The 72089-nt window shown below is 38.6% G+C and overlaps 1 protein-coding gene across 1 annotated transcript; it reads left to right on the plus strand.

Moving 5' to 3' along the window:
* The first annotated feature begins 13194 nt into the window (after positions 1-13194).
* On the plus strand, positions 13195-56903 carry TACR3 (tachykinin receptor 3). The gene is made up of 5 exons (XM_086611856.1): positions 13195-13670; positions 31986-32174; positions 33607-33757; positions 53763-53959; positions 56588-56903. The coding sequence occupies exons 1-5, from the start codon at positions 13195-13197 to the stop codon at positions 56901-56903; spliced, it is 1329 nt and encodes a 442-aa protein (XP_086467982.1).
* Positions 56904-72089: the final 15186 nt, after the last annotated feature.

A 72089-nucleotide genomic window follows, 5' to 3' on the forward strand; every position in this document is an offset into this window, starting at 1 on the left:
GCCAGTGGTCAGAGCATCTTCTTGATATAGCTACCAAAGTAACTACTCATGCTCATCCCAGAGATTAAAGGGAACAGTTCACAGAAAGCAGTAAAAGTAATATCCTTGGGTGTCCCAAGATGCTCTTACTGAAACCTGATCACCCTTACTGAAAACTGGATCTCTCTATTGAAAATTAAATTTCTCTGACTAAATACATTTGAAGTGAATAAAACTCAGATCACTACTGAATTATTTGTAGTTTTTTCAAATAAGTAAAGATGAGGGGTTTGCCAAAGCAGCAAGAAAGAAAAACCTCATATCATAAAGGGTAATGAGGAAATTCTCCAAATTTGGATTTCTCAATTAATTAGCTGTCTAGAACTCGTGTAATCTCCAGCTTGCTTAGTTTAAAGAGTCAGTGACAAAACCAATAATCAATAATTGAACTCGATTTTGGGAAAACATTTTGGGAATGCATAGGAATGCAACAATGAAAATTTTCAGGGTCGTGACCATTTGTCTTGGTATTCTAACTCTACCCAATTGCCCCGATCATTTGCTACTCAGCTGTTTCTAAGCCATCCTGAAGAGAAATAAGAGAAATGAACACTTTAGAGAAACTTGCACCTTAACATCATAGCATTAAATGGATGGTATCATCTCCAAAATTTTATTTTCATCTTGAAAACCAGAAGATACTATGGAGATAAGGCTCCAGGGAAATCTCAGAGCAGCCTTCTGGTACTTAAAGAGGTTCTACAAGACAGCTGGAGAGGGACTTTTTACAAGACTGTGTAGTGATAGGACAAGGGGCAATGGATTTAAACTGAAAGAGGGGAGATTTAGATTAGATATAAGGAAGAAATTCTTCACTCTGAGGGTGGTGAAGCACTGGAAGAAGTTTCCCAGAGAAGTTGTGGCTGCCCCATCCCTGGAAGAGTTCAAGGCCAGGTTGGATGAAGCTTTGAGCATCCTGATCTAGTGGGAGGTGTCCCTGCCCATGGCAGTGGGTTTGGAACTGATGATTTGGTCAGATGATCTTTGAGGTCCCTTCCAACCCAAACCATTCTATGATTCTATGACTCTGTATTTCCAAACCTACTCAAGAGAATTACTCCCATTGGGTTTTGAATGCCTGACTGCCACAGTCAGTATTTTGAAACTCCTGCTTTTTTTATAAGAACTGTTTATCTCTTGAAGACCTATGTGTCCTTCCTTCATCTAAGGACATGGAGATGGAACATCTCAGTGAAAAAATTCCTCATCTGTGATTGAGTTAAAAGACTTCCAAAAGGACTGTGAAAAGGTGTGTCCATGAGTGTAAGTCTTATCTCAGAAAATGTATGCAAACAGAAACTCACATAGGAGGATATTGAAAAAATATAATTTTAGTATCCTATGCATAGAGGTCTATACTGGTTTTGGGCTGGGGTAGACCTAAATTTCTTTATAGTAGCTTATATGGGGCTATGTTTTAGATTAGTGTTTAAAGCAGTATTGATAACACAGGGATGTTTTAGTTATTTCTGAGCAATGCTTACACAGTATCAAGACCTCTTCTGCTTCTCTTTCTCACTCTGCCAGTGAGTAGGCTCAGGGTGTACAAGAAGTTGGGAGGGGACACAGCTGGGACAGCTGACCCCAACTGCAATATCCCAATGGGACAGTCCATACCACATCACATCACACTCAGCATATAAAGCTGGAGGAAGAAAAAGGAAAGTGGGGACATGCAGAGTTATGGCATTTGTTTTCCTGAGTAACCGCTGATGGAGCCCTGTTTTCCTGGAGATGGCTGAACATCTGCTTGCCGATGGGAAAGAGTGAATGAATTCCTTATTTTGCTTTGCTTACACACATAGCTTTTGCTTTACCTATTAAACTGTCCTTATAGCAACCCACGAGCTTTCTCACTTCTTTCCTTCCAATTCTCTCCCCCATCCCACCGAGGGGGAGTGAGAGAGCAGCTGTGTGGTGCTTAGCTGCCTGTGGGGGTTAAACCATGACAAACTCGTTAACCGGATGCTCATAAGGATCAGGTCACCCAGAGGAGAGAATAAATGCCAAGTATCCTCATGAAACATCGCAATTCATCTTTTCCAGGAATTCATGTCCAAAAAAGTGAAAAGGCAAGCACGAAAATCCCTCTCAGCTACCGGACAACAAATAAGAGGCAAACGGGAGAACCGAGACATTGCTACTCGAGAAGTATGCAAGAAGTGGCAAGGCACAGGCAGCTCTGCAGACTGGAATGTGATATCTTGCAGGAGCTGTGTTAGCAGCCAATCACCACAGTCCTTCCTCAGATGTACCCTTCCACTTAAACACATTAGACAACTTTTCTTACCAGTAGTATGGTCGATTAATGTTCTACGTGTGTGTGTGCATATTTTGTGTATAACATTTATTACACACATACATGAACACAGAAGATTTATGGCAGAATGCTTTTCTGTTGTGCCCTAAAGCCAGGCACTACAGAAGTGATAAACTAGGAGCAAGGGACAGTTGACTATGTATTTTTAATCCTTGTGGGGAGTTGTAACTGAAAGAGGAGAGCAAACAAATATTTTAAGGCAACTTACCACCCTATGCTGTGCCAAGAGCAACAGAAAAGTTGATATTCTGAGGGGATCCAGATTGGTATCTGAGAGTCCTTCCTTGAATTCTTGCTAATAGTCTAAAGCAAGAGAAACCTCTAAAGTTTCTCTAGATCCTGGCCTGGTACATTAGTAAGTTGACAGCAGCTTCTTAGTTGAGTTAATCCACCAGCTAAGAGCATAACCACTCAAGTTCCTTAAAGACTTAAGAAACCTGCTTTGATGAGGGAGTAGATCAGAGTCTACCTATGAAATGGGTGAGCCCACTCATTGAAAAATACATATAGACAATGAAATAATTATGCATTTCAAGAGTGTAGTTAAATTAATAAGTAACAGAAACTCTGTTACTGTAAGAGATCAGTCAAAATATTATTTTGAGACAGTTTTAGAGAGAAATAGACATTCTCTTACAACTTGCATGTTTTGTGGGAAATTTACACTGAAAATTTCAACTTTTTGCTAAAAAGACTTTCAATTTTCAATGAAAGAGTATACAAGGATGGTAATTCTGCCATCAACTCTTGTCAATATTAGCTATAGTGTAGTACTGCGCAGTATAGCACAGTTTAGTACATATAGTTCAGCAGAGCATAGCACAGCTAAAATGTTGACCAGACCACACAGCTTGATGTCGTAACCAAACTTGCAGAAGGTGCACTCAGTCCTGCTGTTCATGTCGCCAACAAAGATGTTAAATAGCACTGGCCCCAATACTGTCCCCTGAGGAACGCCACTTGTCATTGGCCTCCACTTGGACATAGAGCCATTAACCACAACTCTTTGAGTGCGGCCATCCAGCCAAGTCCTTATCCACCGACTGGTCCATCTGTTAAATTCATGTCTCTCCAATTTAGAGATAAGGATGTCATATGGAGGGAAGGGATGCCATCCAGAGAGACCTTGACAGAGGTGGGCCTGTGTGAACCTCATGAAGTTCAACACGGCCAAGTGCAAGATCCTGCACATGGGTCGAGGCAATCCTAATCACAACTACAGGCTGGGCTGCCCTTCCCTCTACTATGCTCTCATGAGACCTGACCTGGAGTACTACATTCAGCTCTGGGACCTCCAACAGAAGCAGGATATGGAGCTGTTGGAGCGAGTCTGGAGGATCACCACAAAGATGATCCAAGGGCTGGAGCACCTCTGCTATGAAGACAGGCTGAGAGAGTTGGGGCTGTTCAGCCTGGAGAAGAGAAGGCTCCAGGGTGATCTTATCGCAGCCTTCCAATACTTAAAGGGGGCCCACAGGAAAGCTGGAGAGGGACTTTTTACAAGACTGTGTAGTGATAGGACAAGGGGCAATGGATTTAAACTGAAAGAGGGCAGATGTAGATTAGAGATAAGGAAGAAATTTTTCACTCTGAGGGTGGTAAGGCACAGGAACAGGTTGCCCAGAGAAGTTGTGGATGCCCCATCCCTGGAAGTGTTTAAGGCCAGGTTGGATGAGGTTTTGAGCAACCTGATCTAGTGGGAGGTGTCCCTGCCCATGACAGGGGTATTGGAACTAGATGATATTTAAGGTTCCTTCCAACCCAAACAATTCTATGATTCTATAAAGAGAATGCAAGATCTGTCTTCACATAAAATAAACTGCAAAACTGAGTTGAAATCAGAAAAAAATATATAAGACAATGTTACTTGAAAATAGTTCTTTAAAAAAAAGAAGACATGATGGTAAAAATCTAAGTACCTTCCACAAAGTTCCAAAATAATTAGTCACCAAATTTGAATGCTAATGTTTGCAGCTTGTCTAAATAAATAAGATGCATTCTTTACAAATTATATTTAGTTACTACCTTTTGCTTTTGTGCCTCTTCCTCCCTCTTTGCTACTGCTTCTTCAAAACTCATCTGATGATATATGTTGTATCCACAAAAAATAAATTAGTCTAAATCATTTCACCTCTGAAAATTAATTGCCTTCCTCTCTGTTGTCTTCACAATGCCTCTGGAACATGCTGAATTATTGAGAAAGGTCAGCTCATTTGCAACAAGGTTCTTTTTCTGCCAAATGAGCCTGTCTGACACTGAAATAGGAGAAAGGTTTTGTGATTTAGTACATAAAAAAGCAATCTTTTTTTTGCAAGGAGTGGCATACACATAAAAGCTTGGGACAAAATTACTGACATTTGGTTTCCAACCTTAACAGCAACGCTTTGTTGATGTAACTGGTAATCTCAGAGCACTTACACAGGAGATTAAGAGGATGGGAATTTTGAAGTTGAGAGAGGAACTGATTTCTCCCAGCTGGGCTGTGCCACAGTCAAACTAGAACGCAGGTGTCCACAAACCCAGTTCAATCCTCTTAACGCTCAGCAACTGATCGTCTTTTGCCTGCCACTGCTCTAGGAAAAAGCACGAGATTAACTAAGAATATACTCTTCCTTCCTTATTTTTTCAATAGCTCATTCCACATGTTCAAAACCAAAACCTGCTGCTTTAAAGCAGTGTCAAGAATACCCAACAGGGCTGATATAGCACAAAAACGTGTAGCAGCCAGGTGATTTAATAGGTCAGTTTGATTAAAAGAAAAGGCAATAGGAATAATATCCCATGCTAAGACAAAACTGGTACTACTTGGCTTTCTTTTCTACAATTTACAGAATATATCACCTGAATAATCTGTGGCACTGCGGATCAGCCACAGACTAAGCAGTACCAGCATACTTAAAATACTGCGTGCTAAAAGAAGCAAAAAGAGAGAAATACCCTTACTCCTCACTCTCCTTCTCTCCACAGCACAACTAAGGATTATACAAAGCTGAAAAATTAAATATTTTCACCAAAAGCCCAAACCAAAAAAATCAGGAAATAGTTTTGAAAATAATTTCTAATTAGAAGTTACTTTTAATCAATCTTCTACTAATTAGCTTCCGGGTTAGAAGCATGGAAGCTAGTAAGAAAACACTTTCTTGAACTCTGCTAATTCTCTACTAATACTTCATAAATGAGAGAATAACGTAGCCCAGAAAATACTTTTCTCTAGCATATAGGAAGAGAAATCACTGAGAGTAAGAGTTTGATGGATCAGACTCCTATAAAGGAGCTAGCACATTCTATTACATAAGATGAAAAAAGCAAGTAAAATATATTCAGCACTACAAATTATTCCTAAAATTATGATGAACAGAAATCCTGGCCTGAATCATATCTAAATTATATCTGAGTTCCTTGGATTATCTCCACTAGAACTGATTTTTGGTAAGGAACTTTAAAGAATTTTATATGATGGCTAAGATAAATAGATAAACTAAAACCTTACTTTTCAATGCAGAGTTAAAAGCTGACTTTGCTCTTTAGTTAGGAAGGTAGAAATTTAGAGCAATTCCCCAGAAATCAGAGCAATTCTGAATCAACATCAGTGTGAGATTGGAAACTGTCATGAACACCTAACCCAGCATCAGCATGTCCTGTCATTCTTCCTTGCAGTGACTTCTATGAAGACTTTAGACTGCACCCCTTTTTAAAGTAAATATATTTTCTGTAATAATCCACTGTGCTATAGTACTTTTTAGTTTTATTATTACTACTAATTGCATGTTCAGTTCTTCCTGATTCCTTAATCTGCTCTGGTTTATCTGTTTGTTTCACAGAGGTTACAGATACTAAATGCGATGATTTACTTTTTCTAAAAGCCTCAAAGTGCAATTATTCTGCTTGTCCTTAAACTCTAAGTAATATAGAAAAATGACTATATCAGGAAGCTTCTTTGGCATTTTGAATAAAGCTAGAATGTTTAAAACAAACCAGTTTACTGAGCAGGCAGAAACAGGGTAGCAATTTACAGAATCATTTGCAGCAAACTTGTGGGAAAATATTTGTTGTTTAGAAGGCTTGGAGGAGGGAAATTACAGTTAGCATATTTCTAGAAAATCTTCCATTAGAAAAACTAACAAAATTACCCTCTTCATTGATCATTCACTTTTTTTGCTTTTACTGTCACAGCTTTTTTGGGGTCATAATGACCTAAAAATCTTCAAGCCAATTTGTAATCAGTTATATTTTCTCACATTTTTTGGACTGTATTGTGGTTTGCTGAACATCAACCAAGTATATGATCTTCAGCAGTCAATAAAAAAATTGGCCAGTCAACTTCAGAGTGTCATTCCTTGGGCTAGCTGCAGGAATGAGTCCTCTCCTACGGAAAAATTCTAATTCTGAATGATGAAAGGTAAATGCCAAGTACTCTTGCTCTTACAAGTAATCTTCTTTTAACATGAATATAGGAAATCAAATTAATAAGAACTCTTTTGTAAATATATATCACAATATATAAGATGGTCCAATGGTTGCAGAAAAGGTGCATGAGATTGACTGACTTCTTGAAGCCACAATTTGAATTTCACTGATGTGGCCATAGTTGTTTTTCCTTTCATTAAAATTCCACAGGAAAGAGAAAGATCACACAGCAGAGAAACAGAAACTGAGCATTAGGGAGAAGAGATGGGAAAAGAAAAAAAAATTACATTTGGCAACAGTGACTAACTTTCATTGAAAAATAATAGTACTTAAGACATGATTATTTCAATAGCGGATTCCACAAAACTCTACATAGGCAGATCATATTTTGGAATTTTGGAAAAAGAGATTATTTTATTATTTCTGCTGAAAACCAAAGTAACTTCTGGCTTAAGAAACTCTACAGTTTAGAAATAGAATGTTTGTGATAAAATGACATAAGAATACAATGATCATTTTGCATCAGTTTTGATGGGTTTTTTTTCCCCGACAGACACATAAGCAAATGCACAAAACATGACAAGACATTGTCAGCATGTAGGCCGTGACAGTGTTTAGGATGCAGAAAAGACAAATTCAGATCCCCTCTCCACCTTCACCTGAAGTATCTCAGATGAAAAACTGGATTCTGAAGCAGGCAGGGCACCAATCTTAGATTCCAAAATGCAGAATGGGAGAAAGCAAGTGTTCTCCTACATTTAAGAGAGTAGCAGAGAATGTTTTCTTTTTATCCTTTACTTCCAATGTAAAAAGATACATTTCAAGACACAAAAGGCTGCCTCCTATATTTGCTACACAATTTGCAGATACAGTTTTTCTACTAAGTTATTGTATAGAATCATAGAATCGTTTATGTTGGAAGAGACCTTGAAGATCATTGAGTCCAACTGTTAACCTAGCACTGCCAAGTCCACTACTAAACCGTGTCCCTAAGTGCCACATTTACATGTCTCTTAAATTTCTCCCAGGATGGTGACTCAACCACTTCTCTGGGCAGCCTGTTCCAATGCTTGACAACCCTTTTGGTGAAGAAACTCTCCTGCCATAGCTAAAGCTTTGCATGACTGACCAGTGAACAGGAGATATCAAAGCTGAAGAAAAACTTTGGATCACCAAAGCTACTGTTGAAGGATCATGTCTTCCAGCTGGGGGCTGTAGGAAGGAGGCAGGGAATGAGGTCACTAGGCTAAGCCTAATCAAACAATCGAAAAACAAAAAATGAAAAAAACAAACTTAGCAATGCCCTCAATGCTATATACAAAAGAAAGGAACCACAGAGGATAGGCCTTGTGAACCAGAACTGCTGTAATTAACACTGATGCAGTTAGCACTCATCCTAAATAAATATACTGTACAGGCTGCTATTTTGCTACAAATCCCTACTTGTGCACTACTGCTGATATTCTCTGCCTCTCTTTTCCATTGTGCACAGATGAATTTAGTGGCAAAGTGACTTCAGCTGAAAACTTCAACACCAGAAGACCTGTAGAAGACCGAATCATAGTCTCACAAATAGCAAATAATTGAATAATTTCTAATTCTACCTTTCAGTCGAGATGCTAAGTCCAGATCTTATCTTCCACTCTGGGCTCAGTAGGAAAGGTTTTGCTGGAACTGTGAAAAGATAGCTTCAAGCTTTATAACACAAAGGGAGAACTACAAAAAATCACAGCTACTTTCCTAATCGCAGTTTGGGTATTTCTTTCACATTTCTAAGTATTTCTGTGAAGCTGGGAATGGGGAACTGCCAGTAGCCACAAGTTTAACCACAGCAGACTATACAAGCACGAAGTAGCTATCAGTGGAAGCGCAAAAGAGAGCACCAAATAGTAGATGACCAGAAAATAGTCACTCTAAAATTGAGTACAGTCTTACCTAGAGGAAAGCCTACAGGAAAGCTGGAGAGGGACTTTTTACAAGGGCATGTAGTGATAGGACAAGGGGAAATGGATTTAAACTGAAATAGGGCAGATTTCGATTAGATATAAGAAAGAAATTTTTCACTCCGAGGGTGGTGAGGCACTGGAACAGGTTTCCCAGAGAAGTTGTAGATGCCCCATCCCTGGAAGTGTTTAAGGCCAGGTTGGATGAGGCTTTGGGCAACCTGGTGTAGTGGAGGATTTCCCTGCCCATGGCAGGGGGGTTGGAACTAGATGATCTTTGAGGTCCCTTCCAACCCAAACCATTCTGTGATTCTCTGATTCTAAAATGAAACATTCCCACTGTGAATATGTATAAGCTGGAATAGACAAAAGTTAACATAAGAAATGATGTATCTGTAACAGTTTTAGAAGAAAATGCAAGAATGGCTACTCTCTACGACTACCTTGTTTTTCTACAAGAGACTGAGAAAAACCACAGATCTTTGTCATCTGTGCTGCTGTTCTGCATAAGTTGCACCACAGTCAAGCAGGTTTTGCTACACAGAAGTTACTAATACAAATAACCAAAGTTGCTGTGGAACTTGAGAAACTGAATGCTGACGACCTTCAGCTGACCAAACTTTAATGAGTCCATGTATAATCAACACAAATTTTGACGGAGAAGCACAGCTGACTTCACCGTCCAAGTGAATTTCCTCTCTAGGCAAAAGCCAATTACTGGCTGCCTAAACTCTTTCCTTAATTAGTTAAATAAAATGCTAGCAAGACAGGTGCTAAAAGGCAGGTCAACTTATTTTTTTTTTTGCTGTAGTCCTTTGGATGTTGGAGGATCTGCTTTTGCTCCATTTGATTGTACCAGACTGCTCCTCCAGTGTTTCAATAAGAATGAAAGCTAGAGCACAGAGGAATTTATTCTAGCAAATTTCTACAGTCATCTCCAAAAGAAACTGTAGATTTTCCCCATGGGAGGCAGATCCAGTTGCCGAACATCTGCCCTGTGCTGTTCAGTGTTCTATTTCTCAAAACAAAACAGCTCCAGATACTCAGCCACCTCTTCTGCCAGATTTGGGTACCTGCTGCAACACAACAGAGATCATCCAGCTTACTGAGCAAGCGACTAATGAAAAATCCAGGTTGTCCATTACGGATCTATGCTAATGGTACACCACAGTTCCTCTTCTCCTCATGCATGGAGAAGAGGGGATGGGGAAGAGCACTGCGTATAAAAAGTTCCCTATAGGAATGGAATATTTCCTCAGTTTCCTCAGGGGACTCCTGAAAAGAAAGACAGGAATCAATGACACTTTCATTTCTGCACTGCAAAGCTGACAGTTTTGTTCACACACTGTGTTGGTGGTCTGGCTGACATTTCACAAACACAGAATACAAAAAGCTTCCCAATTTTTGTTTAAAGTCTCCAGGACTCAATTTACGGATAGCTTTGCTTGCATAATGAGGTGTTGACCTGTACTAACTTCTCACACTCTGGCTGGGAACGTATCGAGGAGAACGATTTCCCTGCAGGCACTGCAGAGAATTAGGAAAATACCTATGGGAATGGTCTTTCCAGAATACGCAGCATGCAATGGCAAGCAATTTTCCAAGATGGAGTGCTCGGACAAGCTTCATTCCTGTGAGGAAAGAGGAACAAGAAATTAGACTCCTGCTTTCAAAGTCAAAATACAGTCCCTAGTTTGCAGCATCGGTGCAGAACTAGTGCGTATCAGACATTTTTTAGGGGAATTCATCACTGAGACAGAATTTGCACCTAAGACCAGAATGTGACTCCATGAACTATGCAGAGCAAATAGTTCAAACCCAGATCCTATATGTTTCTATACAGGGGAAGTTACTGCAAGTGCTATACTGTGTGCTGTTCCTATAGGTTCACACCCTGCTGCACGCCTAGCAGTACGGTGTGCAAGAAGAAAGTTCCCTGTGTCTCTGCTGAAACTGAGGAAAAGGAGTAATAGAGCTGAGGTTCGGAGAGCTGGGTGGAAGCAACAGAAGCACGTGGGACACAAGGACTCGGGTAGCTGGTGTTGGGAACGTGGAAAAAACATCAGCTTAGTAAAAGGATACAGTCTGGAGTTCCCGATTTGGGCATAAAGGTGAAAAGGTACAGGGCACAAGGCTGGGCTTGTGCTTTCTGGCTCACGGCCATATGAAAATCTTGAATGAAGCATCTAGAGTCAAGAGTTGAATGTCCAAGTCTCTGCTATAACTAGTCAGTCCAGTATTCCTCACTCATTGGAAGCACCATTTGAATTCTTTCACCACTCAGACTCACAAAGATTTTCTTTACCATAGGTAATTCAATTTCTCACTTGGATTTTGTCTGTGACCTAGATCATTTATTACAAGTTAGATTTCTTTGCCTGGGTATGGGATTCTCTCAGTCTATCCCACTGGCCCATTCTGGACAATATGATACAACAGGGAGCCCTAGCTACTAACCTTCTGGCCAGCACTCAACTGATTTTACCAGAAGAGTGCAACTGACTTACTCAACTGCTTATTCTTCACTGCCTTCCCAAAGTCTCCTCTGTATATATCCAAAAGGCAGCGAAATATATCCTACAGTTGACTGTAGTTTAAGCAGTGCTTCTTTCTATGGGATCTCTTGAGAACACGGCACAAAACCTATTGGGGAAACAGAGTGTGAACTACTATCCTTTTCTCCAGATTCACCTCCAGGGAGAAGGTGAAAGACAATGCAGACGGAAGATGTGGGACTCAAAATGGAACTATGGGATTAACTCCAGTGGTTTTCCTGTGATGAGGATCTGCAGCGTATGGGTAGGTTCCAGACATGCTATAGCAAAGGGTAGTTTTCAGCAACGCTTCTAAGCCTGGGGTGGGCTGCTGCTTGGGATCGTGCCAGCTGGGAAGACCTGAGAAGCATATAGAAATGGCCACAATTGCAGTCACTCAAATTAAAACTGCAGTGAAGACCTGACAACTAAAATGCAGACGCTACTTCCACTGGGTAAATACAGAAGGGAGGCAGTGGCACAAAGGAATATTTGATTTTTGTACGAAGCTTTTGTTCAAAAAAATGTAGAATATGTTATTGCTGATAGGGGTATTGAATAGCTCCCACTGCCGTGATACGGTTGAAATCTCTGCTGATGACAAGTAGTAGCTCTAAATTGTTGAAGCATGGAGCAGATCAGCACTAAAACACATTTTCTCCCTGAAGACTGCAGCCTATTGAATAACAAAGGTTTGGTAGTTGAAGTCCCTCGCAATCAACCCTTGCACAAAGCATGCATTCCCAATGCCAGCTGTTATTAACATATTAACAAGAAAACTGATTTCTTGATGTGAAAACATCAGGTGTTAAATTTCCTCATTTACCCTTTTTTAACAGTATAGAAATCTCTGCATATAAAAATACTGTTTGCTCAAAATAATAATAGCCCTAAGTGTGGAATAAATGGAAATAAGTAAAAAGAACTAAAAAAGAAATTATTTTCAAATATAGAGAGAAAACAAACCCCTACCATTTTACCCATATTTAAGGACATCTATGTTTAGGGCTGCATAGTGTTTCAACAAAAATCAGTGTCTGCTGAGCATGCAAATGGCTTTTGCATCAACCAAAGTTGATGCTGTAAGAAAAAGATAGTCACATTTTAATTTTATAAATGTTTCTTGATGTCAACTACATATTACAGATTGAAAAGTGAAATTAGGGAGCAGCAGGATGTATTTCTTTATCTGAAAGAGGTCACTATTCCAAATCGGTAGTTAACAGAATGGTTAAAAGGAAAGCATGTTCTAAATGAAAAGACAGCAGCAAAAAAGCAGATCTGAATTAATCAGGAATAAATTCATCTGGAAACAGCTTTAATAAAAAGCAGTGTCCATCCTGGAACGTTCAACTAAGCTGGCTAATTAGCTCTGCAAAGACAGGGCAAAAAGACTGTTTAAAAAGGAAGCACAATAATGAAACTTAAATATAAGCCACATCTCTCAACAAAAACGAGACGGGAATTCATCTTCCCCGTGGCGCTTTCTACAGCTCCTGAAAGTGCCTGCTGCTGGCAATGAATGAAAGAAAAGGAAAAGGGGAGGAGGGAGAACAGAGAGAAAGAGGTGTTATCTTAACAGCCGGCAGAGCTTATCGCTCCGCTCCCTTCATGACGCTGGGAACTCGCAAGCCTATAAAATGTGCCTTGGCTCCCACTCCCCTTCTCCTTCAGCAAAACCAAAAGCAAGAGGTGGCCGTACAGAGGAGGAATGGGATGCTGTCCTACCCAGAGGTAGCTCTCCTGACCCAGCTGGTACAGCATTTCCAAGTTTGAACACCATAGCCAGAGCTTTTTCTGACAGATCTCTCCTTCCCAGTACCTGCTATGCTGCCTCACTTCCTTTTTTCTTCCTTTCCTCTTCTCACCTGTTAGTGGGGATTTTGGAGGGTTGGGAGAGGGAGGTGGGAGAGGCGTTTCATTCCTGGAAGAGAGGAGAGGAACATCCAAGATGACTTCTGTTCCCACAGCCAACTGGAATGTGAGCATGAGCAGCAGGTGGAACATGAGCCTTGCTGCAGCGGGCGATCCCTGGGGACAAGCACTGGGAGCACCAGCTGGAAACACTTCTCCCCCTGTAGCGTCCTCAGCAGCCAACTTCTCCAATCAGTTCGTGCAACCCTCTTGGCGCATTGCCCTGTGGTCTCTGGCTTACGGTGGCGTGGTGGCAGTGGCCGTTTTTGGAAATCTCATTGTCATCTGGATTATCCTGGCTCACAAGCGCATGAGGACAGTGACCAATTACTTCCTGGTGAACCTGGCCTTCTCCGATGCATCCATGGCTGCTTTCAATACTCTCATCAACTTCATCTATGCGCTGCACAGCGAGTGGTACTTTGGAGAGGCTTACTGCCGCTTCCACAACTTCTTCCCAATCACAGCTGTCTTCGCCAGCATCTACTCCATGACAGCCATAGCTGTGGACAGGTGAGAAAAGAGAGGAAAAGATTAGGGGTGAGAGATTGAGATCAGATTCTTTGCTGAAATAAAAATTCAGAGATCATAATCATTAAATTACAGGAGGCAGAGCCCTCAATAGTTCACGGATTGTGTTCCTCTGTACTCCTTTAAGATCTCTCCCTAACACACTGTTTTTCTCCCTGTCTTTGCTATTTCTCCTTCAGCCTTTCATTGATTTTACTCTCTTGCTGTCTTTTACACCCAACACTCCTTCTGTCTGACTTCAGCTGCTCTCTGCGCTCCGTTTTTTAATACTCTTTCTGTAACAGCAACCATTGCTCAGGGTTTTGCTTCCCCACTTGTGAAAACTGTACCCATCCCTCAGCCAGTGTCATCTAATTCATACTGATAAGGAGTTGCAGAGATTGTGTGTGAAGGGAGAGGATTTCAAATTTCCCTCCTCTTTGTATTTCTGCAGCTGGCAGAGGCATTTGCCTCCTCTTCAGAAATCACTTCAGCCTCTGTTTTTAACAGCTCTTCTCACAGACAGCTCTAAACTGCTTGGTTCCTCCTGATTTTAACTAATGGGACTATTTACATTGCCATCTGTGCACATCCAGAGGTCTGGTAAGAACATGGTTTTAAAGTGCTTGATTTTTTTTCTGATTACTCTCAGCTAAACAAGCCTTTGTGACTGTGAAAGAAAACAGGACAGGGAAAAACTTTACCTTTGTGCTCTTGACAACAATGGAATGGGACAGCTGCAGCCTCTGTAGAGTAAAGGGGAGATGTAGTTGTCAGATTTCTAACAGAGATGCTCTGATGGACCATCTTTCTCAGAAGGTGCTGTGTGTCCCCCCTAGGAAATGTTCCTTTCTTTAAGGTCATTTTCACATTTTCACATTTGCTGTACTGGAGAAATAACTTATCCCATGCTTTAGAGATCAAATAAATTCCTGAATTCTCATTCAGAAAACCAGATCACTTTATACTTTGGATCTTTTATTCCTTTGTGCAATGCAGTGAAACTACTCACAAAACTCCTTTCTACATATTCTAACCATGTTATGCATATTGTCTGATTGACTTGGCAGAACTGTAGCACTTTCTGGTGGTGGTAGTTAAGATTTTATAAGGTTCAATCCATCTTCTGAAACATTATTTCTTGTTTCCAGGTGCGAAGATGGGGAAACATTTTACTGTACCTTTTGTCTGTGCTGTGAACAAGCTCATAATAACGCTTTTCTGTTTGCCCTACTAATTGTAAATTTTAGGTAGCATTCTCAGCCAGACGCATTTCTGTTCCTTAAAGCTAAAAATGAAAGAGAAAATGAGTTTCTTAGCAACTCTTCTACCTCTCTGCTCGAGGGATGGGTGAAGACAGGGGGAAATCAGTACACTTTCCTCTTGCCAGTGATGCACCTTGTTCCCAACTGTTACTTCTCCTTGATAATGCAGGAGGTAGTGTAAAGCCAGCGATACTACCTTTAACCAGGCAGAGATTTATTCCACTGTCAATTTGAGTTTAGATTAAAATTCTCATCTAGCTTGAGGCTTTCAGAAAGATAAAAGGTTTTTAGTTGATGCTGAGGATTTAACTGTTATTGCTGCAGCTAATCATGTCATTAGCTGAGCAGTTACAAGGATGCTCTGTAAGGTTTTTAATTCTTCTAACAAAAGCATCCACAGAGATGTAGTACTTACTACCCTGAAAGTTTCTAAACCTACGCTAGGAAACTGGAAATGAGGATGAATACAGTTCCTTGGGAATCCAAAGAGTGCATTCCCGGAGTGAGTAAAGAATAGCTCTTCTCCACGCTGACTGAAGTGTATTGGTCAGATACAAATATATTGGAAATGTTTACTTGGTTTAGCAATGTGAGACAATGGTGCTCAGAAGTGAGTCAATTACTACTGTTATTCACTCTGTTCTATTTCTTGTCTGAAAATCCCCTGAAGAAATCACAATTTCCACCCCACCACATCTTCCAAGCTCACCTGCCCCCAAAGGCAGATCGAAATCTTCCCTTGGGGGGATCACCGTGAACAATGCCACAGCTGTGTTCAGGTGAGCTCTCTGTAGTACCAAGGAACAGCATGTAAAGCAAAGAGAAGAACAGTCTATCTCTGCTTCCCTATTCACACTGCTATTCCTTTTCCTTTTACACCACACCACACCTGTGATTTAACCTTTAATCATTCTCTGGATACCTCTGCTGAACAGTTCTGCAGAGTTAAGAGGAAAACTGAGGGTCAAAGTAAATCCCAAGGAATGTCCTTGGATGTACAGACTGCTCTATCGCAGGACATGGATCTGCTGGGTGGACATTTTTTAAAACTTTGGTTCCCACTTGCCTCCTGTAAAAGTTCAGCCAGTGCTTCACAGCTTCAGAAAGGACACTCTGCTTTAGTTTTGACCAGTAAACTTATCCTTACACATTCATGTTCATTTAAAAATTAAAACAAAACAAAACAAAACTACTAAATTAGGATAAAGCTACTAAAGGAATGAAAATGATGGGATCATATCAGATGATTTTCCAGTAGAAATTGTTAACATCCCAAAATACTGAAAGGTCATGGGTTGCAACTCACTAGAAGTATGTTGTGATATGCTTCACTGATCCTTTTAGAACATCCAAATATTCGCAGTCTAGTGTAGTGGAGGGTGTCCCTGCCCAGGACAGGGGAGTTGGAACTAGATGATCTTTGAGGTCCCTTCCAACCCAAACCACTCTATGATTCTATGAATGAGTGACCGTGAGTCTAGACATCACTGAGCAGATGTCACAGGCAGCACGTTTCCTTTCACATCTGATTCTGTAGGCCATGTTGTCTAAGTTGCATGCACTGTGAAATCACTGGACTGACACACACTTCGGTGGAGCAGGCAGTTCCTGCAGTGGGGTGTGCTGCATCTGGAGCTGAGGATGAAAGTATCCAAGACTGCTGTATGACTACCTGGTCATTGAACATAGAATTAAATTTATGTGGGTTTATTCACACTTCTGACCACACTTTCCCCTGCCTTCTGCTTCTTTTCCAACAGCCTGTTTGCAGTCTACTGCAGAGATGCCACACGTAGATTTAACCAGGCCAGCCTGAGTACCAGAAGCATCACAGATTTTACACCATACTGCTTCAGAGGCATTCATTCATTCGTTCTCTAGCTTGTGCCACACAGTACCACAGTCACATCACTTCCAGCGCAATAGTTCCTTTAGCTACCTTATGGGGATAAGCTTTTAAAATAGCCTAAGATAAACTGGATAAGGGATAGTTCTGGAGCCAATATGCCCTTGCCACTGGCCAGTGCATGATCCTACAGGCCAAGTGTCTTAACTCCATCTGATGGTTAAAGTGGAAGTTTGGAGGTGTAGCAATACAGCATAAAATAACTTGCCTTCAGTAGAGCACTTAGTATATTTTTTTTCTATTTTTTCGTGTTATTAGACACATTTACAGTATGACTTCCTCAGTTATTGTTAACTCGGCAATTCCATAAGGACTTTCTCATTTCAACAAGTTCAACTCTTCAGAAAAGCAAGTGCTCTGGAGTTAAACAGGGTATTCTAAAAGTGACAGTGAGAAATTGCTGATCCTATTCACATCTTACCATTTCTTTTCTTCCTAGTACGCAAGCAAACTTTTGGTCTCTGAAGAGCTATTTTATATATAAATATTAGATTTCTTTATATGCAAAAATAATTGAAAAGAATTACATATATATACCAACATTTCATACAAATGTAAATAAAATTACATTTACGATACACCAATGCTCTGCATAACTGCAAAACAGCCTACAAGGCTTGCTGCTGCTCAACATGGGTCAACATAATATCATCAGAAAGACCTATGTAATTTTATTTTAACAAATATTTAGGAAAGAAAAAAACAATGGATTTGACTTAATCCTTTCTAAAGATTATATTCTGCCAAATGTTACCCATCTATCCTAGCCCTATACTCTGCAAAAACCCCAGCCTATTTTTCAGTTCAGCTACTTGCAGAGTCAAAGGTATTGCAACAAAAGAATGACAAAATAAAGTTCAATGTTAAAGAGAATTCCACTTTCATGCACTTGTTTAATCACAAAACTTTCCTCACATGTTGTGTTGACATCAGCCCTGGATCTGTTACAATTTGCTGCCTCATTGAGCCATTAATAATGAAAGTCCAATAATTAACTTCAAATTAGGAGATTATCAAAGTAAATCACCATTTTTAAAACTTAAAACTTGATCATTTCCCAAAGTCCTGTTATGATTTCAATAACAACTTTGTCTTTTCCCCTTTTTTCAGTCCTTTTGATAGAATGAAATACCTTTTTTTTTTTTTAATGTACAGGCACATACAGCACTTTATTTTATATTTGTCTAGTCCAACTGAGCTGTTATGAAACTTCCTATTTGTATTTATTCCACGGAACTGTGTCTATGACTTTATTTTTAAAAGGAATAAGGCTATTAAAATTAGAGCTAAAAGACTCTTACCTTTGGTGCCTCAGACAGCTCACTTAAGTATGACTACACAGCATGTTATAGACATGGATAAAATGTTGACATCAAGATGGATGATTTTAAAAATTTGATTGAAAAGTTAAACAACTTGCAGCAGAATGAGAATCAGAATCCAAGAGCCATGGGCCCAGCCTTTTATTTCCCACACCCCTCCACTCACTTTGCTGAACACCAGACTCAAAATCAAATGAACCTTCACTAATAAAATAGTAGATAATCAGATAATCTCCATGTTTCAGAATATGATTGATTCTTGTTATTAGCAGTCTCTGTTTCCGTTCAGTTGCCCTTCTCATTTCTTTTTAATAAGCTTCCTCAAGGTTTTAAAGTTCCCTCTTTTCAAATGAAACACTACTATAGCAGCTTTTTGGGGCTTTTATTGTTTCTGAAGAGATGCCAGCCATACTCTAGACACTATTTGAAAAAAAATAAGATTTAAGCCTGACCATAGACAATGTTCAGGAGCAAACCAAGAGCTTTGGGCTTCTCCTCATAGATGCTTCATAGAGAGCAGAGCTGGCACGTTGAAAAATGTATTATCTTTCCAGTAGAATACATTTTGATATCTGTCTCTGCTTGAGTTCCTATTCCTGGGACAAACTGCTCAAGCCCTTCATGTGCCATAAACATTTTAAACTAATACTCCTGCCAAACTATACATGACCATCTTTGATGTACAATAACATTATCGGAATTGGGGGCTAAATACCTGTTACCTGTCCTGTGTGCTCAGAAACGCTGAAGTATAGGAAAACGTGTATGTGAGAAAATTATCTCAAATACGTCTAATGGTTTAGGATACAAAGTGCACAGGGCATGACCCTGTGTTGTAGTCATTTGGCAGTGGCGTCAGCAAAAGATGCACACCAAGAAGATACACACTGGTACTTGCATTCTTGTACATGTGCTTGGTACTGGGTGTTCTGTGCTTGGCTCACCAGTGAAGAGAAGAGGTTGAAGCAATGGCAGGCAGGAAACCTGCATCACCCAGCCAGCTGCTGTCCCCTGCACAGAGCCCAGCCCAAACAGAATTGCAGCCTTTGGCCCCTCTCTCACTCCCCTTCTCTCAAACTCTGTTGTCTCAAAGTAAATGGTTTCCATGTAAAAGAAGAAAGAATTTACACTGAAGACTGGAATGAGAGAGAGAGATGAACATAGGAACAAGAAAACCAAAAAGATAGATGGATTTATTTTCAGGTTTCTTGTGCTTTACAGGCCATTTTCCCCAGAGATATTTCCCTCTCACATCTGAGAATATTTTCCTCTGAAGAAATGGATGAAGGGAGTTTCTGTAAACTCACTGTGCTGTTTTTCTCCACAAGATGCCACTTCATTGTTAGTTGGCTTTACTGCCTCTGGTTTCACATAACTACACAAAATACTACCCGCCCTACCCTCAAACTAAAGTTCTATACAGCTTTTTATTTCCAAACTAACAGATGACTTCATAATCATGACTTCATGAATTAGCCTTGGTCACTGCATATCATGAAGGGAAAAATGCAAGATATGCTTTTAAAATTGTCACTCTTATTACTATCACTGCTTTGTCAGTCAAACTATAGAATTCAAATAAGAAATCCCTTCTCCGTTTCTCTGTTTCCCAATTTGTATTTTAAGATGAAGCACATCATATTTCTGGATTTCAGTATCTAGGCTGCCCTCTGAAAAATTCCAGTCCTCAAAACTGGAGAGAAAAAGTTGAACAGGAAAGCACTAAAGGTTCAAAAATCAAGAGGTGAAATATAAAGGACTCTTTATGACTTGAGGGCCTAAAATGATTTTCTGGGTTTGACAATTCTCTTTCTTTCTGAGAAAAGAGGTGAAATAGTTTCTGCAGAACATTCTGATGCAATGGCTACAAGACTCAGACTGTCAGAGACATAGGAAAAACAATCCATTTCTTGCTCTGGTACAAACTAATAACAATCAAGCAAAAAGACAGAATCTTTTGGGGTTTTGGCCAAAATTCATGTAAGACGTTATTGATAACATACTGAGACAGTCTGGAAATAAATATAGGCATAACAGCTATTTTTTTCCTCTTTGTTTTGTATTGAGTAAATATTCTACCTAACAAGCTGCTTTCAAAAGATCTAGTGAAAAAAAATGAGGTTGATACACCAATATCTTGAGGAGTATAAGCAACATTTACAACAGCGACTAGTCCCAAGTCTTCTTGTTCCAGGCAGGAAACAACATTTGACAAGTTTGATCCATATGTTCACATGAGAAGTTCACTTTAGACAGAGTCTTAGCCTTAAACACATTTTCTCAGTGCCCTTATTTATAGCTTAATGAAAAGTATTAAAAGATGTATCTGTGATTTACTATGCAACGTAGCTTGCAGCACAAGATAGTCAAGGGTTGGAGTTTTGGGGTTTGCTTTTTTTATTTTTTTTATATTATTGCCTATACGCATGTATTTCTGACAGATTTACCAACCAGGATAGAAATTTGTATTGTTCACACATTTGTGTTTATCTAAAATAAAATTATTCCAAAATAACTGCAGGAACAGGAAGGAAGCCATTAAGATGACAGTGTCAGAAATGTAGGCAATAACAGAGTGCGTTGTGGTCTGTGCAGATGGAGCTGGTTTTGCAGACTGCAGTGATATTGGTCCTTGATAGCCCGGGTAGATTGTATTGAAAGAACAGGAGAAACAGAAGCCCTTCTGTCAGGGCAAGTCAGTTAGTCCATCATTTTATGAGACAGACCAAAGCAAAGTGTTATCTCTTTTGTATCAATATGCACAGATATAAAATACATTGTGTAAAATCAATTACATCCTTATAAAAATCCAGCCCACTGTCAGTTACCAAAACGTTCCTCAAGTAGAAGTCGTCGCACTGTTTATGAGAACTCAGCTATACTGAAGAATTTCAACATTCCTGTTTTAAGGTTTCTGTTAAGACATACCCAAAAGCAAGGCATTGGACGCTAATTCCGATTTCAGCAAAAATGCAGTGCAACCACCCCCCGCCCCCTGGTTAAAGAATGACAGCCATTCACCAAGAGCAGCCCATTTACCCCTCTGCGTAAATTAAGGTCAAGTTATCCCCTAGGATATTGCCCACTGATCTCTCAAATGTACAAAGTGTTTGTTTATCTATCATGCTGCTATACACTCTTCCTTTATGCTGTGAGCTTTAGGGTGATCACTGTGTAACAATAACATTGTTCACTGTAGATCCTTCAGAGAAGGGAACAGATTTAGATTAGAGAACAGATTTAGATTAGATTTTAGGAAGAAATTCTTCAGTACGAGGGTGGTAAGACTTTGGAATAAATTGCCCAGAGAAGTTGTGGATGCCCCCTCCCTGGAGGTGTTCAAGGCCAGGTTGGACGGAGCCTTGAATAGCCTAGTCTAGTTGAGAGGCGTCCCTGCCTGTGACAGGGAGGTTGGATTAGATGATCTCTAAGGTCCCTTCCAGCCTGTGCCATTCTATGATTCCATGATTCAGGCCACCAAAACCAGTCAGAGACAGTCCTACAAAAATGCCCATAGTCACTGTTCCTGCAGAGAAAGTCAGTCTAAATGAATGAATGAATACAGACCACTCTCACAAGAAAGACAGAGCTTGGCGCTAGTAGATAGAAGATAAAGATTAAAGAATGCAAAAGTTAAAGATTTTGTTTTCATCATATAAAAAACGCCTCCAAAATCTCACAGTTCATTCCATCCCCTTTAGTCTACTGTATCTACCTTACAGACAGTTTTTATAGGATTTTCCACAACATGTTTTAAATAAGGGCACGGATTCATAGCAATTTCCCTACCTTTCTTAATCACCAGTGATTCCAAATACAAGGTTTCAAAACCAGCTTCTATTTTGAGGGAATAACAACATCTGTGTATTCATGAAGGAAGCGCACTCTGCTGTCTGCTGTTGACAAGCCACTTATATGCAAGCATTATGATTTTCTCTCAGTCTCTTCCTTTGTCAAGTCCAAATTTCCTGTTACAATCTGTGGCTGAATTGATTACTTTTTTTCCCATTTGAGTTTACAGACACCCCGTAAACAGGTGAAACAAATCACTTCGGATGATTAAAGGGTTCCAGCTGCATCTTCAGATGGGCATTTGTAGGATCCAATTTTAAACATTGTTTTGTTTTAAAAAGTCTTATGTATTTTTGCTACAATTTTCGAAATAACGTGTTAAAGAGGGAAGATTTTCCTGCCTGTATTAGTCAGTGTACGCTGTTTTACAAAAAAGATAAATTAAGATTTTTTTTTAATCTTTTTTACTGTCAGGGCCATAATACACAAACTTTGGAAGCTTTTATAGTAGCTATTTGTCTCTTACGTTATTTGCAAACTATAAGAGAGCTACATAATTATGCTGTCATTACAACCACTGGCTTAAAGAGTTTATAAATGTTATTCAAATGAGGACTGTCTCTATTATTGTTCCAGAGAAAACTGATTTTCTTGATTTGATGAACCTAAGAAAAAAGTACCAAACAGTAAATTGTAGACCCCAGCCTAACAGCAGTTCTGAAGGAAACTAGATGTATTCTGATCCCAGCAGACAAGAAAACAGTCTTGAAGGAAAAGAGCACTGCAGCAAGCACACCATGATGCACCAGCCATTAGAGCTTGCAGCCTGACTGATTTCTCATTAAGTTTCATTGGAAAGACTCTTTCTGACTTCAGTAGTAATTAGCTAGAGACAAAGGCTAACACAAGCCAAAGCTGGAAGAAGAGCGATGGCAGTGGGATACAGCATGATCACTGCAAACACAATCGTGTGCTAATGATTCTAGTGATGAAACTAAAGCGCTACCTAAAAATGCTTTAGAGTAATACATAGAATATGTTGCAGATGTTCAATAATCCACATTCTTGCAAGCATTGGCTTGAGTCTCTACCTGCATATATTTACATCCCTAAATTTCTGAATGTGCATATTCCATCTTACAGTTATCTTCCAAGTGTCAGTGTTCATGTTGGATGGGGTAATAATGGTTTCTGCTTGTTGTGATAAATGAGCATAACGAGTTAATTCTTTTCAGTTGATATGTACTTTAGATTCAGCATCCCTGCTTTATTGTGTGGAACAAGCTATCTGTGGCATTATCAGCAGCTCCCACTGGAGTAAGAAAGGATTTGAAGTTCGATCCTGAAATCAAACGACCTCAGTGAGAGTTCAGAGCCCTTTGTTTTGCATTGCTCCAGCCTGGTGACTGACTGAACAGTAGATGTCCAAAGACTGCAAAGCAAATTGGCACAGCACCCACTGAATAATGTTTGTGTGGCTACAGAACACTTTTCAGCAGTGTAACAAGTCTTCAGTTGCTTGTAGCCATTATAAATCCTCCTTCAGCTCAAATGTCTACCATCTTAGTGTCCTTAGAAATGGAGGCGTGAGGAGGTCCAAGGTCTGTGTATAAGTATCACAGAACTCGGTGGACCTACTGAAGACTTCAGCACTCATCACTGTCACTGACTTCAGCAGGATCACATAAGTTCAGGCACTTGAAAGAACAGTGGAGGAGCAGAACAGTCATTAAGACAGATGGCATCAGAGGAGCCCATCTCTTCCCCTTGCACACAGTTTATGGTTGGCTGATCACAGAGAGAACTGTTTGAGAGTTCTTTCCCATACACCTGCAGAGGCAAAAGGGCTTGCCACCACAGAGCCCTACTGTCAAAACATTGTGCTTTTCTACCAGCTCTATTTACCTTGGAATCTCTGGTCCACTAGGGCAGATTTTTCTCTTGTGTCTTTTGCCTTTTTATCACCTCAGTTTCCTTCCTTATTCTCTCCTCTCTCAACCCAATTTCTATCTGTTATTATTCTACAATTCTCCTTTCTTTGCTTGTCCTCCTATTAGTTTCTCGTTATTCTTGTTTCATTTCTGTTTCCATTTTTGCTTTCATCAAACCATTCTCCAGTCTCAGTTCTTTTTGCTTTTCCTGCAGATCCTGTACTCATCATTCTCCCTTTCATTCCTGGCCTACTCACACAATCCTCTCTTTTCTACATCATGTTCAGCACCATTCAGTGCACAATTCAGACAGCATGTCTGCTGCTCTCCCTTGTAACTGGCATTTTATCACATAAAATATATGTAAGGATATCAAACGGAGTAAGGAAATGAGCCCTAACGATAGAGCTACACCATGAAAGACAACAGACAGTTGTCAACTGTGGGTAGCTGGAATTTATGGGGGCAATATCCTGCATCATACATACACATTATCCCATATTTAGCCTCCTCACCTCACTAATTTTCTGAGCAATACCTAATCATGGAACCTCTAGCCTGCGCTAGCAGGACCTTGTATTCCCGGTGGAAACACCCTGGCCAAAAGGGACAGAGATTAATGGGAAGGGCAACTGAAAAATTAGGGCCTGCTCTTTCAGGTTGAGCTAAAGAGATAGACAAACACCTTACCACTTTTAGGTACCAGTAATGTCAAGATAATGTTTCCAGAAAACAAAATTATCAGTAGGAGTGGCTAAGCTTTCTTTGCAAATGACAGCAAGCAGTGCAGGAAGGACTTAGTTATCTTCTGGGCTTCTTTTGGCTACAGAGCTTAACATCCAGAGACAGCTCATCTATGGAGGTGTTTTTTAACCTGCAACTGACAGTCATTCCACATTTTCCACTATTCTTAATTATGGCAATGATGGCTTCTCTAGGAAAATGCTACCAAACTTCTATGACAAATTGGAGTGAGTGTAACAATCACAGCTATAAAGTAATATTTCACTGTTAATTAGCAATTTTGTTTCTAAGAAAAGCCACTTAGGGAAGAAGTTAAGATTCTTCATTGTAATTTTTATTGTACTGGCAAATTAGAATAAATTAGATTTGTTTTCAGAGGCTCAGTAGCAGAGAGCTGTCAATACTCTGGTCAGCTAAGTTCTTCCTGCAGAAAGGCATTACTGAGGGAATGGTCAAGGCTCCTCCACCTCCTCCCTATCTTGTTTGTTACAATGACTGCCTGCTACATTTCTGTACTCTATCTTGTGCAAAAGCTAGGCTGTTGGCTTATCATAGATTTCATAGATTTCATAGATTTCTAGGTTGGAAAAGACCTTAGAGATCATCGAGTCCAACCATCCCTAATCCCCATTAAACCATATCCTCAAGTAGCTCATCCACCCTATTCTTAAACACATCCAGGGATGGGGACTCAACCACCTCCCTGGGCAGCTTATTCCAGTGGCTGACAACCCTTTCAGAGAAGAAATACTTCCTAACATCCAACCTGAATCTCCCCTGACTAAGCTTATGCCCATTTCCTCTTGTTCTATCACCCATCACTAATGTAAAGAGCCCTTCCCCCACCTCCCCACCATCTTTTCTCAAGTATTCATAGGCCGTAATCAGGTCTCCCCTCAGCCTCCTCTTCTCCAGGCTAAACAGCCCCAACTCCCTCAGCCGCTCCTCATAAGTTTTATTTTCCAGCCCCTTGACCAGTTTAGTCGCCCTTCTTTGGACTCGCTCCAGGAGCTCAATATCTCTCTTAAAGCGAGGGGCCCAAAACTGGGCACAATATTCCAGGTGCGGCCTCACCAGTGCCGAGTACAGGGGCAGGATCACTTCCCTGCTCCTGCTGGTCACACTATTCTTGATACATGCCAGTATCCCATTGGCCTTTTTGGCCACCTGGGCACACTGCTGGCTCATATCAAGCCGGTAGTCAACCAAGACCCCCAGGTCCTTCTCCGCCAGGCAGCTCTCCAGCCACTCCTCCCCGAGCCTATAGCGATGCTTGGGGTTTTTATACCCCAAGTGAAGGACTCTGCACTTGGCCTTATTAAAGCTCATGCCATTGGCCTCAGCCCAACGATCCAGTCTGTTCAAATCCCTCTGAAGGGCCTCCCTACCCTCGAGCAGATCGACACAGCCTCCCAGCTTGGTGTCATCCGCAAATTTACTGAGGGTACATTCAATCCCCTCATCGAGGTCATTGATAAAGATGTTAAACAGAACTGGACCCAGCACTGAGCCCTGGGGAACCCCACTGGTGACCGGCCTCCAGCCGGATTTAGCCCCATTTACCACCACTCTTTGGGCCCGGCCATCCAGCCAGTTTTTAACCCAAAGGAGGGTGTGCCTATCCAGGCCAGCAGTTACCAGTTTCTCCACCAGAACACTATGAGAAACTGTATCAAAGGCTTTACTGAGGTCCAGGAAAACTACATCCACAGCCCTTCCCTCGTCAACCAGGCGGGTCACCCTGTCATAGAAGGTGATCAGGTTTGATTGGCAAGACCTGCCTTTCATAAACCCGTATTGACTGGGCCTGATCACCCGGTTAACCTGTATGTGCTCATTAATAGCACTCAAGATAACCTGTTCCATGACTTTGCCCGTCACCGAGGTCAGACTGACAGGCCTGTAGTTCCCCGGATCCTCCTTCCGCCCTTTTTTGTAAATGGGGGTAACATCCGCCAGCCTCCAGTCCAGCGGAACTTCCCCAGTGAGCCAAGACTGCCCAAAGATAATGGACAGGGGTTTGGCAATGACATCCGCCAGCTCTCTCAGGACTCTCGGGTGGATACCATCAGGCCCCATAGACTTGTGGGCATCCAGCCGAAGGAGCAGATCCTTGACCCGTTCCTCTTGGATCACAGGAGCTTCGATCTGCTCTCCCTCCCTGCACTCAGACACCGAAGGCCAGCTCACCTGGGAACTGCTGACCTTATTATTAAAGACTGAGGCAAAGAAGGCATTAAGGACCTCAGCCTTGTCCTCATCCCTAGTGACTAACGTAGCCCCTGAGTCCAGTAGGGGCTGGAGGTGATCTTTAGCCTTCCTTTTGTTATTAATATATTTATAGAAAGACTTTTTGTTGTCCCTTACGGAGCAGGCTAGTCTAAGTTCCAATTGGGCTTTTGCCTCCCTGATTATCTCCCTACATGCCCTAACTTCCTCCCTGTATTGATTCCTGGATGCCTGCCCATTCTTCCAAGACTTGTAGACATCCCTTTTTCTTTTGAGATGTTCCCAAATCTATTATCTCGTGGTCACTAAGCCCCAGGCGTCCTCCAACCTTCACATCTCCCACAAGACCTTCTCTGTTCACAAACAGCAGGTCTAGGGGAGCTCCTTCTCTAGTCGGTTCACTAACCAGTTGTGAGAGGAAGTTGTCCTCCACACTCTGCAGGAACCGCCTAGACTGTTTCCTGACTGCCATGTTATACTTCCAACAGACCTCAGGCAGGTTAAAGTCACCCATAAGGACAAGGGCTAGTGAGCGCGAGACTTCCCCCAGTTGTTTAAAGAATAGCTCATCAGTCTCACTGTCCTGATAGGGTGGCCTGTAGCAGATACCCACTACAATATCCGCCTTCATAGGCCCCTCTTTGATTTTCACCCACAGACATTCTACTAGGTCATCCCCAACATTTAACTCTAAACAGTTTAGATCTTCCCTTACATACAGGGCAACCCCACCACCCCTTCTACCTCTCCTATCCCTCCTGAAGAGTTTGTAGCCATCCATGGTAGCACTCCAGTTATATGAGTCATCCCACCATGTTTCAGTGATGGCAACTATGTCGTAGTTTCCCCGGATAGCAAGAGCTTCCAGTTCCTCTTGTTTATTGCCCATACTGCGTGCGTTCGTATAGAAGCACGTAAGTTGGGCTTTCGACCCCACAGCACCCCTAGGGGGGGAAGTTTTATTACCTGAGCTGTTATTTTTGGGATTCTCTTTAACCTCTAGGCAACTTGTGTGTTGCTCTTGACTACACATATCACCCCCTAGTATCACTGAGGCAGCAGGCCGAAGGCACCTGCCTACACTCCTTTCATCAGACAATGGAGGGCCGTCCTCGGCTGTTAATCCTCTAAGTCTGATAATACCCCCCACCCCCTTCACATCTAGTTTAAATCACTCAGATTTCAAAAAGAAAGACAAGTAACTTGCTTTTCATCTGATCCTTGTCCTTTAACTTACCTTACTCGGACAGCCAATAGTTAAAATTTCCATCAGTGCCGCTGTATGAGTCATTTCACACAAACAATCCACATCTTTAAAGGGCAGTCACCAGACAGGGAGATAAAACAACAGAATTCTGTCTTAGTCAAAGAGAATTACTGCTGGTACCTATTGGGAATAAGAATAATATAACTGAGAATAAGAATAATGTGAATGGAAGAGACATCTGACAATAGTACATAAAATAATGTCAATGTGCAATCTGAAGGAAACTAGCAATTGAAAGGAATGATTCCAGGCTAGGAGGAGACATCTTAAGAGTCCCATAAGCATGTGAAAATGATTACTTGTTTGTGGGTTATCACCTACTACAGGTAAAGATCATCAAGCATTCTGGACAGTATCTGGCAGCCCACGCTCAAGCTAGCTCAATTTGAAAGACAGGACTCATGACTACAAACTTGACTTCATTACCAAGTTGTACTTAGTCTTCAAGGAGAAGGGAACTAGGGTCTAGGGGACAACAGCTGATGTATACTTTCGTGGGATCTGCTGCTCTCTCAGGACAAGACACCCAGCACTAGAATAAAGCTATGTCATAGTTACTAAGTAATACCAAAAGCACCAGTTTAGCTGAAATAAAAAAAAACAAACCAAACAAAAAAAAGCAGTGAAAGTGAAGGGGAACCAATTACCCTGTGGAAAAAAAATATGTAAGTGCAGTAAAAAAAATGCAAAATGAATAGGCTTGAAATTCTAGATATGGAAATTGATGATTCAGAACTGAAGATGGTTTAGATCACTCTGTTTCTGACAGCATTTTATTTTTTTAAGGTATTATCACGGTTATCACGTTTACTAGAGGCTATGCTGAGTAACATTATGTTGGATTTATCACATATTTTATGGTTAACTATAAACAGGGTTATTTTTCTAAAACAAATATCTATACTATAATTATGAAATTTCCAAAAAGGAGGAATATCTTGAATAACATTTGCTTGCCATAGCAGGTAAATATGAATGCAGAAGATTACTAGCACAAATTCTAATCAAGATTATTATCTTATGAATATTATTATTATTGTCTTGTAGCCAATGTCTGTACCTAAAAATCTTGTGCAAGCCTGGTTAGAACCTAGGTGTGTACTATAACAATCCGGACATGTCACACCTTCCTTCATTTTAAATGAGTGCTACTCTTCTAATTGCAGCAGAACAGAACATCTTCATCCAAAAAAGGATTGATTCAAATCAATGGCAGCTTATCCATTGATTTCAATGGATTTCAATTCAAATCCTGCCTGGATTTGGAAACACAGATTTAAGCAGTCATCTAACAGTATAAGAAGGGTTCTCATGATCTAAAGCCAAGGTGGAAGATGAGAACACAAGAAGTAAGCAGTATGAATAGCTTTGATTTTTTTTTATCTATGAATGTCGAAAGGATAAAAACAGACAAGAAAAATAACAATAATTGCACTTTAATGTCACTTTGGTGTAGGATCTACAAATTTATGCTTGCTTGCCTACAAAATAATTCATTCTCTGTAACTGTAAACTGATTTTCTACCTTCTAAACCCCACAGCAACACCTAAAGTCTCAACAATAGCACAAAATCTACAAATGTTGACAAGATAAAGTGATCTTTTTTCCACAGTTCTGCCATACAATGCCTATTACTGCCTATATAATTTTCCATACAGAATGTAGTCTCTGAATCTACCCCAATCCATCTTTATAGAGGTAGAAATGTAGAGAAAGAATAAAGAGCCATACAACATCTTTCACTTATTTCAATTCCCTTAGAAGATGGAAATGACACAAGGAGGGAAGCAATACTAGAAAGTTCTGCAAATAATTTCTCTACACATGTAGGTTGGAATAGGTGTGGTTTGACATTCTAACTGCGTTTAAAACCTGAAACAGACAGTTACAAGGGCAGTTAACAGGCTTGAAGACTGAAGACCTACAATGGAAACAAAGAGGACCTTTAGGAAGTCACTGATAGACTCCAAAAATCTTGTCGAAGATGATCAGATTACAGGGCATGTGTACCATGAAAGATAGGGAAAATATATGGGCCATAATCATTCTTTGGAAAAGAATTTTCTTCTTCCAGAATTAGTACTAACCCCTGTGACTGATGACAAACTGTTGAAACTGATCCAGACATTTTCCTAGAAATTTGGAAAACTCTTATTAGTAAAACATTCAAGCTGGTTTTCATATCCATCCCAGTTTTCTATCTGCTTCAGGTGTTGTCATTTAATACGAAAATAAAAAAGCACAAGGAAATACAGAAAAGACTTTTAATTTTGTTAGTTCTCTTTTGTCTTGCACTGGTTATTCCTGAGGAGCTTCTAAATCATTCCTATTCTAATTCTGATTTCAGAAAAGCAATCGTTTGGGAAACACAGTGTAGAATGTCAATGCTACCAACGACTGCAGATGGACAATCTTTGGTTTCATGAATAAGCACACATACACTGAATACTTCCATGGAAACTTCTTGATTTAAATAGCTGATTCGTTAACTCCTACATTATCTCACAAACAGCATTGTGTTTCCATCGTGAATAAAGGATTCTTTAATGTACTTTGGGAACCCTCTGGATCTGAAGCAAAATACTAACATAAAAATGATTTCCTTGTGTTGGTTTGGAAAGCATTAGGATGTCACACTAAAGATCATGCAGCTAGTTATTCAGTATGAAATATCAGTAACACAATATGGACACGCATACAGCCAGCATCTCCCTGGTTTTATGGAAGTAGAAAAATTTATTTAAACGAGATTCTGGCTGATACTTCGGAGAATTCCTCCTAATAGTGGAAGAAATTTTAAAAGTGCTCCTATTTAATTACTACAATTACTAATTTTGCAAGTCATTATTTGGTCATTGTTAAATGAAACAAAATAGTGTGATCAGGGAAGTTGGTGGAAAACACGTTAATTCAGTGTTTAGCCAAGAAATCAAGAGTAGTCACGCTAACAAAAATGTGAAAAACACATGAAGTCTGTGATATGGAGTATATAAAATACCAAATTTCTGTCTCCCTTGTTCCTTGCATCTATAACAGAGATCAAAAGACTGAAAACATGACTTGTTTTTCTTTTACTGTCTATCTTGATGCCTTCCTGTTGCCCTTTTTCCCTAAGCTTTTAAATCGTAACTAATTAGAGCAAACTTTTCAATGATTTTTTCATGTTCTTCTAAAGTTACCAGCGTACATGATTGCCAATACAATTATAGGGCAGCAAGAAGAATGCTATCCTACCTGAGAAGACAGGAACTGAGAAAACAAATGAGATGTTTTCATGCTTCATGCATCTGTTTCTCTTGGTGCTTTTATCACTTCTACATTGCCCAAGGAAATGCTCATACGGCTTCTCTCTGAATCTCTGTATGAGCCAGTTGCAGTCTGGGGCTCTTTGGCAAACGATCTGAAGTCTGTATCTACTGAAATAAATGTATGTGGACTAATCAGGTTCCTGTAGCTTTTGGACAGATGACTAATAATCCTGACAGCTTGCTTGTTAATTTTTTAATTAGAGATAAACCCTGATTATGTGGCAGAGTAACAGAGCATCCAGCTGTATTGTTGCTTTTCAATCAGGTTGTGTAGTAACAGGATTAACTAACTTTGAGAAATAGTTGCTCTACTGGTATACATATGGTTAACTGGGTGTCCCACAGCTTTAAAATAAAATTCAATGAATGTTCTTTTTCTTCCAGCACTGCCTTCATGGGGGCTGAACCACCCAAAAATCATAATGCCATCAGAACTCCAGGAAGACAAATATCTCTCCTTTTATCCTTCTCCCAACCCTAAGCTTTGGTTGATTCTAGACACATCCTAATCTCTGAAGGTTTCTTATGCACAGGTTTTTGCTTTCTTTTACAGATACATGGCCATTATTGATCCCTTGAAACCTAGGCTCTCTGCAACTGCTACCAAGGTGGTCATTGGAAGCATATGGATTTTGGCTTTCCTGTTGGCCTTTCCCCAGTGCTTATACTCCATAACCAAGGTGATGCCTGGGAGAACTCTTTGCTATGTAGCATGGCCAGGTGGTCCAAAACAGCATTTTACGTAAGCTTTTGTTCTTTTAAACTCGTGCATGGTAGTGCCTATGCTTGCAATGGACTTGGCGAAGCAAAAGAGTATCATGCAGATACTCTACATGCAGAATAAATGATCATTAAGATTAAGCATTGATCACTGAGAAATGTAAAGCAAGTTTTCTAAGCTAGGAAGACAGAGCATTTTAAGTGATAAGTGGAATACATTTGTTCTCTTCCACTTCTACGAGTGTTCCCCATCCCATGCTGCATATTTACCATCATCGCTTCATTTAAGATGGCTACTTCTATACGAACAGAGATGGTCAGATGTTGGGACAGAACAAGCAATTCAAAGCAAGCTTCCTTTTCATCCTAACCAGGAAAACAAGTATTTCCAGCCTCTCCTTGTCCTAATCAGATTTTTTTCTCTGATCTCTTCATAAGAGAGTTGGATTTTCCCACTCAATCTGTTACACTATCACAATTACTTATCTCAGATATCGGTCTAAATAAGAAAACTGTAAAACTTATAACTGGTTCCAGTTTCTCAAAGTGAAGAATAATGGTCAATTAAATTGAATATATCCTAATTGTCCCTCTGGCAAAATTAGGAATAAATTGTTACCTAGATGTAGAAAAATTATCTTCTTTTTCATGTCCTCAGTGGCATTTAAGATGAACTCTGTGTTCAAGGCTGAAAGCCTGTGTAACCATTCAGCATCAAATTTGACCTTTTGTTCTCTTTAAGGCAGGTGAAAGAGGCTCTGGTCATATATAATTTTTATTGCTTTAGGAGCCATGTACAGGTATTTCTCTTTAGGGCAGTAAGGTCACTCTCAGTGACAGCTGGGAATTCTCCACTGATCATTCACTGGAATTTTATCTGAAGATGGCATTTAACCAGGAACTAACAGGAGACAAAAGAAGTTATCTTTTTTTTTTTCCCAGTGCTTATGTGAGCAGCGATGACTATGATCTGCCATATGAAGTATGGGTAACTTACTTACATTGGGTAACACAGGACGCTTTTCAGGGCATTTTTATAAATATATCATTTAAACACTTATTTTTCTCTTTCATTTATGGTCCAGACTAGAGCTCAAAATGCCTAGCTTGCCCTTAGGATACTTGGTTGTGCAACTATTAAATCAATGCAGCTAGTTATGGACAAACATATTTTATTCTGCAGTCAGTAATCATGATAACTATAGAGTCACTCTTAATTTACACCACTGCAAGTTCAGGATCAGAACTAGAAACCCCATTAAGCACTTGCATTAAAATGTAAGTAAATTTGCAGTGCAATTCAAGACTTTCAAAAAGACAATGAAAACACTAAGTCTAGCCAGTCAATATAAAACACGCTCTGTGTCACAGTAGCACTCTTGACTTCTAGCAGCCCATTCCATTGCTCAACCTCCTCTGAAAGCACTTATTAGCCTAATGCTTTTTCATTGCAGGTATCATGTCATTGTGATTGTGCTGGTCTACTGCTTTCCACTGCTTGTCATGGGCATCACTTATTCAATAGTGGGAATTACCCTCTGGGGAGGAGAAATACCAGGCGACACATCCAACAAATATCACGAGCAGCTCAAAGCTAAGAGAAAGGTACTGTTCTGTTAAATCTCACTAAATGAATCCTGATAAAATCATCTGTAATTGTGTTGCAAAGTATCACAGTATATTCCTTCAGAAACACCAAGTCACTCGAAATAACAGTAATGAGAGATCTAGCTCAATAAAAAATTTGATTAAGTTTGACAAGTTGTCTATGTTCACTAGCTGTTCTTTTTGTAACTTTACTGTTCATCATTAAATAAAGGTAACATTTGGATTTTAATTTCTTACTCCACATGTAGTGGCATATAGTGGGTCTGATATGTGAAAACTAAGCCCAAACATTTAGTCTTTACAAAGAAAAAATATTGAGTTTTGAACAATGGGTTAGCAAACCATTAGTTTCTCTTAGGCCAGATTTTCATCCTACTAAAAGAAAAGTGAATCTTGCTGTAATTTTCAGTAAATTAAAGCCCAGGCATCTTTCAGATCAGTGCTGATCAGCCTATTCATATTGAATAATTTAGGTTTTAAATCAGTAACTTTTGTTGAGAAATATGAACTATTTTTCAAACTGTTTACAAACAGTATTTTCTTTTAATCTTTTTCACTGTAAGTATTGCCTAATCTAACAAGATTGTGGGTATTGCCTAATCTAGCAAGACTGTGGATTGCTTATGAACTGATTATTTGACTATTTCCAAATCAGTTTTCATCATGTTGCAGTGCCATTAAGGTTTCTTTCTCATAACATTCCTTTTCTTAACCCAACTTTCCTTCTTTAATAAGGCAGCCCTTCTGCTTTTTATTTCTGACTTTTTTTTTCATACTAAAATACATTTAACCTTTCAGATTGGAAAAAATGGTACCCAAACATGACTTCTAACTCTCAATGATGAGCACATTTTCAATTGCTCAGCTTACTTCCTTATATTGTGAATATGTTTGAACAGTGGTACCATCATATAGCAATAGGAGAGTGAAGCATATTGAGTCTGGAGACAATTCTGCAAATATTGGGGAACACTGATGTTTCCGTTTCTTTCAGGACACTGCCAGGAATATGAAAGCTTTTTTTCCCCACATACTACACAGGAAAAGTTGTTATGGCAGAGGATATATGAAAGTAAAGATTAGGATCATTTTCTCACTTACACATCTTGAGACTCTTAAGAGACAAATGCAAAACTTTTTATGGCAATTTTCAGTTTTCCGAAAGGTAGACATATCTGAACAGCTTTACCGTATGATGTGCAATGCCTCACATGATACCAAAGGTGTTATTTATTTTTGCCTTTATGTAGTTTTTTTTAATTGCAAAATGCTAGCCTCTCTTAAGGAAGCAAAATACAGTTTCACTAGTATTATCACTACTATTGCCTTCTAACAGTTCAAAGATTATTCGGAATGTCAATGGAGAGAAAATGATGAAAAATCATTGCGGAAAACTAACCAGTATGCTCTACATATTTGCCTCAAGCTGAAACTGTTGGACAAATTTCCAGACATGCTGAAAGCATTTCAAAAGATCTCCATTTTACTCTTTAATATTATTCATAAAAGTCCAACATTACCACTACAGTCTTTCCCATGTATGTTGTCACTTACCCAAAAGCGTATTTTCAAAGTCACAAAATTACCTTTCCTACAGAATGTAAGCAGAAAAAGATTTCACTGGTCAATTAACTGTGCTATTACCAATACTGCCTGTTTAGACAATGAAAAAAAGGAAGCAAATATTCAGGGAAGGGTGCCCGGGGTCCAATCTTAAAAACAAACCAAGGAATCACTTTCTGTAACAGACATAGTTTGTAAAAGCACGCATGGAAAGAAAATTACTAAAAGCTAACTTGGAGAACCAGAAGATCCCAGAACTTCAGCACTTGTTACCATAATGACTAAGTAAAATAAACATCTTCTGTGACAAAAACTGAGGAAAAAAGCTAGCTAAATCCCTTGAATACTTTAAAACCAGCACCTCCTTAGAACTCTAAATATATGCAAGACACAAGGAGTAGCATCCTTAATTAAAGGCTTTTAAATGTGAGAGCACCAGAATGTATGCTTTCAACACATGCAACAAGGGGATTAAATTATGTGCAGATCTATTGTAACTGCATCAGTGACTTTATTGGCAGAGCTCCATGACAGCTCTTCAATTCCACTGCTGTGCTCTCCGGCAGGATTTATTAAATAACTGGTATTTGGAAAGATGAATCATAATTGGTCATTCATGGAGATGAAATAATAGACTGGAATCCAAATAAAGCTATCACTCAGTCTGCCCCTGATAACAGAGCTATTCCTTTTCCTTTATTCAAACAAAGAAATCATCTGTGTTTCTTGCTATTTAGCATGCAGATATCTAGCTGTAGGAAAAGTCTCTACTGGCTGCACTTATAATGAAGGAGAAATACAAAACAGCTGACTGCATGTTTCATACCATGCAATGATACAGTGCAGAAGATATTTGATTAGGAGTGTTTAAAACTATGTTTAATGTTAAGAAGGCAGCGGACAGTTCATGTAAGACCTTTTAAAGAAACCATGTGTGCTAAGAAAAGATTTGAAGCTTGAGAAAAGTGTTAAAAGTTTGACAGATAATCTCACCACTTCATATGTGTGACTGTGCAATGCACCCTGAATCCTTCTGAAAGCAACATCAAAGAACAAAGAATTCAAAAAATTTCACAGTATGCACTACAGATTGGGCAACACAATGTCATACTTAGTATCTTTAAGGGTAAATGACTTGAAATTTTTAGAAATTCAAGACTGCATGAGACTACCACTACTGTTTTTTTCTTGACAGATCAAATGTCTCAGGGACTGACCCATTTAAATTTGCCTGACATCAGTCTTTTGAACTTCTGAACATCCACTACACGTGGGAACTTTTCAGCCATTACCCCTTCTTAAAGCTCCTGGCACGAGACTGATTGATGTTCAGCTGAACATCATTTATGCTCCTGCAATTTCTATTTACACAAAATGGAATTATAGTTTCAACACCATCATACACAACTGAAGTTTACGTAGGCAGCTCATAATGTTACCATCACTTTTACTAGGCCAAAGTGTTTTTTATATTCAATGCAAATAATTGGAGACTTGCTTTCAGATGTCTCCACACTGGTTTTTCTATCTAACCTTCTGTTACAATCCCTCTTACAACTTTACTTAACCTGTAAGAGGGGATAATCATGTACTGTAAATAAAATCAATCAGTTACTGTTGTCTTTGTCAATAGATGCAGTTCTGATACAATTTTCTTCTGAATCATAGAATCATAGAATGGTTAGGGTTGGAAGGAACCTTAAAGATCATCTAGTTCCAACCCCCCTGCCATGGGCAGGGACACCCTCCACTACACCAGGTTGCACAAAGACTCGTCCAACCTGGCCTTGAACACTTCCAGGGATGGGGCATCCACAACTTCTCTGGGCAGCCTGTTCCACTGCCTCACCACTCTCAGAGTGAAAAATTTTTCTCTTATATCTAACCTAAATCTGCCCTCTTTCAGTTTAAAGCCATTGCCCCTTGTCCTATCACTACACACCCTTGTAAAAAGTCCCTCTCCAGCTTTCCTGTAGGCCCCCTTTAGGTACTGGAAAGCTGCTATAAGATCACCCTGGAGCCTTCTCTTCTCCAGGCTGAACAGCCCCAACTCTCTCAGCCTGTCTTGATAGCAGAGGTGCTCCAGCCCTCTGATCATCTTTGTGGCCCTCCTCCGGACTCGTTCCAGTAGCTCTATGTCCTTCTTGTCTTGGGGACTCCAGAGCTGAACACAGTATTCCAGGTGGGGTCTCACGAGAGCAGAGTAGAGGGGCAGAATCACTTCCCTCGAGAAGTTGCCATTGCCTTGTCCCAATAGGAAGAATACAGAACAGAAAATACTTTCCTTAACTTTTATATCTTATCTCTACAATTCCCCTTACCTCTATTAACTTTATGATAATATGTCACTGTGCATCTTTTTCAGCAATTTTCATGATTCCTCCATACTTATGCCTCTGCCTGTATTCTTTGCTTCTCATAACACAGCTTGAGGTGTCATCTCAATTTCTCACTGCAATGAAGATTGATTAAAAGCTGTTTTTCCAATATCAAAACTGTTTTGCAAATTTGCATGTAAAAAAAAAAAACCAACCAAACAACAAACAAATCCATATGTTTGCTAGTTACTCACAGTGTTATGGGAAGCACTAGAGAGATGGTGAGGTTCACCAGCCTAACTACATAAGGAAATTTTCAAAGTTTTCTATAAATATTTTGACAGCAAAAGTAGATATTTCATATTCATTTACAGCCAAATGCATCGATTTAATCAGTTAATACAGTATATGCAACACAGTGGAGGAGAAAATGAAAAAGTAAGAAACTTAAGACTTCCATCTGAAAAGAGAATATTCAAACCAATGTGGAACTGTAGGAATAATGATGTCACGAGAACCACTTTTGAATATGCATTTGAAATATTACACAGTGTGAGAAGCCAAATTAAGTAAGACAACAAGACACACTGTTCCAAGTCAGGGTCAGAACTATTACATGTAAATTCAAAAATCACTCAAAATTACTGTGTGAAAAGCTTTTAATTGATAAATATCCAGGTGAAGTCTTAAAGGACTATAAGTAAACATTACAAAAAGGCGTCTTAACAATTTTAAATAATTTTATCAAATACTTTCATGAAATATTTATCCTCTTTAACAGACTATGGAAGTAAGCAACAGGACAGAATCTGAGCAAATGGTCTCTGTAAGAACTACTGCAGGAACACTTCACGTGTAGCCACTCACATGTATTTCTCTGGTTTGTTTTCTTTTTTTTCCTCTGACTTTCATGGATTTAGAGAAAGTCCAAAAAAGGGCAACTAAATTATCAAAGGACTTATGAAGAGTCTAAAATGGCCTGGACCGCCAGTTTGGACAGAAGGAGGCCAAGGAATAAGATGATCAAAGTTTACAGAATAACGAAGGTGGTAGATAAAGTAACTAAAGAACTGTTGGTCACCAAATATCTAAATACAGGAACTAATAGGAGAGCAGTTTAAAGCAGATAGAAGAGACAGTACTTGAAAAAGTAACTTAAAAGTTGGTAAAAAGCTTCTGACTCTCTTGGCAGATGTTATGATCTCGGAAGGTTCAGAAATGGATTAGTCAAATTAACAGGCAATAAATTCATAAATAGATACTGGAAGGATGAAGCAGGGCTGCACCCTTCTCTAACATAATTTTGGATGCTGGAGCAGCATTAGAAAAATAAAAGATGGAAAATGGCCAGGTTCTTGGAATCTCCCTGAACAGCACCTCCTACTGCCACTATCAGAGACAGAATAGTAGGGATGGATGGATGGATGGACAACTGTCTGATCCAAGAGGAATTCTCTTATATCCTTATGTTCCTCTTTTACATAGCAGTACAGCTATAAAAATACAGTTCAGCCTATTATTCCTGACTTCTCTCTTTCAGTGCAACTAAAAAGGCAGATTTTCCTTTTTTCTTTTTTTTTACCACATATGAATAGATGACACAAAAACATGTTAATATATATTCTATGCTACATTTCACAAAATAAGAAAAGCACTATTTAGAAATAATGATACTTTTGTTGGCATTAGATGGCAGCTGATCAGGTTAGGATGAAAGAAAGAAGCTGAATTGTTTCACTATGGAGTAGTTTATTAAGGGGCAGATTTTGTTAAATTAAACAAAAAAAAAAAAGCAAGAAAGTCAAAGCCCAAAACACTACAGTGTAGCATCAAAACTTGTGGAACACTGAATTAACAGCGAGCACCCACAAAGGCTGACACAGATTTGGAAAACAAGACCATATGTCATAACATAAAGTTTATCTATCAAAAACAGGCAATGAGAATATTACACTTATGAGCTCACACGTCACGTAGTAAGTAATTCTGAAGTCAAAGATCTTTATTGTTAACAAGCAACCACTAAGTCTAGACACAGACTAGTTAGATACTGCCCCATTCATAAAACCTCATGTGAAAGTTTACATTCTGCCCTAAGAAACAAAATGTTTCCACACTCTGAGTCCAAGGATTTGTCTTGCATGTGACCTCCCATTTTCTGACAACACCAGCTTGAAACCCCACTTTTATCCTAGATATTTGTTCAGACTACTTCAAGGTTGGAAAATAATTGCTGCCCCAGGGCACTCCAAAAAAGACGTGGTAAGTTTAATATCTTCCCATTATTTAAGCAATCCATCTTCTCCCAGCTTTTCCCAGTGTGAGTATCAGCATTCCCATCTCAAATAACTTATACGTTATATTCCATTTTCAAAATGGCACAAGAGTTAAACAGTTTAATATAAGAGAAAGTCAATATAACTTGATTATCCTAAATTAAATATGTAAAGGGTGACTGTCATGAGGATGGAGCCAGGCTCTTCTCAGTGGCATCCAATGACAGGACAAAGGGAAATGGATATAAGCTGGAACATAGGTGGTTCCGCTTAAACATGAGGAAGAACTTCTTCCCAGTAAGGGTAACAGAACACTGGAACAGGCTGCCCAGAGAAGTTGTGGAGTCTCCTTCTCTGGAGATGTTCAAAACCTGCCTGGACGCATTCTTGTGTGATCTGATCTAGGCGGTCCTGCTCTGGCAGGGGGATTGGACTAGATGATCCTTTGAGGTCCCTTCCAATCCCTAACATTCTGTGATTCTGTGAATTCTATTAAAAACACCGGCTGCAATGAACTACTCTAACAGCTTTGTACTACAGACTTCAAGGGATAGCCCAAATCTTCACAGCTGACACCCTCGTCTATACTGAATCATAACCTACGGATGTTTTTTAAAAGTCAGACAGTAATAACCAAAGAATTTTTTGGTCTTTATTCAGGTAATGGTCCACCAAGGCTGCATGTACGTCTAAATATTCACTTCTCCACGTTATGTATGCAAAGAGAACCCAATCCTGGAGCACACAGACAAAGGGGGAAGGCATCTGGGTTACAGCTCATCTAAATTGGCCGTGTAACAGCAAGACTGTAGAAGAGACTTACATTGCCATCGTGCCTTTCCCACCACTTATTTATTCATGGGGCATGAATGTTTCCACCCTGTAGATCCATTTGTTCTTGTGCTTCATGGACAGAAATAACTGCCATGGTGATGTAGGAGCACTTTTCTTACATACTGACAAGATGCCCACTCCAGAACTGTGCACACGTACACAAACAGGCACTTGTGCGTCCACCTTGGGAAGGTATCCCTTCCCTTGGGTCCATTTTATGTCTCTGAGAGTGATAAGTAAAACAATCTGCCTATTCTATTGTGGGGAAATGAGGTGCAGAAATTAAATTTCTCATGAATCATATATACCTCCTACCAAAAATAGGTGCCTGTGTAATTTTTTGGTCCATCAGTAATCCTCTTCTGTAAATGGGTCTAAAAAATAAAATGGAGAAAAAAGGATAGAGGTACACTAGAATAGAAATGACAGAGAAGAGAGAGCTAGAGAACTAAACCCTATTTTAAGAACAGATGGTCTCACTGACCTAACAGACATAGCACTATTGCTTATATTGTGTGGGCTGGGATATTGCTTGACTATCTGAAATTTCATACAACTACAGTTAAATTGTGATTTATCCGAAATGCTGATGCATTATGAGTGCCTTGTAGGCCAAAGCTTTATCGTGGTGGAAAACCACAGCTGTGCTTCAGTGCAGCCATTCATAAATTTAGCAAGCATTGTTCAGCACATTCCAAAAGCAAAAAGACTAAGCAGTATCTGGTTGAAGGACAATTTACACCAGCTAGCACCAGTTCTGTACATTTCACTGCTTTGTTGTCAGTCAACAATCAAACAATAACAAGAGATGCTTTTTAATTATTCCAGTCCATACATGGAAATATCTGATGATTTATTCCTTAGGCAGCTGCAGGTGTGACAAAAACACCACCCAAAGTGGCAGCTTGTTATGCTCTTACAATGTCTTTCCTCTACATGAAATACAAGGAATTGTACCAAAAGTTTCTAAGTGATTAGCTCAGAATGTCTCTTTGTTTTCCCTATAATAAAACTAGTCTAACTTTAGGATTTCATACTTTTAAGCCAGTCTCCTCTGAGGTTAGACTCATCTATTCATATATCTTAGACTTTGTGATACTCTAGAAATTAAATCCATTTGAAGATTTTCATATCAATGAGACACAGACAGTTTTAAAGATAATTTTATCTGTGGTTGTGTTCGACATTGTCACATTTCTTGCTTAAAGTAAAGAAAAACAACGCAGGAAGAAGGAATTCTCAGGAGCTTTTAAAGGCTTCTCCAAAAGCAAACTCATCCCTTGTTTGTCAGGCACTTAAAAATGTTCAACTGTGTCCAGAGCTTTCTCCACTTACTCCCTGGATGTCAGTTTGTCTCTTTCAATATTAAAATGTTAAATGGAAACAGGACAGGAACCAGCTGCAGGGCCCAAGACTTCTCATCACAGGCAACCCTGACAGAATTCCTCTGATACCATCTTAAATCTCCATCTTAAAATCATTTTGTCTTCTGGATCGCTACATGTAACGTAAAGTGCTCTAAAAATCTCACCACTCCCAGAGTTCCAGTTTCCAGGATAAATTTATTTATGGACAGGTCTATTTATGCCATTATTTTTTCTATTAGCTTAATTACTTATTATCCTTCACTGGTGCCACCTCTACAGATGTTTTTATAGCCATATCCTCTCTCAGTCTTTATTGATGTTCATCACATAAATGAAACAAGTGTTTCTGGTCTTATTTTGTATAACAACATCTGTATGCAACGAGGGACCAAAACCAGAGGAAGAGTGCCAGCGATGAAATCTCACCATGGTCTTCCATAGTGGTAATAACACTTTCCTGTCTCCACTGAAAATGCCTCATCTGGAACATCCTAAAATCTCATTTATTCCTTTCATTAAACTGATGACCTTTTCATGCTGTAACGAATCAATACGTCTGTCTGCTCCTCATTTGTTCACAACAGTTCAGTTCGCAACTCTCAGCAGAAAACTGTATTAGTCCTTAATTCAGCAAATACCAGAATTTTTCCGAGAATGACACTACCTATGGAAGAACAGTGTAAAACAATCTCCAAAACTAGCACAGTACCAATCCAGCAGTTTCCTCTGCTCTGTGATATCTGTCATTGCCATGACCCCACTTAGAAACACAGTCTCTACAGGCAACACTTCATACAATCATAGAATCATAGAATGGTTTGGGTTGGAAGGGACCTCAAAGATCATCTAGTTCCAACCCCCCTGCCATGGGCAGGGATACCCTCCACTACACCAGGTTGCTCAAAGCCTCATCCAACCTGGCCTTGAACACTTCCAGGGATGGGGCATCTACATACTACATCTATGCTAATCTTTTGATTAGCACTTTGAAGTTGCATTTCTGCTCCTGCAGTTCTTCAACATCCAAGTTCTTCGTCTGCTAGGACTCTGTAGCAGCAAAGCTGCACAAAAGTATGTTCTCACCAAATATAGTTGGTATGCTATTATTCTTCAAACACCTCAGTAAATATAATAAATGAGGCCAATCTCAAGACTGAGACTTACAGAATATATTCTGGTTTGGAGGGAAGTTAGTATTAAAGTTTTTAATAAAAAATGTTTCTCTCCACCACCTTTCTGGTAGAAAGTGTTTCCCAAATCGTGCTCAGTAGTGAAATGCAATAGGTAAAAGTTACTTCCAAAAATTGGTGACTAAAAATAGGTTTTCTCAGATTCTGCTTAAATGCATGTCTTGCTATGATATCCTTAACTCTGGCAATTTAAGGGAAGTATGAAATATACTTGTTAACATGGTAAATGCAAACCAGTCCTAATAAAGCCAGAGCCTGACTTTGCAAACTGTTACACATGCCCCAAACTGGTTTTGCAACACTGTAGATGAAGTTACACATGGGATTGCTTAGCATCCTTCCTGTGATGGAAGCAACTGTCTGTTGTTGCTCTCTATGGCTCTGCATGGGTGAGTCAGCACAGGTCATGAAGTAGATTATTGGACCAGCCTGCAAATGTTAAGTGTTCCACTAATGTCTTGAGCAGTTGTCCCATATTCGTAAAGACCGATACCTGCCAGACTCACTGGATTGCTATTAGCACAATTTTTACAAATTGTGAAATTTGTAAAAAAGACACTACTTGCAAGTAATTGCTATAACGGTTAAAAGCTTGCAGAATAGGGATTTTTACCTTATTTTCTCATAAGCTTAACAAAAGCTTCTAAAGGGTACTAATGGTTAGAATATCATATGAGTGTCTGGTGAAAATGCTAGCAGAAGATATCTTTTCCTATTTTGATCAGTAATACATCTCCATAGCTATTAAAAATCTCAACAAGAATACAGAGTATTGTCAGAAAAACTTGATCTGGGCATTTTCATTTACCATTAATTAAATCCTTAAATTTTTGCACAATCAACACATATAATGACAATATATGCCCCCTACCTAAACTCATACACATAAGCAGACTTTCTTCTAGCAGTACTTGGCAGCATGGCCAACACTTTAAGAAAACAATTTTTTTGTTGAGTTTTAAAAAGTTCTGCTAAATCCTTTGCATTACTGAGTATATGGACTAAATATCTACTGAAAATGTAGTCATTCTTAATGTTATCATAAGTTTTGTTTTATAGTCTTGCTCCACATGCTTAGCAGTTGCTTAGGGAAAGACATAAGATATTTGGGAATTATTTTCATTCCACGTTACAAGAAACCAAAATATTTTTTACAGAGCTATTTTATGCACTTAGAACTTTGGAAAAACAGGGCTCATCCTTTCTCCTTGTCAGGATTTTTTTTCCAGGAATTTGTTCTCCTTTTAATAATTTGTCCATATTTTGAACAACTTTTCCTATTGTGGTAAAAATAAAGTCAGAGCTCTTGATCATGTTCTAAACAGCATTAAACCAGTGAAATATAATGAAATTATCAATTGATGATTCTGGAAGCTGCCCTGCTCTACTGTCTATCCAACAAATAGCTACAGCACACTTAGCAGCAGTACGAGCTTCCACTCATTGTCTCAAAGTTTTCTAAAACTCAGCTATGAACTGCGAATGCATCACTCCAAACTCATCCTCCACACTCAAAGCACAATAAACTCTAAAATGTCTTTATACTGTGAATAAACCTTCCACAGTGTAAGTATTTACTGACAGACTGATGCAAGTTTTCTGGTTAAAACTTTCTTATGCAACAGCTGACAACAACTCCAGGAGAGCAGCAGAGTTCAACATGGTTAGCAAGTAGTCTCAGGATGGTGCACAAATTTCTGTGATGCTTCTCCTCTATATTTCTGTATATCAGACCACTTGTAGTAGAAAATTCGTGTGAAACATTAAGTCTAGTCACAGTCCTAGGGCAAAAATTTCTGTTTAGTGATGCCTCACATTTTTAAGAATGGAAGGACATTAGATTAAACAGACAAAAAAATTCATGGTGATATCCATGTTTAAAACCATGGAGGGTTTTTTTCTGTTGGCTTGTTTTTTTTAAGACAGCCCTCCTTTCCTCTGTCTAATTCCTCCTCATTCAAGTTTGGGATCCGACCCTCCAGACAGATAACCTTAATAACCCACCTTCAAGACAAAGTTTGTTCTTTAAATTCTAAGCAAATTCTTTCACCAGCAAACAAACAAACCTTCAAAACCTCAAAAGGTCTTTTATTGTCTCTGGATGTCTCATCTAATCAGCAAAGTTATCCCATTATGTATACTAAATTGCAACTATGCATATAGCTCTGTGCGTATATGGATATATACACAGACACTATATACACAGATAAAAGAATGCTCATAGGAAGCCCCTTTCTCATTGACTCCCTGTAGAGAGGTTGTGAACAAATTAATCTTAGTACAAGTTTTGGGTCTGTTGAGCTTTCTGGAATACTGCCCAGCACTTGCGGGGCGAAAAGTCCAGGAAACGTGATACACAACAGTCATTTTGGAGGACGGCAGTGCCAAGAGCAGAGCAGAACTGCAGTTCCAGTATTGCCCTGACACACTTCTGCATTCATTACATGTTGCTATTCGTGTAAAAACAAAACATAATTTCAGCACGTCTTTTACTGAGTTAAAGCAGAAGGCTATGTCACTACTTCCTTAAGACTTAGCGTGAGAGACCTCACTAAACTCCTGCTACAGCACAAATTTACAAAGGTGAAACCAGATGAAATGGACGGAGGACATCACAAACTGGCAGGAGCTGAACTGCAGAGAACCTACCATACTCCAAATGCGGTTTTTAGAAGCAGGAGAACGTTATCACTTACATATAGAAGTGTCTGTGCTATGTCTACCGATACCTTCACCTAACAAATTTAATCCTTTAACTCAAATACTTCATGCGTTAGAATTTTCTGTACTGCAACATTGTAAATAACCTATTCAAAGTACCTTTATGTCATTACTCATTTTCTGAGGTGGATAGAAAGACTTTCTTTGATTGCTACAGGCTTTAGAGCAGGTTTCCTTGGAAACAGTTTCAGCCACACTGGCATGGGTCAGCTTGTATCTTATTCCACAGGAGTACCAAACCAGTGCAATAATGATCAGTGTGTTGACCATTATGGCCAAGTACTGCTGATTCTTCAATACTTAAGTAATGCTAAAATGTCAGGACAATGACACTCCTGATACTTTTTAGCAAGAAAAATTGACCAGAGCATACACTGCCTTTTTACTGACCAAATATTTACAAAACGTTCTGTATGTGAGTTACAAGTCTACTTCTCCTAAAAAATTCATAACTTTCTACAGTCATTTTGGAATAACAAAAACAAACTAGGTGCATCAAATGCAAAATATAAACCTCAAGCATCACTGACATCAACAGTTTCCTTTCTATTCAATTTAAATTAAAATAGACTGGGGGACATTATTAATTTTTTTTCTTGGGTGGTAATAAACTCTTTTGCTTCAACTTTGAAAGGGAAGATGTTACTACCATTACAAATGCATAATTATGATGACAATAAAAGAACAGCTTTAACAGTGGGTTTTTGTCTGAATAGAATTTTGCCAAGCATTTTAAACAAGTGCAGTCCAGGAACAATTCATTTCACCTTCAGGCAACACAATTTTATTCCTACCAACTGAAAAGAGAAGAAAAAGGTTTTTCAAACTCTGTATTAAACAATCACCATTCTTTCCCATGACGTTCCTGTGCCAAAATTATAGAGAAATATGGTAAACACTAGAATGGTTTCTGATTGTATAAATCAGTTACTTAATTCGCAACGTAAATAAGATGAAAACAAAACAATCCAAAAGACTGTAGGATTTCCATGTGAAATCAGAGCCTGTGCACCTATTTTGAGGATAATCAAAGGTACCCATCTCATTTGAGGTTCAAGAGGGCAGTTTCCATCAATTGGAGCCCACATAAAGCAAATCACACGTAGGGATACTTTTGCATAATTCATTGGTATAATTCATCATAGCCTTATTTGTTTATTGCACTGTTCAATATAAAGCCTAGTTTCCAAGAGAAAAAATTCACACGTGCAAATCCTTCTGAAGTCTTATATGGAAAATTGAAGTGAATTTTAAAACATTGGCAAGGTTCTGGGAGAGCCTTCAATGAAGATTAAAAGTCCAAGAACATTTTCAGAATTGCAGCAGAAAGTAGACTTAAGAACCAACTGCTCCTATTGGGAAAACAAAAGAAGATACAATTATTTTGTCTCTCCACACCACATCTCATCCCTACTTGGAAGCAGGGAAGTGAAGTGTGCTACATCACATCCAGGAAGGAAAGAAACTATTACAAAATAAGTAATGGTGTGAATTTTAAGTACAAAACCACTAGATCAGCCTTTTCACTTTTTTCAGAACTAGATTTCAGGTGGACAACTATATCCGGTAATGCCGATCCCACAACAGCCACTTGGAGTCATTTTCTAAAGAACATGAACTTCTTGTGCTACTCCATGCTGAAGACAAGACAGTGATACAAGGCCACCTACCTCTACTTCTCATCTAGGTTACAGAAGAAAATCTTCTTTTAGTTTGAGCAGTAGACATTAGCATGTCTAATTAATAATATTGTCTAATAATGAATAATATTGTCTAATATCTAACCATCTCTTTTGAGAAATTGAGACATCACTTTCAGATAAAGTAACGTGAGACTTGTGGCAACTTTTCCTCCCCGCCTCCCATCAGATGCTTGTAAAATCATATCTTCTCAAGGAAAAAATCTGAGCAAAAGATTTACCCCTTTTCTTCAATGTAACAGATATTTCTTGACAGGTTGAGAGAATTGCTGTCAAAGTTGCATTCCATGCAACATTACAAAAGTATCATTTAAAAATGGCAGTAGCTAAGACCATTCATGAAAAATGACAGAATTTCTTGAATTTGGGGGGACCTCACATTTTCGCATTTGTAAGACAGCAATCTAATTCAAAGCTACTTCATATGAGAACAGAATATCTTTCTCACCTTTACAGATTAAATAACAAAGTAAGTGATTGTGAATTCTGTCTGCAGCAAGGGATTACGCAAACTGAAATGAAAAGCAGCTTCTTTATTTCAAGAAACTGAGAAAAAAATGGATGGAAAGTATGTCAGAAGAACAAAATGATTTGTCAAGCACCGGAATTGACAAGTACCTTACCTGACTGAGAGACTTCCAAGCTCTCCAATTCTTTCTCGTTCTAAATGTGAATCTCCTGCAGTTATTAAGAATCTATCCTTTCTATGGACTAAAAGCACACAGAAAATCCCTGAGGTTCTCAAAATTATATGAAAACTCACAGCACTTGGTAGCTAGAAATCAGTCCTATCTCTGTACTAATACAAGTAGACTTACCTTTGAACCTTAATTTTATTGCAAAAGATAGACACTTTACTCCAGTTAAGCATTGTGGAGAAGTAAAAACACAATATTGTTCCCTTCTCTCTGGTGCTTAGTTCACAAGTGTCATGTATGTCCCTAGGATTGGGAGATGGATTTACTGATTGCATCTTAACGTGTTGGGAGAAATACCTTCTGCAGTGTTAGTTTGGTGTTTTACTTCTTCCAAAAGAGCACAGAGCAGAAAGAGAAACACATTATGACTCCCAGAGATTATCTGTGAACTGTGTTTAAGTTGTATTCATGAACAAATAATATTCATGAGTGGGTAAACAAAGACATTCTTACACTGTATGGGTTCTTAAAGTATCTGCTCTGCTTCTCATTTACAGCTGCAGAACACCTAGGAGTAAAAGTTCTGAATCTAATGAAGTTTCAGCACGTGATACTGGTGCGAATGAAATGAGGAGCCAAATTCCTGACCTTGTAGAAGCAGCAGTATCAAAGATGACTTAAAAAAGCAGTAAGGACCTGCAGAGCAGATTGAAAAGGAGATGATTCCATGGCCTAAGCCTTAGGTATCGATGGCAAATCAATGCCTTGCAACGTGAATTGCTATGGCCCCCAGCAGCAACTGAGTCTCTCAGAAAAGTATATTTTATTCGTAATCTTTCAAGAGCTGTTCTCAACGCTACATCTATATCTATTTTCTAGCTATTTTTCAAGCAAAATGAAAACATGAGGAAAAAAAGCATATTTGTTGCTCTGAGTGTAGCAGAATCTCTTAGCTCCTTTCCACTTGTACTGCTTCAAACACTTCACAACAAAGGCAAACCTGCAAACTCCAATTCCAATTAACTTAAGTCTGTTTTGTTCTTTTAAATACATTTTTTTCTCATTCCATACCATTCAATAATGAAAGAACGCTTTTTACTCAGAGGAAGGATTTAAAGGAACAGGCAAGACTACAAAGCACATAAATTAATTTTTTTTATAGACAGTTTTTCTTAGACACAGGCAGAACAGTACATCAATATCAGCAGAACGTGTTGATGAAAATCAACATATAACATACTCTGATTTTCTGACATATTCCAAATCTAGCCTCAAGACTTGCTTAAAGGTTGCACAACCAAGAGACTCAGTACAACTCATTTTAACAAAAGTCCTGGAACAGGAAAAAAGAAACATTTCCTCTGGCCATGCTGCCCACAGTACACAAATGGAGATTGATCAGAACATCAGGGGAAAATGGTGCCATTGGGACACAGCTTGGTGACATTCACTGCAATCACACATTTTGGAAAGCTCTGTGGTGAAATGGTGGCAGGAACGGAGCTAGACATTAAGCACAACTGAATTCAGTACTTTTCTGATTTACTTACTTTAGAAATGTTTCCTAATGCACAAGAGCAAAACCTTATTAATGACTTCTATGCAGCACATAACAGAGGAGAAAGCAATTGGAAAATGGTAATATCTCAAAAAAAAAAAACAGGCAGAACAGGCATATTAAAAAGAAACAAACTAAAAGAACTTTGTATTGTCAGAGCCACAGCTCTAAGTACTCCAAAAAAAACCCCAACCATTAAGTCTCTCTTTTATACTCTACAGCTGAATCTGCAAAGAGTCATTGGAGATTTTTTAGTGAAACATCACAGTTTACTGGGAAAAGACAATCAGACTTCCACGGCAAACTCACACTTGGCCTATTTCACTTATTTTCCCTGTGCTCTAATTGAGCTTAGCAGTTTACTGGCACTTGTTCATCAGGATTTACACCAAGCAAAACCAAGGTGCCCTGGGTTTATAGACCTTGAAGGCAGTTTCTGTTCATCGTTATTGATGGCATCAAGAAATGAAACTTAACACTGGAAAGACCAAGGGGAAGGACAAGAATCGCAGCCATAAACTGTAAGGTATAGCTTTGCATAGCGTGTGTGCCTGTCTCTGAAAGAGGAAAGGAAGTTGGGAATAATTTCCTTCCTTTTCAACTTACTCTTATTTTTCTTTTCCTCTGTTTCTGCCAACACATACTCATTCTCAGCTGATAAAACCAGGACAGAATAGTGCTTTTTGATTCCTCTCATGCCTTCTGTGATTGACTTCAAATTCAAATGTAACTGCCCTGTGTTTCAAACAATTTTATGCCATACAGACTTGCAACATTTCACTTACCTCTCCTTAGGTAACATGTCAATGAGTGCATTGTACTACATAAATACTCAAAAGAATGACTATTTAAGCTCAATTTTTCTTAAACATCCCTTTTTGCTGGAAAAATTAGCACTTTTTTGTTCCAGGAAAACACACTTTAAACATTAATAAGGAAATCCCATTGCATGTCTCCTCCTAAACATACATATATCAGTACATTACCATTCACTTCAGTGAAACTCAGCCTTATCTGAGAGAAAAATGATACTTCAAATGTTTTGGTAATTCTTGTTATTTATGAAAAACAGCTGCAAATCTGAATGAACATAGTGTATTTCACTGTCTGTCATTCCAGTGACTTGTTACTTTATAAATTAAATCAAACACTAATGGCCATCTAAAACAATTCTTTGTTTGTTGTCTATTTTAATTACTTGCTTCAGAAACGTTTGCTTTCAGGATGATGATGACGCTATATTTAATCATAGATTTCCAGACAGAAACAGCAAAACCAAAATTTTATGCTGATTTCACTGTTTTTAAAGATAAGTGTTTTGTTTTAAACAAAACCGCAACCTTGCAGGAAAAGGTGCGATTTTCTGGGGATGAACTGGCATTTTTTCATTTCAAAACTTAAAAACAAAACAAAACAAAACAAAAAAATTAATCCATGTTGTGTTAATTTTTAAGTGCAGCCATTGAAATCAAAAAGCTATTATTTGCACAGCCTGTGAAGGTTTATTAGCTTTAGGAGACCTTTAAGTAGACTCTTGAAGGGCTGCTTGCCTTGCCCTTCAATATAGCACAGAAAACTGGCCAATAAGAATTTAGATGTTAGAAAACAGACAAACAACATTATTTTGAAAATGTTGTTCACACAATTTAGTATGCCAAACTGGCAATCTGCATTCTTACTGTGATTTCTAGCAGCTCTAGGGCATGAGTGGCACAGTGTTCAGCCAGATAAAACTTCATTTATTGCTGGAAAGCTCTACTGGTTTGGTTCTCAAGCACTGCACAGATGAAATGTTCAGTATAAATATGGATTTGCCTGATTACACTTTGAATACTTGGAGATAAAAATCCTTCCATTTAGTACCTATGTTATTCCAATGATAAATAATTCTAGAAATAATTTCACATGCACAGCTGGTTCTGCAAGACTTGCTAATTAAATATCAAGGCAAGTAATTAGACTCCCAAGTGTTCTGAAATTACAGAAATCCTGACCAGTGTTAAAGTAATACTTGTCATTCCTGGCAGGTATAAAAACACTGCAACAAGCGAAGTGCACCTATAAATCGACAGAGAGTTTAAGTATTGTGATAAATATGGAGTTAAGTCTTCTACCTGTACAACGTATGCAAGGCACAGGTGTAAATCCTCAACAGAAGAATAGTGGAAGTTGTGTCCTAAGGAGTAGAAAAGACATGTCATTTAATGATAGATTGTGATTTGACAATATATTTTTATGGCATCATTTCAAATATGTAATTTAGTCCAGAAACGCCTATTCACATACAGTCACAATCTCTTCCCTCCCCCAAAAAAATCTCACATACAGTCCCATATACATCTACACATGCCTAGATATAGACATACCGTTGTACACTCACCAAGGTGAAAGTGATAACGTGTTTTGGTGTGTTACTTTCCCTTATAATAATGCTGACCTTTGTTCTGCAATGATTTACAGTTAACTGATGAAAAGTGCTTTAGAAATAATGTTGTATGTGTGGACAGATGCCCCTTTTGTATCTTTAAGTGATGATCTGTATATGTATCAGTAATAATAAGTATTCACACAAGCAAAATCTTGCACAATACAGTCCCAGCCAGCAGGAAAGCTTGTAAACTGGTGCAAGATATTAAATGAAAAATTGCTTTATGTTTCCCACAGAAAGAAGTAATATGAGTTAAGGACATCTTAACATTTCTACGTAAAATGATTTCATTACATTAGCTGAAATTTTATTAAAATATCAACCTAAGACATGTAGGTATGGGAAATTTTAGTTGTCTTTTTTTTTTTTTCTTTTTTTTCCTGGCAAAGCTACAAACAGTAGGAAATGACACCTTGTACAGAGAAATGAAAGGAACTGTTCATAGCATTCCCTATTATTCCTCAGTATTCACAGTACAAAGGAAGAAGAGACCTCCCAGTGCAGATCTATCATGTCTGGTTTCATTTTACCTACAAATAGAAAATCTGTTGTGTAAACGTGTGACATATTGCGTTGAAAATGGTAGCTGGGCTAGTATTTGGCACAGCTGAAGAGGGACAGACAGGAGTGAAAATTTTACATGACTCACAACTTCTCTTTTTGTGTTTCAAGCACAAAACACAGCTCCTCTTCATTTCTGCTTAGTGGAAGCTATGGTAGCCAACAGATGTTACGATGCCTGCAGAAAACAACACATAATGATCACCAGCCAAGGAAATTGTTAGCCTCCAAAATTAAACAGGATACTGCAGTTGCTCATTTCCTACAACCTAGTATTTACTCAAATCACATGTAATAATTGGGGACAAAGAATATACTTGCAGATCACAATAGAAAAAGACACCAGGGTCAATAAAAGCCAAAATAAGTCCAAGTAAAACACCCCGTAACCTTATTCCACGATTAGGTGTACAGAAAAAAGGAATATTTTAGCCAGCCAAATATAAGTAAACAAATATATTACTTGGAAGAATCAATACAAATAAAATCTGAGAAGATATTCATGTTATTTTCCTTAGTAAAAGGAGAATCTCCAGCCAAGGAGGTGGGGAAGGGAAGGGGAGGGGGGTGGTGCAGAAGGAAGGAAAGGAAGGAAAAGAAGGACAGGAAGAAGAGGAAAGACAGGAAGGAAAAGAAGGAAAGGAAGGAAGGGAAGGAAAGGAAATAAACAGAAATTTAGGAAAGTCAGATTAAAAGGAAAATTATATAAAAGCATATTCATCTTTGCTTTGACTAAGTTCAATAATCAAATGCAAGAAAATTATGAATAGTTGTTGAAATGCTAGTCCAAGTAAAAAAAAAAAAGCTAATGTATATTATAAAATAGCATTATTGCTTCCTTCTTTCAGGTGGTCAAAATGATGATTGTGGTTGTGCTGACATTTGCCATCTGCTGGCTGCCCTACCACATTTACTTCATAGTTACTGGGATCTATCAACAACTAAACCGGTGGAAATACATTCAGCAAATCTATTTGGCCAGCTTTTGGCTTGCCATGAGCTCTACAATGTACAATCCCATTATCTACTGCTGTCTTAATAAGAGGTAAGAGCTGGTTATGAAACAGTTGGTATGCACAACTTTAATGAGAATATAAATGGTTTAAATAAGATAAAAGACAAATAACTTTCGCTTGAATAGTTTTCAGTTAGTGGGAAAGAAAACAAAACAAACAAAACAAAAGAGAAACAAACTTCCTTTAGGTTTGTACTTGAAATGAATCCCAACAGAACAAATGCACACTTCCAGTAAATATTCTGGTCTACTTAAAATTTCAGAGCAAAATTCAGTATTCAGAAACCAACCCTTCATGTTTCCATATGCCAAATTTAAAATCTATAGCAGTTCAATATTTTTTTGCTTGGAAAACATTAAAATAAAGAAGTAAAGACAGTCATTAGTGATATACAGTGTAATCTATATGTTCACTAATTAATTGTGGCCATAAATTTGTTTTGTAGTGGCTGGAAGGATATAACATAAAATGTGATTTACTGTTTGTTTTATACTTCACCATTACATTTCTACTGAGCTCTGAGGTCTGTAACAGGCTAATAAACCAAATATTTATATTCTCATTACTCAATACTGAATTACAGTACTGTTTGATAGCAAGGCATTATGCCCTGAATTTCAAAGACACTGCATTTGTTGAGTGTGGTGAGATTTTACAGCTATTCAGCAGTTTGAGACTACTAGATCGCAGAATAAACTCATGTTTTTCATTTCAGCTTGTAGGACCAGGATCTAAACAGACATCATCCTGGCCATCCTGTTTTTCAGTATTTCTCCTAGAATTACTGGATAAAGATCAGCAAGAACAATGAATTAGCTCACAAACTCAGTCAGTATGAATCAGTATTGAATAAGTAATCTTAAAATATTATTTGAAATCTCTTTTGAATGAGCAGCCAGCATCAAGCTTAATTGCTGACAAATTTTGTTAAATATTCGTAAAATCCCAATAAAGATCACGCAATACCTTTCAAAAGGAGTTTAATCAAAAATGAAGTGACCAAATCCTGCCAAGTTTTTATTGGTGCAAAAACACTGCAGTCTGCCTCCTTGATGAGGATAGCTTATGATGCTTAACATTTATAGTCTTTTAAAATGTCAAGGTAATACCTGATTTCATACAGTCTTCTGCCCCTTTTGACCATTTACAACTGTTTAAAGAAGAGGTAAAGTTTTAGTATACCAGAACAAAATCCTAACTCAAATTGCAAATTTCTCACTAATTTCAACAGAAACCAGGTTTCACTGGGTGTCCAGTGTCTGCAAAATCAAAGGTGAGGAAAAAACAGGCCTTATATTTTCTCAGATTACCACTGTGAAACCTTTAAAACATCACCGTTTTCTTCAAAAATTTTTCATGGGAGAGTTACAAAAGATGTTATTCACAAAAAATTAGTACCTCTGATGTAGCTTATGTTGATGCTTGTACACCGCCAAATTAAACACCTCGTTTAAAGAATACAAATTAAGAAAAATTTCACAATTTTGAGACTCACTAAGGGTCACCTTGTTCCAAATTTGATGCAAGAATGAAATATTGGTGAAAGTTTTCTTATAATTAAGTTCCATATTGAGATCAAGAAGCCAGAACATCTGCTTCCTTTTCACGCAATAGGAAAACACAGCCTGTGGCTTGGAGTCAGATCAAGTCAGCAGTGTTACCTCTGCTGAATCTAGTATCAGACCTTAAAAAATGATGAGGAGAGAAAATTATTTCTGTGAGATCAGTCAACTTTCACCAAAAATTTAATCTAAATTTTTATCTGTATTCATCACCTGTGATAGCTGAATCATTGCTCCGAAAAGCTTACAGACACAATAAACAACAAAGCTGATTGTTGAAACAAAAACAAGAGAAGCAAGACAAGTGAAAAAGTCTGATAAGTTTTAGGGCTAGGTGAAAAGGTGTTCTTTTTCAGGTTACACAGAAATATACAGCTAATTTTTTTTTCTAACATATTTAACTTCTATTCTGGAAATGCATACACACAAAAAATCAACAAAAAGTAATAGTAGTCTTTATAGTAAATCACTGAATTGAAATAAAATAACACTGTATGAACATTGCAAGCACTAATGCACTAAAGCATCAAAATTCTTGTTAGTACATTGTTCACGTTCCATTTTCAGCTAGGATTCTTTAATTATTACAAATTATTTTCCAAACATTTTATATGAATAATTATTAGTCATTACACCCTTCCCATTTAAGTAGCTGTTCGAGAGGGAAACACAGAAGGGATACTGGAATCTGGAAGATGGAATGGTATTTTAGAGAAAAGAAGGCTGAAAGTTTCTTGCTGAGAGAAGACAAAAATACAGGTGCATATATTACTATAGGTCAAATCAAAATAATTTCTGTGAAGACAGTGCTATGAAAACTGGTGTTTGTTTATTCAGGCACGGTCAAAGAAAGGGAAATCGAGTATCAAGAAAATACCAATGTTAAAACGCAGGGAAAAATTATATAGAAGATCAGAAAGAGAAAGGAGCTGCTACCACCATCTTCTTTACCCTACTCAGACTTTAGTCAAGCAAATTCCCACTGACTTCACCACAAACAGGATTAAGGGCAAAATAATTCGCATGGTACATGTTTTCAGATGAAGGCCTGTGGCTGGCTCTCGCAAGGCTTTCACCAAGCCTCTCTCCTCCCAGGTTCCGAGCTGGCTTCAAGCGAGCTTTCCGCTGGTGCCCCTTCATTGAGGTGTCCAGCTATGACGAGCTAGAGCTCAAGGCAGCCAGGTTTCATCCCACCCGCCAAAGCAGCCTATACGCTGTGTCCAGAATGGAGTCCAGCATGACAGTGGTGTTCGACACTAACGATGGAGACAACACCCACGCCAGCCGTAAGAAAAGAGTAGCTCCGAGGGACACAAGTTTCAACGGCTGTTCGCAGAGGAATTCCAAGACCATCTCCACAGCCTCAAGTCTCATCAGTTCCCTGCACGCATCAGTAGATGATTATTCCTAAGCATGTTATGGGGACAGTTGCTAGAAGGGCAGCACTGGAAAATGCTCTCCTACTTTGGGACTAGATACTCGTACCACAGGAAAGCAAGCATAATTCCACTGACAAACCCCAGCTATAAATCTCGTGAGACTTTTAGGCATCGCTTTTCTGCTTTGGAGAGAAAGAGGAACTTGAAGACATATGTATGCATCAGTCCGAAAGCACAGTCGCACCTTATACCCGGTAATGTTTGTAGGGATTATCTAAAATAAGCCAAGGGCATAAAAAACATTCTTCCAGCTTATCTGATCTGTGGTATTTATGTTTCACTTACTGAAATGTAACAGGCTGCTTTACTTATTGAAGCTGATATGTACGATGTTTTCTATTATGAGTGTATTAATTCTACAATAACAAAATTACATGAGATCTGATAAAAAAATTTCTTTAGAATGAAGACTTAATGAGTCCCAAGTCTATTCAATTGTTTTACAATTTAGCCCAATTCTCAGGCAAACAAACAAAATGAAGTTCACATGAATGAGGTTCAGCTCTCTCTGCAACAGCACAATTTTTCAAACATCTATGAAAAATGTTTTTTGAAAAATGAGAAAATCTCTAAAAGACTAAGTTAAATTCTACTGAAGTTTCTATATTACTGATCATTAAACGCCAATGGAATGTGTACTTCCAGGAGGATATATTAGATGAATGTCCTATAGCTTTGAATCTTAGTGCTAAGGGCAAGATCTTCCTCCAGTGACCTTAACGGGAACTTTGTGACTGACTTTAGAAAGGTCAAAACATTTTAAACTACAGATTCTCATATAAGAAAAATGCCACTGTGGCAATGAACTCTTCTCTGCAGAAGATACAGTAAATACTTCATTATTAAACAACTTCTTCAGGAAAAGAAAAATATTTGGGCTATTTTCCTAAATTTCCCATAGCTAGATGCATGTAAAAATACTCCTCTGTCTGCATCTGAAAAATGTTAGGCATTATTACACAGACTTTTCCCACCCAATTCAGTCAAAATTCACTATCACTGCTGCAAAGAAAGCTGAACTTAATATAAAAGGGACCAGAAGGTATCCTTTGTTTTAGATAAACATCAGTTGCATGGATCAACTGGTTGTGTGAATGTTTGTTCTCAAACAGTTAATCAAAACTTAACTAAAAGAGTGTGAGTGTCTTCCCAGTTAGCCAGACCAGCACAGAGGAGTGTGTAGTGGCTAAACCCAACACCGTAGCAAAGCTGAGTAATTAACAAAGAGAAGTTTGAAGAGAGAAAGGCTTGAGCTGCCTTTAGCCCACACTCCTTCCCAGCAACTGGGGCTGCCCAGCATCGTGACAGTGAGCATATCGCAAGAGATTAGTAATGAGAATCATGTCTGTGTTGTGGTTCATCCGTACAGTCAATTGCTACATTCTGCTAAGTGTCATTTGTGTTTGCATCGTGGTTCATCTGTATGGTCAATTGCTGTATTCTGCTAAGTGTCATTTGTGTTTGCATTGTGATTTTGGTGCATTGCTGTGTAATTCTGCTAAATCAAAATCCTGCATAAGGTCAAATATCCTCAGATAAGTAAATCTGGTATTTAACATTAAACCCTCTACATGTGGAATAACCAAAGAATCTGGTCATACAGTATTGTACTCTGATAAAAACATATCACAATTCCAGAGTCATACTTTTCCTATCCAAAGCCTGATCTTAAATCCGCTGAGGAAGAGCTCTATTCATTAATGGCTTTCCTTTTAAATGTCAGTTTATGGTCTTCAACTGTCTGCATTACTGAGAAAACAGCTCTATTTTCCATCATGCCGTAGTTGTACTCTCACTTCTCCTTTAAAAAAAGTGTATAGTAATCCAGCAAGTGTCACACAATGTCTATAAAAATATTCTTCTAGTTTTTCCCCTGAAATTCTGTTTTAAGAACTTAAAATCTTCACAGGCATTTAACAACTCTGCTGAGAAAATTCAGGATAGCCACACACACACACAAAAATGAACCTAAGCATATTAAGCTGATGGTGATACACTACAAACATATGCTGTAAAGTCCTCTGTCTGCTCATGTACAACTTTTGAGTTACATACATACAGAAAATGTACAGTTGTTAAATAAACTGTCTTTTGTAACCATGGCTATTGCAAAATGAGTGTTGGTAAACATCAATACACCAATGTAGGTTTGAACAATACAGTTGTAGTGAAATTATTTTTTTTTTAAACGTAAAGTACAAATCTTAAAGTGTGTTACATAAAAATACAGCATCACAAATGTACAAAACATCACCCTCACAACTCTTATGATCTCTAGCTGATAAATATTGAGGAAGCAACGGTGGCTTCCTCACACCTGTTCTTTAATCAGTGAAACAGTTTGACTTTACTGTTTTAGGATACAACCTCCTGGACAATCAAAAACACTCTCAGCATTCCTGTAGTTCTTCTCCTCTGAAGTTACAGGATATTCCTGTACAACAAATGGAGAAATCTGTGCTCTTAATCACAGCATTGCTTTAATAAAGCATTACAGTGATACATGGTGCGAATCCATTTCCCTGTCTCAGCCTCAAAAACCAGGAAGGGTCACACAGTTAAAAACGTAACACAGCAAAAGCCGTGACTGACAGCAGATTGTATTTGAATGACTATTTCTGAACAAACATTTTCAGTAAATGGCCTGGTGACTACAAAATTCCTTATAGGCTTCCTGACACTGCTCACTGAGGGTAGAAGAAACCAGGTCATCCTCAGTTCGTGCCAGTAAGATTGCTCAAAGTAGCAGCCTGCGTGCAGTGCACATGCTTCTGCTACAATTCAACAGCACCAAGAAAGATCTCCTGGTCTCAAAGATCTTCTGAGACATGAGACTTTCTCATGTATGAGTTTCTACTACTTCAGTCCAAGCTCTTACTGGAGTCTGCCTCTAAAATGTTTATCTGATGAAAAGACTGCACTGCTCCCTGAACCGCTGTTTCGCAGTGAGGTTCCCTTGGTATAGGACAAGTTTAACTTTCACATCTCCAGAGATTGTATGTTCAGCATCAGTTTTCTCTGTCATTCCCTTATATTGGCTAAACTTGTAAAAAAAAAAAAACAGAACAAACAAACAAAAAAAAGAATGACAAAAAGCTAAACGTGACTACATTTAAACACAAATCTTCAAAACTAATTTCACGAAGACAGATCTATGATACCTTTGTCTCAAGTCTTCCATATAAAAACATGATGTTGAGAGGAAAAACGAACTCCAAGTATGCTCAGCGCACTCATACAAGATGTGTTCAGTAGATTGCAGCTGTTTGGCAGGAATCCCTCGACAGCCTCCCTTCCAGTCCACTTCAGTCTTATTTTTGAGGTTCTGAGGCATTGGCACAACTGCATGGCATGAGCTATTTGCAGCATGTCTGGTAACTAAATGTGTCCAAGTTGGTCATTGACCAACTCTACTATATGTTTTCAAAAATAACATACAAAAGAATTTTGTCATAGAAAAGAAGAGCAAAACACAAGTTTTAGAAGTTGCCTTTTTTTATATAGATAAAAACATTCAGGTGTTTTGGACATGGATGTTTCTCCTTTAATACTGGTGAATTTCTTTCACAGCAGTAAACAAGAATCTCCTATTTCACGGATATAAATTTCAAAACCTTTCAGGCTGTTCTCTCCAGGAACTACAGAGTTTATAGAAACACTTGTACCTGTTGTATTTATTTCAAGACTTTTCAAGTTGCCCCAGCTCAGGTAGAAATTTAAATCTGCTGTACTACTTCCTCTACTTTAAATTTAGGGTCCCGATTACTATCTGCTGTACGCTCTACATATTGTTATAAAAGATGCAGGAGATATTGCTTAGGATACACAACTGCTTACAAATGTTGTGTGAGTTCCTTGTATTAAATAATGCATTCAGTTCAATTTAAGTCTTCCTGTTCATGAGCAGATTCAAGTGGTTCTATGTTCATAATTCAAAATGATTTGTTGAGTGCAGTCAAAGATAATTCTCTATCAGTCCATGAGCAGTTGCTGTAGGTATTTAAATTCAAATTGTTTCAGATGGGTTCATACATCACATGGTATACTGTTATTGGCTAATTGGATTGCCTCTCTCCTATCTAAGACTGAAATGTGCATATTGGATTACAACTGGAGTCAGATATCCCAGAGAAAATGGTTACATTTACAAATACCATTTGAAACTTTCCTGTTGTGAGAACTCTGTAATATAGCTTCTGGAATCACTATTTCCAAGTTTCCCAGCAGTAAGGTTTTCACTGTAATATTTGTGATGCAAACAAAAAGGGACACCAGCATCAGTCACATGAATTGTATTTCCAAAGCACACACACTTGGAAAATTCATGTTACCCAGTCTGCTTGGATTTAACATGCTTTAGACTACTAAAAAAAAATAATCATTTCATCAATAGGCATTCACCAACTGAACGCTACAAATCTGTTAACACTTTAAATACTCAACAGCTCTTCTATAACTTTGCCCACAAAATCATACGCAAATGAGAGTAACAACAGCTCAAGTCTGCAGATGCTACACACACCAAGACTTCAAGGCAAGCTCCTTCCTGAACACAAGGGAAAATTTTCTGCAGAGAATCTCCAGCTTGGCAGAGGTTCTGCCTGATGAGGGCTGACAAGCTGAGGACAGGGAAAGGTTCCAGCATTACAGGACTTCCCAGAGCAGCCCAGCCAGCAACTCCAATACTGAAATCTACCTCTTGGATGTTAACTGAAAAACTTAAGGCAGCCAACAACACCTCAAAGATCAAAGGTACTGCCTTTCCTTGGCCTGAAGCTCTACTCAGTAGGACCTTCCGCTAGAGAAAGGAAGCTCTGTATTCATAAGTATTTTCTAACATGTTCACAGTGTTTATTCATTTTGTTCAAGTTTGGAACCTTAAAAAACATTTAGGCAAGCATATCATCAGGAAGTGATGGGCCAGGTGAGGCTACCCACTTGTAGCAGTTCTCCTGGGGCTTGGTGACTTCAACAGGGCAGAAAGTAAGTGATGTTCACTTGTCTCCATATGCCGGGCACCCCAGCACCCTCAGGGCTACTGACCAATGCCATTGCTGTCACCTGACCTGCTAATACGTATGGAGCAGCAGGATCAGTACTGGCAGAGGAAAGATACAGCAAGTCAGTTTGTCCCTGGGTCCAAAATTGCTTTTCATAGCTCGTTAAGCAAGTAATCCCTCTAAAACTAATAGGATGTAAAGACACTTTGGAGCTAGCAGCAGATGAGCTTAGGTACAAAAAATAGTGCAGACATGTCAACGTGGAGCTGTGCGAGGGCAAAAATTTACTAAACTACGAAATTACCATGGGTAAACTTGCCAAGGCCGGATCATTTCTAGTACCCATAATCACACACACCCCCATCATAGTAAGCCTAGCTACCTCCACATTACAAAGCAATTATCATCCTAGTGTATAAGGAAAAAAAAAATCAGTGTGACCATCTGCCATGCTCTCAAAAACTTCCAATATTTCTCCCTAGTACCGTCTTAGCAAATATCTCTCACACACAATGCCTTCTCCCAGACTTCTCCTTTAGTGAAAAGCTTCCTCTTTCACTGTGTCCAGGTCATCCTGAGCCCAAGAAGGTTAACATAAAGAGCACCACGACAGTCTGGTCTCCAGGTGAACATAGCAAGTTAAAACAAGTAAAACCATCAAACCCCCCTTTTCAAGCACAGCTAAATAGATTCTCCCTGTTTGAACAACTTGAACAATCGGAGAGAGCCTTGGGTATAGTTATATCTCATTATTGTGAGCTTGTATCACATAAACCAGACACATTTCTCCTCACAGCAGACATTTATAAGCTTCCTTTTTTCCCCACCAGATCCTGTGATTCCTCGATAGTTTTCCCAAATTAAGCTAAGATCCTGGCTTCTAATTCTTTCCTTCTGGTCTGATCCTGAGGTAAAACACAGGAGGCACTGAGGGGACTCTTGAGGTAGCCTCCATTTAGTGCAAAATTTAGCCCAGCTTGCTCTATGTCAGTCTCCCACACAGCGTGATCAGAGTGCTCTGCCTTCTGGCAATGCTGGATGGTTTCAGGAGACTGTAGATGTTCCCTCACATCAAGCCCTCAAAATACTTCAGTGCCACTGGTCAAACATCCTCTTAGCACTTCCTCACAAGCACTGATCAGGCATGACAGAAAGATGGATTAAGTTTTCACCAAAGAAACTACGGACCATCAGAGTCAGAGGATGTTGTGCATTTGGCTTCTCAGTTATCACGGCAGCTTATCAAGCCACACCTGAAAAAGGATAACTGGTGGCAATATCCATGATCAGTTTGGCTATAGGTTGTAGTGGCATTTACAGTTGCATGGCTTTGTCCAAGGAAGAGATTTAACTGCTTTACATCCCAAAGAAGAAAGAGTAGTGTCCTCCCCACAGAGACTGCAAATATAAGTTCAAAAACAACTATTCAGGTAAATGGTTTTAACAGACTTAATTCACAAGTTTAGTTTTGCAGCTTACTGATCTGTTCCGCAGTATCTCAGACTAATTGTTGTAGCACTTTCTATATGTTGCACAGAAATTAAAAAATATTATCAAACAGCTAAGGTATATGTATGTGAAGTTTGACTCGCTGCCCCCGAAAGGCTAAAAAATAACGGAGTAGGAAAGAACCATAATGCATTTTGTCTTTGGAAACAATGTCTCTGTCACTCAGAGTAGCCAGAGGTGAGTTAAAATGCAATAACCCGAGATTAATAATTGTCTCTTCCAGTAGAAAAGGTTGACAGTAACACTTTTTCACTAATGTTTAAGAAAACAGCATAAAAATCTAATCACAGAGTATGAAGTGAAGTGATTTTTCAGTTGAACGGTATCTCACCCTTGGAAAATTCTGTCGAAAAGAAAGCAGCTGAAAAGAAATTGGTTTCTGAAAAAAATCTTATTTGAACATGCCAATAGCTAACAAAATTGTCCAGCATCAAAGTCCAGATTTAGCAGAGTTGTAAGTGAATTAGACTGATAAACAGAATTTGTCTAAGCATTCCACTAATATTTTTGCAAATCCAGAAAAATAAATGGCCTAGCTCTCACAAGTTGCATTATTTGTTATCTGAACGCTGAATTCACAAACCACAGAATGTTCTGAATTTTGGCACAAATTATTATATGTCTGAAAGATCGTATTAGAAGTATGTTTCCATGCCCACGTTGTGCAACAAACCACCCATGATGAACATCAAACACTGAATTGTCGGATCAGCTTAAAAACAAGATTCAGCAAGTATATTACCATAAAGGAAACACTTACTAAATAAATGCTTTTTAAAAATAAAATAGCATGAACAATTGAAGAAAACAGAAAATTATTACCAAATAAATCCAACACCTTAAAAAAAAAGCTTCTAATGTATTTCTGTTATTTATCTTGGAAGATATTTACTTTTCAAACAGTCTAAGCACCAGTGCCTCGTATTCAAGCATCAGGCTGGCTGATTAGGAAATTATCTTTAATTAAGTGTCTGCAGTAAGGCTGTCTGTCCTCCTAGGCTAACATGATTAAGTTATAGCAGTTTGCGATGTGGCTAACTTTATACATGGCTAGTTCCCACTCCCAGATGACACTGTGTCACCCAGTACAACAGTGGGATCAACTGGAAGTCTGCTTGTTACAGCTCTATACAAGGCGTAAGCTCACATGCCAGCTCAGGAGGATTTAAACAACTTGCTACATAACCTGACTATATGTGCTCCGTTATTAATTCATCTCCTTTTAAAATCTTGGTATAAGTACTTTCCAAAAATGGTGACCATTAGAGTATCAATTACCCTACTATTGGAGGCTATATAGGAGCTAGTGGAAATACCAAAATAAGTTACAGTTTATCCACTTTCTGAAGATATGCCCATAGGCACGAATGGAAAGGTTGAGTTGTGAATGACAATACAATGAAAGCCAGCAAATGAAAGGGCAGCTACAGCACACAATAAAAGTTATTATTAAACTATTACATTTAACATTTATAATTTAGAACGTTTTGGCCCTGCCTGTTCTAAAGGAAATGGCAAAACTCCTCACACACCCTACCTACCACCCATCTTCCTGCCATAACGAGATCTTTGGGCAACCTCTCCTTGTTTCAACTCAAAAGAAGCCTGACCCTGAGGCCATGAGGGAGTTGCAACGCAACCTGACAGGTTTCCCAGTATGGCTGTGCCTCTGCAAGCTCTGACACACAGAGCTCCACAACTCGTCCTGATGTAGACCTAGAGACCCAAATGAGGCAGGGGCAATATGTCCTCATTCTAATCACTTTCCACAGAGGAATTCCATTGCTTTGCCTGTCACAGTGACATATGAAGGTGGGCGTTGAATAGAAATTCTTTGAAATAGAAAACAATGCATGATTGCACACACAAGTTCCAGGGAACGAGAAAGACCTTGAATGAAATCTGTGAGCTTCATCCATGGAAAAGAACTATGCAATTTCCCAGTGCACCTTGGCCTCTCAGTGGCGGCTCTGGAGCCCATTCACAGAGCTCAGATCCTTGCTAGAATTTTCAAGTGATATAATAAACACCCAACAGGAGTTCAGAAATGAGATGTTAGGCCAACCAAATAGTTGGATGCCAAATCCCCTCTCCCTCGCACTGGCAGATGAGTATTTCAACAGAAATCCATGAGGATGTGTCAGAGGTTGATATAATAGAGGAAATTTCGCTAATCATATAATTTTAATATACAGCATTGAAGGATCTAGGTCATCATTTTCCTAATCAATGTAATATGACCTTCAGCCCAAAATGCATGTTTCTGTTCTACTGAATAAATTTGGCTGGGGGACTAATAATTGCAGGAGAGCCTGAATTCTTTTGAGGCCTCTGAGGAGGTGATAAAGGAGCTTACAGGTCATGTACCAAAATATCCAAGAGCCCTTGGCTTTAGGGGTAATTGAAAACAGAAAGAAAATTAAACTCCTCTTACACAGGCCACCATGTGTTACTGGATATATTAGGACAGGTCTTGATGTTTTAATTGACAGAGCACTGTTAACATTACTTCTGTCTTTCCAATCACTGCCAGAAGTATTAGGAATTAAGGTCAAACACTAAATTAACTTTGCTGAGGAGGCAGAGTACGTAATCAGGGCTGTTAACTCTGCAAGGCCCACAGCTCCTGCCTGAAGGTGAAGGCAGAGAAAAATGAAATAGAATAGATTGGAATAAAAAGCTGTCTTTTGCCTGCCAGCATGAATTTGAAATTTTGGAAAGCGTTGCCTCAGGAGAGGTGTACACTGGTGCTGGGGAACACCAAAAGTAGCAATTCTAACACATTGCTCAGGCCACAGAAGGAGGAGTCTGCACTAACCTGCTGCAGAGCGCTAAACCGTGAAGTAAGGAGCCAGATTCTGCACCGTGGCTGGAGAACCTCAGCTGGAGCTACTTGTGTCTCCCTGGCAGAGACCCAGCAATTATGCTACTCTAGCTGGTGCCCTCAGCTGCAGTAGTGCAATTGATTCTCAAGCCATTCTCCCAGTTTGTAAAATGCCTTTTGTCTTATTTTTTGATGCGATACAGATTCTCCACAAAATAACAGGAAACTTCATCTGCTATCTCTTCATGGGGAATATTTAATCAGACTGAAGAGGAAGGCACAGAATTTTGTCGTCTATGCTGGGATCAGCTCTTATGAGCCAGCCTATCCCCTCAACAAGCAGCATAACTCTCCTGAGAGCAGACACTTATAACAGCTGAGCGATTTTAAAAACCCAGGACTGTGCACACAAATTAAACTACAATATGTAATTAACTTGTTATCACAAGTTATTGATGCATAGGATCAGACTTTACCAGGATATGAATAATCAAAAGCGTACTTTGCTCTCTTCTTCTTCCACAGCTTGGTTGAGCACTTCACAAAATCACACTACTGCAGTGTAAGAAAATGATGAAATTCAATCCCTTGCAAATATCTGATGTTTCCTGTCTTTCTCCAATAGATGATATAGTGTTGGAGCCATCAGCTTCACGTTTCTGCCCATATATGTAAATTCCACCTCTTTTATCTTGCTCCTCTAGTTGGCTATTACGTGTAGACTGCATTTGTAAGGCAGCCTGAAAGTGGTCCTACTGAATTACTGTGACCTCCGTAAGAAGAGTGTGTTACAGTTAGGCCACTATAGCTGAAAAACATTAGTCTACAGCTCTTTTTTCTCTTTTGTAAGAAGGCTTGTCTCAAACTCCGTAGATGGGTTTGTTCATAATCTTAAAGATGAGAACTGCAGAAGATGCTTTGGTACTCAACAAGAAAAAAAAACATTACTCTGTAACACAGACTCAATGCAGCAAACAGCAGCTGATTATTACAGTTATGTATCTGTATTATGTTTCTCCCAAAGTGCATTGTGTCCTTAAATGATTAATATAAATGCTTTTAAATAAGACTTTAAGAAACGTATGATTATTCATTTTATTTCAAAGGCCTTTATAAAAAAGGAAGAAAAAGTGTGAAAAGAGATAGAAAAAAAGGGTGTTGATCTTGTTTACTCTAAGCTATAGAAATCACTAAATGTACATTTTTAAAGCTCAGTATTTTCCTCAATGAACACACCAGAAAAGCTTTTACTGGAAATAGACAGAGGAGGAAAAAAAAAGAGGGGGGGCATCTATCAGGACAGAAATATTTTTTTTCTATTTTGCTTTCCCACAAATGCCAATAAAGTTTTTTCTTTTTTTATCCCCCCACAGGTTATCTATGGCCTTATACTATCAATATACAAACATGCCTGTATCTTTCTAATACAGAAAAGGAATAAGAACCCCCAAAATGTTTAACAGAGATACTTTATATATCAAACTGTGTACCTGCAGGAGACACTGGGTAAACATTACAATGAAAACTGTGATAGGGAATGGATGTCTTATCTCATATATGGTAGTATGATAAAACAAATAATTATTATTTTATAATCATAATAGATAAGCATTGTACTTATTTCTCTTATATCATTAACATAATACTGCCAAAGTTCTTGCCATGGAGCAAGACCCACTGTGCTGCATACCTCACACAAAAGAAAACAAATACATTTGCTTCTTGAATGAGCTTACAATTTAAATGTAACACAAGAAATGACTGGCAGATGAAAATAATTTTTGTTAATAACACTAGTCAACTTGATTAGAAAAGGCTTTCAAAATGTCTCCTGGTTCTCTCAGTGGAAAAGTACAACGCCTCTCTTCACCTTCCAAGGTTAACAACGAATTCACAAGATGATCTGTGAGAGAGTATCTGGGACGAAATACTGTATTCCTTTCAACTGCATGCAAAGTTAATTAAATTATGGAGGGTTCACTCTGATATAACTGAGCAATATCCACTCAGATATTTTCATTATAAAGATTCATTTGTACTCATTCAGGTAGAAAGAAGAAAACACAAAGCATTATTTTTCTTAGTTTTGCTCCTAAAGCAAAACTAAGAAATTGAGAATTTGTTAAAATAATAGAGCTACAAATGACAAGATTTTCTGAGAGAGATGAAAGAAGAAAGCACTGCTAGCATCCAACCATTGATGGGAGTTTAGGTATTTCCACTGAGCTCTTCAAATGGTTTAATTTACGTAACATCAGAGGAAAGGCTTCTCCTGATGTGCAACAGTAGGTGTTTGTTGAGAAATCTGAGAATTATCGGAAATGTAACAGTCAGGGTCTGTTCTCAAAACCTTTTGACATTTTGCAAACACAACGCACATTAAGGGTGGAATCAAATCCTTACCTGTGGACACAGCACAGCCAATAGAGGCAGCAGTTGGCACAGCAGTCCTTGACTTTCACTAGAACAATTTTGTCTTTGTTTCATCCTGCCTAAGCACCTCGGAACAACCAGCTTTTATTGCGCTTCTTTACCTTATAGACAGAGGTTTTATGATCTTTCTCAAGTGACTTTTGTTCTACAACTATCTGATATTTATCCTTCAGTACATACTAATGGCAGCATCACGCATGGAAATCTTGATTGTGAGGCAACACAGCCACAGTCCTAATATTTCAAACGCACAAACCCTGCTTCCTCGCTGCATAAAAGCAAAAACTTGTAATAGGCAAAATCACTCAAACAAAATAATTCAAAAAAGTTAAACGTATTCACGAGCAAGAGAACTGCTTTTCTATGTACTCTAAAAGCTATTAATGAGCACTATTCAGCAACTGGTCTACAGTGTTTTGTGTTCAGGACGTCGTTGATATTATTAAGAAGATATAGAGCTTCACAAAGTACCCCTGATACCACAGCTGACATGGGAGGGCAGTTTAGTAAGTTGAGTGATGTAGACTTACTACAGTTGACCTTATACACAAATCTTTATCATTAGAGTTGGAACTCACTAGTCCCTCCTCAACCAAGAAACCAAGGGCTGAAACAAAGCATCTAAACCATCACACACTCTCTCTTCTGTATTTGGGTCATTTGGTTCACACCAAGGAAGGTCTTTGCACACGACAGAAGACCTTTGTTCTCTGAAGTACTGAGAAGCTCAGATTCCTCCCAAAGTCAAGGGAGATTCTTGTAAAGTAGTTCAGCATCTTGCCAAAGATGTTCCACACTGCATATCCTAGATAATAAAGTGGTATAAGTTGTGACATTTTGAAATAGAGATGAAAAGGAAAACATTTCAGATCCATCTGCTTTATTTTTGCCAAATAAGCCAAATGCACAGAAAGCAAGCTCTTACCTCAATGACTTGGCTATATACTGAAAAGTTATATCATAGTTGCTTTAACCTCCGTGAAACAGGGGTCAGATGCGTGTGTCAGAAAATATATTCAAGGAACTGTTCGTTCCTTATTCTCATCCACACAATTGCTCCTCTGCAAAAGTATCTAAATAGAAAGGGGGCTGAGTGAGAGGTTTTCTTCAAATATGTATTAAAGCCTAAAAAATAGCTTGCCTGAATGACCATCACATAACTGAAACATTCAGTTTCAGAGGAAGAAAATAACCTACTATATGTGATAAAACCACTAGCAGCACAGTAAGAAACAAAAAGAAACAACTCGTCTAATGCTACAAACTGGAAAAGTACTCCTGTCTGGAGGAGGTGAGAGTCTCTTTCATTTGTCTTATTAGATAGCCATGAAAGTCTCAGGAAAATTAAGTACATCTTTTCAGAGACAGCAAGATAAATTGATTTAACAATTAAATACCCATTGAAACCCAGTGCTCAGATTATCCATTAAGATTAATGTTAGCTTTTTTGGGAAGGAAAGGATGAGCTTCTGAAACACAGGATTATTATTTTCAAAGCAATACTTTTGGGCCATTAAGAAAATCAGTAATTTTAACGGTGGGGAAACCTGTTACTTGAAACAAAAAGTATAAGAAGGTCAGAAGAGAAATTTTAGTAGGTGGGAAGAAGTACTACTCTACTCAAAAATCTTTGGGACTTTTATTCCAGTCCCCATTGAGGTAAATTGTCAATCAAAAATCTTGGCAAGATGAAAATCCCTTCCTTCCAAAAAAAATTTTAAGAGTGCTTAGCCAAAAAGAAAAGCCTCGCTTGATATCTTTCAACATTTTTAGTATTTCTTATCAGATATAAATATTTCTAAAATAAAAGTAATTTTGAGCCCCAAAAATTTACATTTTACTAACATTAATACCTGGTTTACATATACAAAACATCTTTTCAACAATTTTTAACTTGAACTTTTGTAAAAAAATTAATGTTTTCTCAAAATATTTTTGCTACAAAACTGCTGATCTTCTCTAACCAAAAGATGATTAAAAAAAAATTGAAATTCCTGTGAAACCTAAAATTTCAACTGATGACATAAATGAAGCTTAACCTCTTTAACTGGCTGGAACTTCACCTGATTAAAAGTTATTATTCCTCAAGAGGCACTTTATCTATATAACATGGAAGCATAGAACTGTGAAGTTCAGTAGTAGAGAGAGAATTACGAAAACTTGAAAGTAATCCTTCTCTTTCACACAGGAGAACTATGAGCATCTGGAAAGCCTGTGTGCAGGAAAGCCTGCACTAGGAAGAACTGGAAGGAGATTGACTAAACTGGAAAAAAAAAAAAAAATCACATTAATTTTTGCATAACAACGTGCTAAATAAAATCTGAGATACGCTTATTGTATTTTTCATTAATGGAAAAAATGTTCCTCTTTTATCCATTCACATTTCTGTGAATGTCATACATGCATTTCATTTGCCATCTCCCTCTGTATTTCACAATATTTTGATAAGGCAAACTACACAGCTGGTAAAACTTCTTGAAAACTATTTAAGTTAACAGTTCAACACAGACCAGACAATGCTTATGAGTAACTTAACAGCTGAATATCAGACATCAGACATAAACTTGCTCAATACAGCATAAGAACAGATTCCTAATCTGGATTTTAGTTTTATTTTAATTTCATCCCAGCCTTCTCTCACGAGACCACAGAAAGAAAAGAGTAAAACAAGATGTCCCATATCTATGTCTGTACCTAAAGGCGTTTGAGCAGCTCCCCAAACAATATCACCTTTAAAAATCAGAAACTTATAAGTACATGTAATGGAAACCATTATATCATACAAGACAAGGCAGAAAGCTACCTTAATCTAAATGTGAAACTTAGAGAAGCTGAACAGTATAATGCACATTCTCCGAGCAACTCAGGTACTGAAATGGATGAATCACAGGCACAAAAGAAAAAAGCTCTCTAACAAAAGTATCACTGAAAATTATTCTTGGGCAGGTATCTTACAAAATGCACACACACCATCATTACAAGAACAAGAAGTACAGCAATCACGCACTTCCCTTGTGTACCAAGAGCTATTAGTTAACCTCTGTATGTCTGGGACATACTTCTCTATTTAATGAGTATCAGAGAAAGCACTTATTCAGCCTCAGCTCTTCCCTTATGGTTGCTAGTGTTCACCATTTAGGCCAGAGCATCATTTCACAACTAAACAAAAGCCAAAGAAGTCATCATTACAGAATATTATGTAGCAGAACACCTTACAATTACAATGCAACTAAAAGAACATGAAAAAACGTAAGGATCAAATCACGAACCAGGTCAGAGAAGCACAAAATATCCTCAAGGAATCAGAGACTTAGACTTTTTCCATGGTTTTAAGAAAACTTCAACTCATCTAATTGCTAAATACATGTGCCTGTGTAGGTATTTGGGCAAAC

Source organism: Tauraco erythrolophus, chromosome 5, assembly GCF_009769465.1.
Source record: "Tauraco erythrolophus isolate bTauEry1 chromosome 5, bTauEry1.pri, whole genome shotgun sequence".
Taxonomy (NCBI): Eukaryota; Metazoa; Chordata; class Aves; order Musophagiformes; family Musophagidae; genus Tauraco; species Tauraco erythrolophus.

Bases quoted from the DNA above. Each gene is read 5' to 3' on its own strand.
- TACR3 (XM_086611856.1), top strand. From the start codon at position 13,195: ATGACTTCTGTTCCCACAGCCAACTGGAATGTGAGCATGAGCAGCAGG. The intron at 13,671-31,985 runs GTGAGAAAAGAG...TTTCTTTTACAG, and splicing joins ACAGCCATAGCTGTGGACAG to ATACATGGCCATTATTGATC. The intron at 32,175-33,606 runs GTAAGCTTTTGT...TTTTCATTGCAG, and splicing joins GGTCCAAAACAGCATTTTAC to GTATCATGTCATTGTGATTG.